At 34.8% G+C, this 72,089-nt stretch overlaps 1 protein-coding gene across 1 annotated transcript; it reads right to left on the bottom strand.

Annotated features, from left to right (window-relative positions):
• Positions 1 to 13,996: 13,996 nt before the first annotated feature.
• LOC107308076 (zinc finger protein 830-like) lies at positions 13,997 to 15,330 on the bottom strand. The gene is given in 2 exon segments (XM_015851664.1): positions 13,997 to 14,571; positions 14,573 to 15,330. Coding segments are annotated over 2 exon segments (1,071 nt in total). The 5' UTR covers positions 15,322 to 15,330; the 3' UTR covers positions 13,997 to 14,249.
• Between the last annotated feature and the right edge of the window lie 56,759 nt (positions 15,331 to 72,089).

A 72,089-nucleotide genomic window follows, 5' to 3' on the forward strand; every position in this document is an offset into this window, starting at 1 on the left:
TCAAAATTGTATCTTTCCAATTTAGAGACAAGGATGTCATGAGAGACGGTAACAAAAGCTTTACAGAATTCTAGGTAGCTAACATCTGTTGCTCTTCATTTGTCCACTTACGCAATCACTTAAACTTAACAGGCCACCAGATTGGTCTGTCACAATTTGCCCTTGGTGAAATCATGATGGCTATCTCAGATCACCTCTTCATCTTGCTTGTCTCTTAACATAGTTTCCAGGTTGATTTGTTCCGTGATGTTCAAAGGCACTGATGTGAAACTGGTCTGTATTTCCCTTGGTCTTCCCTCAGTCTTCCTTTCTACCCTTCTTAAAATTAGGAATAATGTTCTGCTTTTTCCTGTCTGATATCCAGTTTTGACTCTAACATCTGCTAGAGACACTGAAAATCGTTTGTAGCCCCCATGTCACACCTACCAACTGCATAGAAATCTCTTGAATAGCTTCAGGTGTCTCTAGCATTAGGTTTAAGTGGATAGATCAATAGTAGATAGATCAATTTTTGAATGTCTGCTGGAGTATAGCTTGTTTATTGTATATGATCATGTGGCTTGGAAAAAAAAGTAAATAAATCTTTCTTTCTTGATAGGATTTTAAAAACAATTGATTTTAAAACAACTGATTTTAAAACAAAAGAAAGATCTTTGCACTGTACCATTCTTTGTATTTACAAATTCTGATAACTTCTTTGTCCTTCATACATTAAAATTTTATAATTTACATAATTTTAAATAGCATACATATCATCTAAGAATTAGATTAGTGTTAGAACACTGTAGTTAACATGTTGAGGCTTGGGAATGATGTGGAAAACATAGAAAACATTAGGTACTAAGGGTGGGATTAATCTTACTTAGCTTTAGCTATCTATCCGTTTAATCTAAAATAACGTTCCCATTTGCCTTCATAGCCACGGGCCTGTATACCAAAGTAGTCCCATGAATAAGGATTCAAGGTGATTCATCTAACCTACTGCAGTTTCTTGTCTCAGAATGGTTAAATGGTTAAAATTAACCATTTAACAAGAAAAGCCATTTCACAGAGAAATATCTTCTATTTTTTCATAATCTTGCTGGCAACTATTTTGAGGAAGCAAAATTTTCCTGACTCTGACATCAACAGACATACAGGAATTTTTCAATTTACACTTTTTTTATTTTGTTGAGAATGTTTGACTTTGTTCAATGAGCAATGTAATTCATGAAAACAGGTGTCAGAAAGCTTCTTTCTAACTGTCATTTTACCTTTTTCTCTTAGCAATCTTTCTGCAAGACTGATTAGGCTGAGCTGAACTGCTAGATGTAATAAGTTTATGATGCTGTTTTTATTTTTCAGAGTACTTGGAGCAAAGCATGTCTTTGTTGCTTAAGAATGTGCAGATCTAGATTCAAGTTGTAATTAACTAGCTGAAAATCCATTCATGTAAAATTCATGTGAAGCTGACATTCTCTAATGAACCTGCATTCAATATGAGGATGTATGAGAGAAGTGTAGCCAGGTGATATAATTTATAGTTGTCATAGTTTATACTGGTGGCAGCAGATTTGTCATCACCCCATGATATTCTTGAGCTCAAGACATGAACTTTAAAAGAAGTTTAAAGGTTTTGTTTTATTTTCAGTTTCCAATTCTGTAATAACATAACTTAAACATTTGTAATGTGCTGCCTGACACAGTCAAATACAAGGTAAGACAACAAAAAACATTTTGGCACAGCAGAAATAAACACAATATTTGTATCCTCATCTTTATCATTTGTATTAAATAACTTCTTCCCTGCTGTTTATCTTGCTCCACAGCTGCTTCTCTGAACAGCTTTTCTTGTATTTCCACACTTCCCAGTAGGTGTTTTTGCTTTACTAAATGTTCTACATTTCAAAGTTCATTTTATTTTATTTTATTTTATTTCTATTATTGAAATTAAGTAAATATTACGCCAGTTCATACAAGCAGTAGAAAAGGCTAAGCAAAATTTTAAAGACAGAGGAACTGAAGAGTAATGCTGTTTACCTGATCAGTCTGCTAAATTAGTGGTAGTGAAAATTAATTCAGTCTTCAGAGAAGGAAAACAAATAAATATCCAGATAGATATTGTATCAGACACTGAAAGTCAAATAAAAGACCTAGCAATTATGCTTATGTTACCAAACTGAAAGGTAAACACAATCAGTAGATAAAGGAATTGTATCTTAGATTATTCCCTTTACAAACTTCAGTGCTGCAAAGTATTTTACTTATCTTCCAGTATTATTTTTTTGTTAGTATGTAAGTCTCTCTAAAAGTAATACCTCCTATTTATTCCCATGGGCACCACAAGGAGTACAATGACACTATTCAGTAGAGCAAATTCTCAGCTACATAACAATATTTTTCAACATAGCCACTACCATTAGCTGTGCATTTCTGACAGTGATGAACAAGACCTCATCCTTTCATAGTATGACAGTTGTGTATCACCATCCAGAACATGGCTTGCCTTTCACATCTCAGTCATCACTGCTGAAATGCATCACCCACTGCCTCCCTGTGTTCATACCCACTGTTTGTCTCCATAAATCTTCAGCAAGCATCAATGAATGGGTGCCATTTCCGTCCTCGTGGAGGAATTCAGTGACACACCTTTGTTTCATATGCATTTCCATGTCAGATGCCATTTTGTCAGACTACCCCTCTGCTGCCATCTGACAAACAAAATCAAAATGTAAGGAAACATTAGCAAGATGGCTCAACCTCTACTGCCATACCACCAACATCCATCTCTGATGTTGCGGGCCAGCATGGTGAAATAGCATGTGTCGCTTTCAGAGACCAATGGAAGTTCAGTATTCAATACAGTGGAACCAAGAACTCCGCACAGCAAAGGATTACTGTGACATGTGTGATGAATGAGAAAAACATTTCTGAATGGGTGTTACAAAATATTTTCTGCAAAGCTTTAAACAAATTTTCAAAATTCATCACAATATGAGCATCACAATATGAGGAGAAATTAAGTTATAATTGCTAAGATAGGATACTGTCTGCAAAGGTGAAGTGTCTTGTCTTCAAACCTTTTAAATTTATGTTTCTGGAATGGTGAATTGAAGATTTTTTCTGAGCATTCTGTGTGCAAATATCCTTCTGTAAAATGATAGATGACACATCAGAAAGATCATTGGTTTTTGAATTCCTTTCACAAGATCAAGATATCTGTGTAATATGACGAAAAGAGACATTTTAGAGAACTAATTCTGTTCATCTTGACCACAAGTGTAGGACTGTGGGAATTCCTTTAAAAAGTTTTTATTCAAATCAAGGTAAAGGGTGTTCAATTGAAAAGAACAGTATCACTTCATATTATTTGGATTACTGGTATATATATGAGTTTTGGAGGGAATGAAGTTTCCTTTAACTCGTTACTTACATTACAATCAGTAAATTAATTGTATCTTTTTTGTTTGCTGCTTGTTTTGCAAAAAATATGCTTTAACGCAATAGATTTTTGTAGATTTGAGAAGTTGGTAAATGCATTTATTTCTGAATCATTAAAAACACATTTTGTGAATTTGTATTTATTTACTTATGTGAAATAACTCTTTTTGGTCTTTCACAAACAAAGCTACAAAGATTCAACATTTTCCCAGGCATAATTGTCTAACTACAGAGAATTTAGCCTTCAAAATATACATACATTTGTATAAAACAGGGAAATATGAGACCTTGAAGTATATTCGTTTTATTCTTATTTATTGCATTTAAATATCTGAGTGGGACAGAAATATATATATATATATATATATATATATATATATATATATATATCAAAATATGATTTATTGATTATTTCTTCATTTCTTCACATAGGCCAGATGACTTTGTATACATCACAAGAATTCCACCTGTTTGAGTCCAATAACTTATTTACTTAAACATATATCCCTTAAAGGCATCCAGCTTGTTTTAAAGACCACTACAGTACATTCCACATTCATCTTTCTAAACTTTTAATATTAATGGCTGTAATTTCTGCACCTATAAATATATATTTTTTCCATCTCTCTCTTTTTTTTTTTTTTTTGTTCTATTGAGTTAGAAATAATCTCTTTTCAATAGTCAGCCCAGTACTTCGTGTTATTACAGAAACATTGAATACTTTATATTTGTTCTTTGTTAAGGGACTAAAAAGTCATAATTGATTTGCATTCTAAGCTTGCTTTTTTGTTGTATCAGAATATGATGATTGGTCTTTTTATTTTTTTTTTTCTTGTATCTTCATTTAAGTCTAATACCAATTTTCCTACATTCTATTATATGCTTCTTGCAGATATTTTATAGTTGGGAAACAGCAAATAAGAAACAAATCTGTAGGTTCTGCCCTGTTAGAAAAAAATATAATTACTTAGATCAAGAATACTTGACGGCTTTTGAAACAGGAACAAACAAATTAAAAACAAACAACCAAACACTGCTTGTGGGATCTGCAATCTTTATTTTTCCACTGCTGAAAATATGTAAACTCTGCTGAAGTAATACTACTGTGCCAGGGAATTTTGTAGTGTTTGTCCTTCCTTCACAGTCATAGATATAGATGAGCTTTTACAGACTTTCAATTATAAAATTCCATGTATACATTCATATATTTTCTCCCTCTCAAGCACAAATCTATAAACTATATAATATTTCTAGTCTATACATTTACTTCATATAGTGAGTTCCAATAGAATGCAAGATCTGATTCCTTTTAGGCAGAAGAAATGTTTAGATTTGCAGTAACTCTGCATTCATTTTGTTTATCCTGTTGCACATTGATAGCAGAGGGCTCAAAAACGCAGATTAAGTTAATAACCCAACATCACTGTTTAAAAGAATGTCCTTGTGTACTGAAATGACCTTGAATTTCTTCTTTATATAAGCTTTCTGCCAAAGTCAAACACTTAATAAAATATTAAGATGACTGTGGCTCTGCCGAGCCTTTTCTAGTGCTTGGCAACCCTGCCCACAGCAGGGGGAAGTCGAAATTAGATGATCTTTGAGGTCCTTTTCAACTCAGACCATTCTATGATTCTATTATTTCTGTCTGTAACTTGTTCACTGTCATGCTACCATTGCATTCCATATTCTTAAAGTGAACATGAGATTTTTTAGTTTTGTGGCTTTCTTGAACTGATAATCTGGCAGTGAGCCAACAAGGAGGAGTCCATTTCATATAGAATGCATATGCCCAGAAAAAAAGCATATAACATATATTTAAAATATTGCTAGTTTTACAGTTTTTAAGAAGCACAGCTGTGTGCATTTCTTTTGTTGTGTTCTCAAGGTATGGAACAAAAAAGTAATTGTTCATAGAAACTTCCAGTTTTCCTTATTAGCTTCTGGATTCCAGGTCCTTCCTTGAACTGAAAATGACTCACTATCAGACAGAAGATATTTCATCATGAGTTAATTCAAATGTCTCTATTTTTTTCATCTTTAAAGCATAAAGTGTCATGCAGATTATAAACTTCTTCATTTAAAGTAATGTGAAAATACATATCTGTGCAAGTGCATATCTAAGATTTATTTATTTATTTATCTTAATTACTAATAGGTAGAAAACTATTTTTGGGAGTAAAATACTTTCTGCATTACAAAATGCCATAATGGTATCTTATTACAAACTTGAAATCCTTACAGCTCTTTGGTTCTAGGCATGTGGGAAGATTCACAATTTACCTTAATATTAATTCGACATAATTTTAGTTGTGACATAATAAACCACCTAGCCAACAAAACAAACAAACAAAAAAGGCAAATTAAAACATAAATTTTTGGACTGTAAATACTTAGATATTTTAATATATATATAAAAGGACAGTAGAAAAGTAGAACCACTCACTGCTACTTAAGAAAATTTCTTTTATTTGGCCTAATTTAGTTTGACATCCAGGTAAGTTGGTGTCAAACTGTGAAAGTCAAGTTTTTTAAAAAAATACGTAACCTGACATGTGGACAGTAGGTTAGCTGTAGCTGAAGGGTGTTGCTTGTCCATTACCATTTTACAGCTTGCATTATAAATATGCAGTGTTGTCTTACCAAATTTATTTCTCATTCTTCTGTCACAATGAATGTTGAGAGATGAACAGAATTCTGCAATTGCAACTAACTTTAAAAATGTATTGCAGATTATTTATTTTTTATTTTTTTTATTGTTTGCTTTTTTAATCTTGGACCTGTAAAAAGTAAAGATAATTAAAACTTATAGAAGAGTGTCACATAATAAATGAGTGGATAGGCTTCAAGAAAGAAAGAATAGGTAATGGCTATCCAGAAAGATGAACAACTAGAGTGGGGGGAATTTACTAGTGAAAGTCTGCAAGTAATGGTGTTGAAGTTATACTTAGTATTATAGTTAAAGGACTGGATAGACAAAACTGTTAGTTTGATGTCTTATAAGATAGTGTGGGTTAGGGTTTTGTTTGTGATAGAAGATTTTGAACACAGAAAATGGAAATTTCTTTAAAATTGGAGCCAAGTCACTATAAAGCCAAGTCACTATAAAGAGTTAAATATTATGTTCTCAGGGCTTGTTGAAATTCAGATTCACCAGAAACTCTAAGCAGCACCTCTTTAGCTGGAAACAGAACAAATGCTGGCAACAGTAATTATAAAAAGTTGCCTGTAAATCAAAAGAAAAAATATGCAGCAGCTCATAAGAAAAACAAGACTACGGAATAGGCTTTAAAAGAGGAAAAAAAACAAACAAAAAGAATTCACTGTCCCACTTCAACTACCTCCTGAATTGAACTTCTCACTAGTTATTCATCTTTCTGGATAGTTGCTACCTATTCTTTCTTTCCTTTCTGCCCTACAGGGCAGTGAACTAATATGGTTTGTAAAACTGCATGTATCTGCATATACCTTGTATATCTGTGATTTAAGTGCTTTGCTGTTCATATCCATTTAGACTCTGAACTGTTGTTTTGCCATTTAAACTGTGACAAATGTTTTATTAGAATTAAAAAATAGTCTGAATATTTATTTTTTTTTTTGTTTCTCACTTTCCACCAGTGCATGACTCTTTGTTTTCTGTTTGTTCATAGCCTTTATGGTTGTAGTTGTGGTTTTTAGCCTGAGTGACATAAAAACATGACCTTAGAATACTAAAAACTGGTAAATATGTATGTACATTCAAAGATTTTATATAAATGCAATTGAAATAACATTCCCATAAAATATTCAAAGGATACTGTTTGAAGTTTACTATTTCCAAGCAATACTTTCTAATATTAGGACATGTAAAAATAGTTTTATATTTCAATATAGTCTTTAAACATTGATTATCATTATATTTGAATTCATAACTATATAATTTTTTGTTTAACTTGTGTCTTTAATTCTGTCACTCATACGATTAGGCTTCATTCTTCTCCTAATTGAAATCAGTCTGCAGGATACTTAGGGCAAGGAGCTGAGCTGTTATTTCTTTACATGTTTACACTGTATTTCTTACTATGGCAAAATATATCTGTAATTTGCTTTGTCTTGTTGAAATATGCTTTAAATGTCTACAAAACAGTTTATCACACTGCAGTGTGTCTGTGTCTGGATTTTGAGTCCTGACTTGCTATTTCTCCAAATACACTACATGGACTTTTCAATATGCAATTAACATACACAGAGAGATAGTAAAAAGACAGAAAAGACATATGTGTTTAAAAATGTCAGTTTTTTAGACTTCCGTTTTAAAAATACTTATAACAAAGCAATTTTAAACTGTTGGTATACAAGAACACAGTAGTGAGAACTGAAATTCCCCAAATCTGTTTTGAAATCTCTCAGGGGATAATAAAGGATGGAAAGGGAATTGAAAAATAACAACTAGAGCAACAGAGGTGTTCTGTCATTATCCAGTAATACAAGTTAGTGGGGTTGTCATATAGGAAAAGATATGAAACTGTTTTAATACACATACTGATAATTTCATAATCTAGAATAGGTGATATATGTATCACAGCTTTAATCCAATAAAAATACGTTCTGTTTTCTTTGGCTATTATTACTATTTTTCATCTTGATTCTGTACTGGTAAAGAAGAGATTCTTACAAAATTTGCAAGAATGTACTTCAGCATTCCTTGAAGGAAGAAGTGGAGCATGTTGCTGATCAGCTGAACAGAAAATAGGGTTTGGTCAAAGAGAAAATCCCTCTGGGAGAGAAAATCTAAAAGGGTGAGCAGATTGTTGGTAGCTGAAAGTGGAGAGCTTGGTAGGATGATAAATAGGTATATTTAATCTGGAAAGTTAAAAGCAGAAAAGAAGGGGAATTTAATTTTAAAAGCTTTTAAGTGCGCAAAGAATGAGTGAGATATGGGACATATGATTACTGGTTTTGTTAGTTTCAATATGAAAAATGACCCAAAATATGAAGGCTCAGGACTGAATAAATAGATAAATAAATAAATTCAGACAGAAAAAAATCCCAGCTGAAATACAGTAGATGATTTTCGATTTTATTGGGCTCCAAGGCTAGGGGACAGTTTTTTACACATCACTTCCCCAAAGCCTTGCTCCCAGACAGTGCAAAGCCTTAAGTTATGTTTTAAGCATGCAATTTCTGGTTATGTGGTGTTCTTCTGTAAGGCAAGTAAATTGTGCTATTACTGGATCCTTGCACTGTCAGTTTATAGACCATAGATGTTTCCATATTACAGCTAAGACTAAAATTTTCTGTTATCCACCATTTTTATTAGATGTGCTGTACCTTGGCAATAACATTTGCATTAGAATTAGAGGAAACTGTATGTTTCGAGTGAGATGAATATTTACTCCTAAGCATCTTCCTTTAAAAAAAATATCTTAGAGGTTCTGTAATCTTTACATTTGCTGTGTGGAGGTCTATATGTGCTTGCAACAGAGGAACACACAATTTCCCATTCTAATAATCTTTTGCTACTCAAGCAGATCAGGTTGAATAGAGCTGAGTAGTCTCAGATTATTATTTTTAAACCACCCTCTCTAACTCTCTATACAGAAAATAATTTATGTAGTGACTACTAACTTTAAAACTGGCATAGACAAATGAGAAGGGGATCATATGGAAAACAAGTAAGTAAATTTCATTAATCTTTAACTAATATTTCTTGTGAGCAAAAAACTGAGAGCAGAAGTGTAAGAAACACTAATTCCAGAAGATGGCACTCTTCTACTATATATTTTAAGCATAAATTTAGTCAGTATTCATTACTACATATGTACTTTCCTATTTGTCTAAACCATTTAATTATTTATCTGTACCCAAAGGTAGGGTAAAATGTACAATATATTCATCTTCATGCAGCTTTCACTCCAAGAAACATTATTTATTTTGCCATCTAGAAGCCCCACTAATTAAAATGAATTGTCTATAAATAAAAATTATATATTGTGAAACCTAGAGTAAGCAGCAAAACAAAACCCACAATTATGTTTAAACAGCATAGTCACATAAATTCACTAAAATTTGGCTTCTCTGTTGTAGAAATTGTAGATAAGATAAACATTTTGGAGATAATTATAAAGTTCATGGTACGTGTACATAACGTGTAATAATACTTTTTATTTATTTATGATGATTATTTTATCTTGGTAATACAAGTCTCCTTTAAAAGGAAAAAAAAAAAAAAAAAAAAGTTCTATCAGTATTTGTGTATCTGATTATAAAAAGATCTATTGAGGTTTGAAAGGTCCAGTTCATCTGTTCTACAAAATTCCCCAAACTGCATGATTTTTTTCCAAATGTAGACAAAAATAATAGCTATTAAAATTGTATAGCAGGCGGTGCATTTGAACATTCACAAAGAAGCAGCAGAGAGGCAAGATGGTTATAACTATACCATAAATGACAGTTGAGGATGTAATTAATTAAATTCTGTCTTGACTAATACGGCCTCTCATTTTGCATGTATGACAAAAAATATTTGTTTTCAGCAGTATTTTTTTCTGCTGTATTTTCCAATGTGATGTCTATTTTCAGTATTAAAAGAATTATGTAACTCCATTATTTTTCATCTGAAAGACCTACATAGTCTCTTTTCCAAAATTACTGACAAATTTTGTCAGATGTCTAGTCTAAACTTAATTTACTTTCCGTTATGTCTAAGATTCTGTAATTTTATAATCAAGGTCCTTAAAAAACATTCTTTCATAGCGACTGATGAACATTTTCAGAACACTTTCTTTAGAAAGTAGCAAATATATTTTACTCTTTTGTCAAGTGGTTGTATACAACAGAAAAGGGAATAAAGATCTTAGTGCCATATGTGACAAGAACATTAGATACATTAACTAATACAATGCCAGATTTTTCCAGCTATTTTTTACTGAAATGGAATAGAAAATAGCTTTGAGCACATATTTGACTAGAAAATTAATATATTGCTACAATTAAATTAATATATTTTTGCAAAAAATTATTTTACAAAAAATCTGAGACAAAGTGTATCTATGTGAATTAACACGGAAACCAACAAGATGAAGCATCTATTCCTACTGCATACTTTATATGTGAAATGGTTCACAAAACAAAGTTACAAGACAGACAGTTAATACTATATGAATGCTGTTAAATATTTTTTTCAATTTTGGGCATTATGATCTATTTAACTGTACATGTGATTTTTTGTGGAGTGTACATAATTACCTGTGCAGGATTCCTCACTGCTTTTCTTATGTGATTGCTGTTGAGCTCACGTTCTTAAGGACACTTAACTTTCTTCACTAAAAAATTGCAAATTTGGAATAAGCATGAAATGTGGCTCTCATCATTATTTCTGAGACCATTTGAGTGTATAACTGTAATTGATCAGGCTCCTTACTTCATTATTTCCAAAAAAAATGTAGGAAATTGAAGCTTGAAATATTAAACAATATGTCAGTACTGAATTCTGTAAATTATGCTGTTGGTGGAAGTAATATGGTCCAATGAATACTTCAGGTCTTGGGAAATGTCTAGACTTTTCTTTTTCAGATAGATCTAGATATATTTGCCATGCAATGTTCTGTATGGCAATGAACAATGAAAGCAGCCTGACAGAAGAGATGAATGCAAGCTGATTCAGGTTTGAAAAGTATGTAACCATGTCATTTTTGTTGCATCAGTACAAATGTAATTATGAATGCTGTTACAGCCTCACAGATAATTGCACAGGAAAGCATACTATTTTACATGACTCACTAATGTAGACAACACTTATTCTGCAATGTGTGCATATTTCTGCTTGTTCAGTAAAAACAGTTTTATGATGCTGTATAATTCATGTCAGAACACTGAACCTCTTTTAAATCTCCCTGTGCAAAAATCATCATTGCACAAAAATCAAGGTTAAAACTTATCATTGCCTAACACAAAAAGGAAGAAGTATCTGCTATCCAAAGACGAGGAATCTTAGCTTCTCTTTTACTGGTTTAAATTTTATTTATCAGCATAATTTTATCCTGTTTGTTCTTCATTTTCTTTTATACTATACTAATGTAAAATTTGAAATATGCCAAATATTTCCAAATTTCCATATTAGTAAAAGCAAATAATTTTGCTATGCATTTAAACATCTTTTTTTTTTTTTTTTTTTTAACCTAGGATATATATTTTTTTAATTCAGTGATTCCCATTACTTCACAAACTTCAGATTTCTGAATAAAATGCATATTTTCCTATGAATTTCTATGTATTCTATTATATATATGTAGGTAGATATAGATATATATTCTCTCTATATATTATATTGTGTTATATATATTAATATATATAGAATATATTAAGAATATATAACATATCTTAATATAAATACCATATCTCTCTATATACATATTATATATATAGTATATTATAATATATAATATCAATAACATGTTATTAATATATATGTAGAACATACATATATATTATTAATATATGTTATATATATATGTATAATATATTGTGTATCTATCTATAGAAATATAAATATTCTATATATTTGATATACTGTAATATGCATTCTATTCATATTAAAATATGAATTTCTGTGCATTTTAAAGCACACAAACATTTTATTTAAGTTGAAAAAAAACCAAAAAACTAATTTGAAAAAGACTCATTCTTTAAATGAGATGTTACTAGATTTAAAATATTGGGAATTTTCCCTAATATTAAAATTGATGTTGCATGTTGCCCTTCAGAGTAAAATAGATTTGCTTGAATCATTTTAAGCACTTCTAGCATCAAGTTACTCTCCTTTTTCTGATGGATGACTGCAAGCTCTGGGGTTGCTGTTTTCTTTCCAATTGTCTCATGATCTTCAGTAATAATATGCAGGGTAGAGGAACTCCAGAAATGTCTTAATAACTTTTTTGTTGTTGTTGTTCACAGTTTGTTGTTTGTTAAAGTTGCAATATTATCTTATGAGTTCTGATCCAAAAGTAAAGACTCTGATTTAATTATGTTGGCCCAAAACATTAGAGTTTCATTTTGACAGCATGGCAGTAGAGGCCTTCCTAACAGTATTCTATTTCCCAACAATATTTTGTTTCTGTGTGAGCAATCACAGCAGACAGGCAGTCTTTGAATTCCTTTATCCTAAAAAAAATAATAAAATGACACCCATTGGCATTCATTGATGATGATTTGTGGAGACAAAACAGTGAATGTGAACTGATACAGAGGTTAAGGAGTGCAGCATGCAGGCTCTTGTTCATTGCTGCTGAACATGGATAGCTAATGACTGTGTTGAGAAATAGTGTTTTGTAGCTGACAATTTGCTCAATTAAATAGTGTTACTACATTCTGTGTATCAGTTGCAGTTTCCAAGGAAATAAATCGGAGGCACTAATTTCAGAGAGATCTACACATACTTAGAAAATTACTATTTAAGTCTTTCTTTGAGAATGTCATCGATACATGTTCAGATTATGTTAAACAGAATATTATATACTATATATTTTGGGCACCTATCTTTATTTATCCTCTTAGACTTAGGAAGCAGATATATTTTCTAAACTACCTGTGCTTTAAATGAAAGAAATGGTCATGATCCTTCTCTTCCATCATTGCTTTTGCTGCCTATCTCTACGAAAGGCATTCTACTTTAAAACCAACATGAGTCACAGTTACCTAAGTAACATGGGTGCTAGGATGCTAAAGAAGTATATAGAAATAGAATATAAAAACAACATTACTTTCGACAAACATTAACCACATCTCAGTTGATCATGCACACTATTGTGAAGTAGCTTCCTTTGTGTACATCAGGCCTTGTACCGGGAAATATCCTGAAATCCAAAGCTTCTGTCAGACAGCAGGAATTTGTATGAAACATAAATTTCAATTTAATTTAAAACCAACCAATCAACTATCTAAAGAAACAAACAACTCTCTCTCCCCCCCCCCCCCAAAAAAAACAACTAACCTAACAAGTAACACATTTACTCATTGCATTAAGTTAACTTTCCTCATAAAGGCCAAATACCATCTTTTGTTTAATGATGTTATTGCAGACCAATTGCTATATCTACAATCAAAAGAGTATTTATTTAACCCTAATCAATTCTTTCAATCTTTTTTTGCAAACCAACATTTTCCATCACATCTTGTAATTCAAGTGCCCTCCTGTTCTTCACTTGGTGGAATATCTAAATTCCGGAAGAATTTTATTTGAAGTAGTTCTAAATTCTTCATATTCAGAAACAGAAAACATTTGGAATAAATCAGGCTTCAGATCATATCAATTCTTGTAGCAGTGTATGGTTGTACTTTTTTTTTTTTAATTATTTTAATTTTTTTTCCTGAAAAAACAGACATTTTATTGAAGGGGATGGGGCCATGGAGAGAAGAGAGCTTATGAACTTTTCAGATAACAAATGCGTAAGATTTTTTCCCTATCTACTGCACATGGGAAAGATCTGTAAACCATCACCTTTGCTAGTCCAGTACTTCTATGCACAATGGGCCAAGTCTCCATATATCTAATGTTAGCAGAAACTAGAGGTTTTTGGCTTACTTACTAATCCCATTAAAATACCTCCGGTAGGAAATCAGTTTTATTAATAAGAAAAGTACACTGAATATCATAAAACATTTGCAATATACAGTTTGTACAGTAATACACCATTGTGGATCTACAAAGGTTGGAGCTTCTTTCTTTTTGTATTTTTTTCGTATTACACAGTTGGCTCTTTATCATCTCTCAACCTCTTTAAATAAATATTTAACAAACCATTTCACTTCCAATAATGGAAATAACAGTGATAATCAGCCAGGCTGCAAAAATGCTACAACAAAGCCCCTTTCACCCGCCAGTCTTGAGACAGCAAATCCTGCAGTTCTTCTTCATCTTCGCTACCAATATCCTCATCCTCTTTCTCTTGTGTTGCTCTTAATCTCATGGCTTCCTTACACTTCTCCTTTATCAGATCCTGGCGGTTGCGCAGAAGCTCAACACAACGGTAAAATTCAATCTGCTCATCAATTTCACCAATCTGACGATCCAATCGTCCCTCCTCGTCTTCTTCTGCCACTATTGCTTCTGAAATTGTGTTGACTTGTCGCATTGCCTTTTGAAATTCATCCCATTCCTTGTCCATCTGATCCTTTTCGCACTTTTGCATCCACTTCAGGGTCATCAAAGAACCCCTCTGGCAAAGCCTCAGCAGTGTTCTCTTTCTGTTCTACTATCTTCTCTTGCGTCTCTGGTTTCTGTATGGATCCTGAATGCGAAACTACAGGAGCAGCTGTAGTTTTGCTGTCAAAGAAGTCTGCAGGCAGAGAATTAGGTATTACTTCTCGAGTTGGAGGTGGAATTTCAGTTTTGTGCATAACAGAAGATTTGTTCGGCTGATCTTGTTCCTCTTCTTCTTCTTCATCTTCATCATCATAATATCCTGACAATAAACTGGGACCAGGAGCTTTCGATAACTGCTTGTTAGTATTTTTGTGCTCTGCTTCATCAAAAAAATCTGCTGGTAGCCCAGATGTAGATGTATGTGTCTTGTCATCTGTACCTTTTGATTTCTTTAACTGTGTACTTTCTCCATCGGCAGTTTTTCTCTTGACAGGATGAGCCGATGTGCTAGCAGCTGAACCACTCGCTGCCTGCTTTGCACCCTTTAATTCCGCAACTCTCTCGCAGTGCTGCTTTCCCAGGACGTGAGTCTGCCACAGCAGCTCGCTCTTCACGGGCGTGCTGCACAACGTGCAGCTCAGGTGACCCAGGCTGTTGTACTTAGAAAAAGGCAATTCGATCCACTTCTTGTCCACGTTCTGCTGCTTCTTCTCCCGCATGAGATGCCACAGCTCCTCCTGCCACACCTGCTTCCGCCCCACGCCCACCCCGGTCGCCGCCATCTTGTCCCAGCAAGCGAAGCGTTTGAAGCATTTAACTGAAAGTGATGTTGTACAACATTTTGGAGCACCCCATTTTAATTATACATATTAAGTTTCCATTTCTAAATAGAAAATCAAGAACTGTCCAGTGTCAATACTGCACCTAATTTTAGTTCATTTAACTGTGAAATAAACTTATCTATGTTCCACTTTCATGCAGGTAGATTACTTTTTTCTGGATAAAAACCTGAACAAGAGTCTGTCTGTCTTGCTAGAACATAATTCAGAAAGGTCAAGTGTGATTTGTGATTTGTGTGATTTGGCCCAAAGGTTTTATTTTGTTTTACAGGATTACAGGTTGTCTTTGGAAATGCTAACATTTAATGAAATATCCTACTGATTAGAACAGTCATCAATGAAAAGAGAAGTAGATTTTATTTCCTCTTCTATACTCACATCTGAATCCCTCCTCCTTCCCAAGGAGAACATCCAAAATACCACCTTGTAAGATATTCAAAGCGAAGATATCTGACAGCCTTCTTCATCATGGTATGTGACTATGCAGAAATCAATTTGGGAAGTTGTGAGCTTAAATGTCTGTCCATTATTGCACGTCTCTCTTCACTCCACTTGCTGGTTCATCTCACTGGTGCATCTTACTGGTATCTAGATTGGGAACTATTTTGAGCAGAAACTTGCTTTCTGATTACTCGTCTTTACTGTGCCCAGCACAATAGAGCTCTGATCTTTGATTGAGGTACACATAAAAGAAAAATCAGAACTAAGTAATGGTCCTGTGAAATAAGCCTTCTGGACTGACATTCTCTAAAATTACATGACTCTCCTGAAATCAGAAGGTATAATCATATTTAATGCCCTAAACTTAAGTAGGAATGCCAAGATTTTTCCTTAACTTGAAGGAAAAAAAAACAGCGTTCATGAAAATGTAATTGGTCTCAGTCTGGTGACAGCTGTGTTCAAGAATTTTGAACTGGTTTCCCTACCAAGCAACAGAACCAATGTCTTACAATATTGTCTTTAATGTTTTGAATTAAAGAAATGAATTGAACAATATGTTTTTTTGCATATAACCTTTGTTCTGCATTCTGTCACAAGTAATTGTTTATCAGTTCATCAGCTTTAACTGTAATTGTTTAGTAAAACATACAAATATTAAAATAAAATTAGAAGAAAACATATGCTTTCAGTAGCTAACCTTGAAGTTCTGTCTGATCAGTTTCAATCAAAAAAATAATGCTTATATGGTTACTCTGATGATACACACTGAAAATACAATGTAAACATTTATGCAATAATTAACAGGATCTCTATCAAACACTGAAAGATAACCAGTTTACACATGAACAGTTTGAACACAAGTGAAACAGCTGGTCAAAATTCACATAGAGATAGATGAAACTAAAGATTAAGCAACGAATGTCTGAAAAAGAACTGAATCAGTTTATGGGATACATTGCCATGGTGAGATCTCCATTTCATTCAAATCAGGCAAGGATTCTGATAACTGAGATATTGCGGCTTTCCTTTTTCTTCATATATACATTCTTCAGTTGTATTAAACATAATTATGGCAAATATATTTTTATATTTTTTAGGACGAGGGGGAATGGTTTTAAGACAGGAGAGGTTTAGGTTAGATATTTGGTGGAAGTGTTTCACTCATAGGGGGGTGATGCACTGGAACAGGTTTCCCAAGGAGGTTGTGGATGTCCCATCCCTGGAGTAATTTAAAGCAGAGTTGGATGATGTGGCTCTGGGCAGCCTGGTCTAGTGGCTGGTGACACTGAACATAGGAGGGGAGTTGAATCTTGATGATCTTTGAGGTCCTTTTCAACCCAGGCCATTCTATGATTCTTTTGTATATATCTCTGTTTTGGCTCTTAAACAACCATCTTATCAGTTTAGATTGTGAGTGTACTTCAAGAACAATTAAGTGCTCAAGTAAAGTCAGCTGAGGTATTACAGCTAACAACTATATGAATGAATGACAATCTGTGTCAAACATTCTCTGCCACATTGCTTCCTTGATCCTTTTTTTTTTTTTTTTTTTTTTCCATAGATGTCAGTGCAATTCTATGAAAGACCAAACTACCATCTCAAGTCTTCGGTTAATCAGTCCGAGAATATATCAAGGATCTGTATACATTACCAAGACAAACAGAGATGATAGCAGTGTTAGACTTCAAATTATTATGTCAAAACAAGTGTTTAAAAGTTAGTTCCCTGCTAATAGAAAGGAAAGTTTAAGATGTTTACAGCTATGATTTGCATATGTTTTATTCCTAAAATAGAATAGTAAGGGAACTGGTAAGTGAATCAATCTGTTTGAAAAATCTCAAGGAAATAAATTCTAAATCAAAACTAAAATAATGTTTCTAATTTGCTTCCCATAAAAAAGAGAAAATAATCTTTTAGAAAGTTGTTCTAGATGTTAGTGGCAGTATAACTACAGATATACCAAGAGTAACCTGTTAACTTACCAAGAATGGAAAGAGTACTGACCAACTAAGATAGCTGCACTGTCAGGGATGGAGGAATAATAATAAATGGGACTTGGAAAAGAAGTTAGCTGTAATAACCAAAAAGTACTTCAGACACGTAAACACATTAAAAAACAAAAACAAAAACAACAACAACAACAAAAAACCCTGAGATCACTATTCAGGTAATATTGAGATCAAAGATGATCTATGTGTATCACAGAATTAGGTACTTGTTCTCCAATTTCAGGGTCAAGGACATAAGAGAAAATGTATGAATGTAGATACAAATCATTGGACCAGAGACTGACAATCTCATTGTGTTCAAATCATAAGGCCATAATGTTGGTTGAACTAGTACAAGGAAGGAATTTTGATACATGTGCTAAAAATAGCAATGATTCTATAGTAACAAATACAGTGTTCTTTTGTTCTCTTACACATTTGGTAAGTTTTTCCATCTGGATGTCTGCACAATCCCACTTTTTGGTAAGATCATTTATTCAAAAGTTTTCTGAAAACAGTAGTAAATTTGTAGTGCTCAGAGCCTTTCTTTTAATCAAGTTTTGAACATCTCAACAGAAATTCTATTGTCTCTCTGGGAAATCTGTTCCAGTGCTTAACCACTCTTAATTGTGTGTGTGTGTGTGTGTGTTTTTTTCCCCTTATACTGAATTGCAGTTTCCTCTAGATCAACTTGTATTTATTGCTTCTTCTCCCATTGCTGTGCATATCGAACTTCATCTTTTCATTCATCTGAAGACTGATATTTGGTTCTTCTAGGTCCTTAGCCATCTTTTTCCCTTCCCTTCCCTTCCCTTCCCTTCCCTTCCCTTCCCTTCCCTTCCCTTCCCTTCCCTTCCCTTCCCTTCCCTTCCCTTAGTCCCCTGTCTCATTCACTAGCAGCTATAGGACCCAAACAGCCCTCCTTTGATTTTGCTGCAATTTGTCAATATCTCTATAGCACTGAGGTCCTAAAGAAGAACCATTATTCTCAGCACAGTTTCACAGGTGCTTAGTAGAGAGGAATAATCACTTTCTATGAACTGATTATATTTTTATTAATGCAACACAGTCTGTGATTAGTTTTCATTATTGGATGTACTGCTGATTCACTGAGGACCTCTAAAACACTTTTTACAAAATTGATCCCTACCTATTCAGTCTTCAACCTGTCTAATGGCAGAGGGGTTGAAGGGAATTCATAGGGGACTTTACATTTGTATTTACTGAACTCTGTAAGATTCCAGTGAACTCATGCCTATAGTGTACTGAAACACCTTTAAACAGCTACCGTCTCCTTCAATAACCCTTCAATGATCATTCAAGTTTGAAAGTTATCCACAAACTCAATTAAAGTGTATTCCATTACAATGCACAGATTACTGAAGATATTAGTCCCAGCAGAATGTTACTCATAAATAGCTACTGTTAGAATTCACATTGTTGAGCATTACATTTTAAGTCTTGCAGTTCAACTAGTTCTTCACTTGTCATGCAGTGGATCCATCCAGTCCTTATCTCCACAATTTAGCTACAAGGCTGATGCAGTGTAAAAGATTATTTTTTGCACCATTGTCTCAAAGCTTGCTGAGGAACACTGATGGACACATCCTGGGCAAAGGCTGAGAAGTCCTGTCTGAAGGACACAGATGGACAAGTCCAGGCAAGTCCTGGTCAAAGATGGCAAAATCTTTTGTCTGATGATTCACAGTTCAGGGGCAAGGACGCAGAGATAAGCCACAGTTTAATGGTCAGGAAGCAGACTTTTGTGTGGGCTTATCTCAAGGGAGACAGCCATCTCAGAGAGTACTAAGCATGACTTTTACCCAGGCGCCAAGGAATGCCACACTGACAGAAGAAGGATAAAAAGGGGACCAACAACCATGAGGATAGGTGTCTGACATCAGATTCCTCACAACAGGATGCCTGTGTGCTGAAAAAGAAGAGGTGTCTGACAACAGATGCTTCACTATGTGTTACCTGTCTGCTGATGGACTCTCCTGGGCCTGCTACCTGAGACCTGCCTCTTCCTCCTGGACTTACCCTGTCACTGTATCTTCTTGCTGCCTAAGACTGGCCATGCTGCTGCTGCTCTCCCCTGTGCTTTTGCCTCAGACCATCAGAACAGTGTGCAATGGGATGCTGCTGTATCTTGGTGGTGACTATCTCTGCTTTACTTAATTCTTGCTTCTTTCCTATCTTTTCTACTGCCTGATTTTCTTCCCCGTCACCTTAATTCATAATAGTCACTGGCCTCCCCTTCCCCATCTTCCTGATTAAGATTTCTATTAAAAACATTTGAATCATTGTTTCTTAATCTCATGTCTGGTATACATATATTAAAGAACCTCCTCTCCCTCCTATAAATTGGAGTGAGACATGCAGGAAACTAAGACAAAAAGTTTCCTAAAATTTAGACAAACAGCATCCATAATTGTCCTCTTTTCTACAACTAATCATCTCTCTTTAAATGGCAATCAGGTTATTTGGGCATGACTAGAACTAGGTGAATACCCACAATGACTGCTCCTAATCACACCTTCTTGTTCATTAGACGTGGAAATAATTTCTTTGATCACTTCCTTCATTTTCTTCCTAAGGACTGAGGTGTGACTGATTGCATATTCATTCACCTGGACACTTTCCTACAATTTTTAGCAATGCGTATCACAGATTCACAGACTCCTAGGAGTTGAAAGGGAGCTCCAATCCCTTGCTAAAGCAGATTCCCTAGACTAGACTGCAAAGGCAAGTGTCCTGGCAGATAATGTGTAAACATTTTCTTTTCCCAATCAGCAGAACTTGAAGTTAAAAGACTTCATCCAGTTCCCATAACATTCCAAAGATTATACAGAGTGGTTACATGAAAGAATCAGCAGTAAAATCTTTAGCACCTTTAGGTACATTCTGTTTAGTTTCATGGACATTTCTGTTTGCAGTTCATTTAGGCAGTCCCCAACTCACACTGAGAATGAAAAATACCCCTAGTGCATAGCTAGTCTAATAGCAGCAACTACCCCTTTGAACAGTTCCCCACACTTTTAACACACACACACACACACATATATATATATACCTTTTTTTTTTTTTTTTTTTTTTTTCTTTTTCACAGTGTCATACGAATAGCCAGCCCCCACATGGGCAGTGAAGCACTAGAAGCTGAAATGTCCCTGGCATCTTGCAACGCCACTCAGTAACAAACAGAACTTTGATGTTCAATTAACACAGTTTTTCTGCTGAAGCCAAAACATAGCATAACAACAGACACTTGGAAGAAAATATTAACAGTGTCCCAACAGAAACCAGAACAGAGCTCTATCCGGCCACTCAGCCAACCTGTCCTCAAGGCTTGCCAGCTTCATTTTCTGCACATGAAGACTTACAATTTTAGTGCACTGAGGTGCTTTCACTTCTTTAGTATGTGCAGTAAAAGCTGCTTTTGGTTATGAGATTATGTGCCCTAACCGTACATTATGGTTTGACAAGTAATCCAGCATTCAGGAAATTATTTTCACACTTTACCGTGGCAAAGAAGTAAGTGTAATTTAGAGTACACGCTTGTAACCTAATTCATCAGTATATCTCTTAAATAAGAGAAATAAAATATTTTATTTATAGAGCCTGGATAGCTCAGCTCTTTCAATCTATTTTCCAACACTCTCACAATTTTATGCTACCCCTCTATTCAAAACAAATTATTTTCTGTATGTTAGCACAGATAAAGAAAATTACTGGAAAATTACTATCCCTTTTGTTTTTTTTCATCCAAACAGAACTGCCCATCAGATTCTACATCATTCAAAGAACAAGAAAAAGAGAAAAAAAGAAAAGAGAAAAAAAAAAAGAAAAAAAAAAAAGAGAGAGAGAAAGAGAGAGAGAAGAAAAAAGAAAATGCAGGAGCTAGCTTTAATCTCCTTTATGTTGGAGAAGAAATTAACTGGTCATCTTAGGATTCTGATTGTCCTTATTAACATGTCTTCCTTACTTTGACCAGTTCTTCCAGATGGAGACTTTGCTTTCTGTCTGGTTTTGTAGCCATCAAGAAGGTTAAAGCTTCTAGGCCCTGGCAGAATACTAGTACTAGTATTGCCAGACCTCCAGATGCACTTTTAGTAAAATTCTGTGTGAACAGAGTTAGTGTAGCATAGCAGAAGGAGACTGAGATAATGGCATAACAACTATTTCACAGAGTAACTGTGCACACAATGTGGCTTGCTTCATGCATTTCAAATATGTTCATTTTCAATGTATCCGACATAACACAGTCAATACTGTGTACAAGAAAGTCCCTTTTTTTCACCAAGTATATCAGTTGTACATTGTGTTCAGCTTTGTGATATGTTAAGTGTAACATCACACTCCAATTTTAAGTTACAGATTTTTACATACCCAATGTGGTTTCAAATAAGAATGCTGGAACATTTTTATCCTTTTTTAATTAACTCCTTAATATCAGAAAAAAATGCAAAGTACAACAACATGGAGATAGCATTTACTCCTCCAACTTGGGATAAATATTGACAGCATACACAAGTATTTTACTCATTTTTCTGCTGTATAAAAATATAATATTCAAAACATTTTTTTTTAAGTTCCTGTCTGGGATAAAATTGAAAGAGGTATAAATATTTTTCATAGGCTTCCTTACCCATTTGTATATCCAGAATAAATTTTATATACCAGCATGTGATTTTATAATATAGCCAGTAAGGGTAGAGAGCAGTTCTCAGTCTTAACAGACAGGTGCCAAGTAAAGCTACTTATTAATAATAAAAATAAAGCAGATGTTGATTTCATATGAATTCAAGGCACACTGCACATGCTTTTAAAATAGAAATGAATGTAATTGTATGAAATACTCAGAAACAGTCTTCTGCACGGAAAATTTCCATGACTTCAAAAGTTGAAGTTGAGAGTATACAGGAAAGAAGCATTCATATGATTCTCTTCCTTTACTCTTTTTACTTGGTGTCTGCTTTTGAATTTTACTACAGATGTGATACACTGAGTTAGACGGACCATTGATCTGACCTAGTAAGGATCTTCTTCTACACATTACCAGCTGGAAGACAAAAAGTGGAAATGCATTTCCAACGCTAACTTCCTTTATGGAAATAATCAGATTTTAAAAAATAAACTAACCATAAAGAGTAGATAGAATCTGCTAATTGTTCTCTGACACATATTTACTTGTCATTCCTAATGGCAAATTTCTCAGGCAGGCAAAATAAACTGTCTCTGTTTTGCGGGTCTATAGGTCTATAAATGAAGGAGTGCATCAGTTTGCATGATTTAGGCTTAGATAGCATGTCTTTTAATGTAACTATACTTTGTCTTATAACAGAAGTGAGTTAAATATGATCAACCACTTTTACCAAAAGTAGAACACTTTACTCAAGGAAATAGATAGCCAAACTTTGCAAAAAACCTCTTGATATTCAAGAAGTACAGAAGTGTCAGAAGGTCTGAAATATATTCTGTGTGTCCAGATCTGAAAGCTGCAGCACAATTTGAACTGGCCATTGGTCCTTAAGAATACTGGGATAGAAAAGAGTATCTCTGCTGTAATCCAGGATATCTTCTTTAACCTCCAGGGAACACAGGGAGATGAGAGCCCAACTGAATTGATTACAGGCCTGTCTCCATGATTAAGCACAGCATGCCTGACACTCCTACCCTTATCTACCCAAACTCTTGCCAGGACAGAATCAACAGTACTAAACTACTCAATATCTTTTCCTCATTTCAACACCTCTCCAGCAGCACAGAAAAATCATTAAAGTTATAAAATTGTACGCATCTGTGGTCAAATGCTTTGGTATCCAATTCCATTAAGCTTCCACTATGTCATTTCATCTTAAACTATGACAAAAAGAGAAAGTGTATCTATAGATCTTTTAGATGCAGAAAAAAAAAAAAAATGTAGCACATTAAGGACCATGTTATCAAGTGACTACGCGGAATGAACAGGAGAAGAAATGGACGTTGTATTACTTGTCAAAACATGGGGTTTACTATCATTCCAGAAATATTCAGAACAAACTTAAAGAAAGTTTTCTGTTCCCAAAGTAGTACCACCTTCTAATTATAAAACGGATTTCATTAGCAATTAAGAAAAATCAAGCTGCTTTTACCTTACTACACCAAATGTTTACATTTAGTTTTAGCTGTGCAATATGGAAACTAAACAGTAGTAGACAGTTTAATGTACCATACAGCAAATTTCAACTGAACATGTAAGATGGAAGTAAAACTATGTGAAACTAAAGCATTTACTGCCTATTTTTCATAACATCCACCAATGTTCTCCTCACAAAGAACCAACAAAACAAACAAATAAACAAAACCACATTGCTGAATATCATTTTGCTTTGTGAACTAATTTATTTTTTGCAACTGATTTATTTTTCTGTGCAAAACATGGTGTAATCCCATAGCTCTGTCTCAGATAAAATCATATTTAATCACTTGATATTTCAGTGCACTTAATATTCATGAACACTTTGAAATCTGTCAGTTACATGAAATAGAAGGCTGTTTTCAAGACTGGGACTCTGCATCATATTCATCATTTCAGATCTACTGGTGACTTGAATAATAACTTCCTAACTACTTTTCTTATCATGGCTATATCAGAAAAATAAAACTATGAAAATAGCTTGTGCAGATACTGAACTCTATTTACAGGCCATTAACAATATATAATTATTCAAGGGGTATTCTTTGGTAATTTATTATTATTATTATTATTATTATTATTATTATTATTATTATTATTATTATTATTATTATTATTTTTAGTTTGGCATTGAGTTTCTTGTGTTTTTAAAAATTATATGCACATTAAGTGCTTTGGTAACATAAACACATTTGCAAGTACCTACTTCTTGGGAGGATAGGATAAAAATTTTTGGATAAAAGTTATTTGGACAGTATGCTTTTTTTCCTATCATCACTAAGTGAAAGCAGAATAGAAGGATGCAATCTGCATTCATACTATAAAATAATGTAATACATCCAGATTTCTGTTCATCTCTGTTGGATTTATTTATTTATTTATATTACACTTCACTGTGATTGTTGGATATTTTTCTTCATTTAATTGTTTTGCAGATGTCTTGAAAAAAATGGGAAGGGTACAAAAGAGAAGTCTGAATGTGGGATTTCCATAGACTGCCTCCCAAACACTGGTAACAGCAGCAATCTGGAAAAGAGTGATTCCTCCAGAATGATGGACCAACAAGACAAAGTCAGAACAACTTGTGGAGACTCATTATAGCACAATGGTCTTCCTTTTTTTTTTTTTTTTTTTTTTTTTAAGTCAGGTAAATTCTCTGTATAAACATGTGTGTGATGAGTGTGCCAGCTCAGCTTAGCAACACAAATGGAAATGCATCTCTTTTCTGCACCTGAGAATGACCCAGGGATATAGGATCCATGAGCTTGATCTACAAAAGAAACCAAAATGAAATCTACTTGTGGTATACCAGCTTCTTTATCAGTCATGAGCTCAGTCAGCATGAAAACCAGTCAACAAAGTTCACCTGAAGTGTTAACCTGATGTGTAGTACCTTTGGGATAGAGCATATTTTACTGTTGTTTTCTTCAATCTCATATAGCCTGTATAGCATCAATAAGTTTCATCAGAAAAGAATATGTATGCAATGCATTTCCTTTGCTCTGCTTATTGTTTACTCTGACATTGTAGTACATTTTTCTGAAAGTTTATTTTAGACTTTCTTGGTAAGAGAAGATCTCATTGCTTCTTTGTTATGAAAAAGTATGGAAAGAAATGAATGAAGGGAGTGAGCTGCCAAAAATCAGTTTGGCATATCCAGGAATACAAAAAATGAAATATGTTTTACAGCCTCTTCAACTAATGCAAAGCTACAGATTTTATTCAGCTTCCATGACAGGGACAAAAATGGATTAATTGAATAGTTTGTGCTTCAGTCTTTCGTAGAGCTGACACTAACAATGCTTTATCAACACTCTTGATATGGAAAAATAATATAAATAAATTTATTCCTTTAATTTACAGGAAGCTGGTAACATTTAACCTACAAAGTTTGTTTGTTTGTTTGTTTTTCCATTAATAAAATGTAATGGTTTTATTGGTTCCTGGCAAAAAATACAGATTCTAGAAGAAAATTTATTCATTTTACTTAGCCATTTTATACATAGGAAGATTACACTTTAAAATAACTTTGTCTCTTTACTTTATTAGGGCTTTTGGCTTGGGCAGAGGGTTCTAAAGCTTTACAGTGTTAATAACCCCCTAGCTTCATAGCTGTTATTGCTGTTCTTATATTGTGTATAACATACATATACTCAAAAAGATAGCAATAATGAGCTGCTTCTAAGCTTTTTATTTAAAACTATGCTGGGAGGAAAAAAAAAAGAAAAAAAGGAAAAGAAAGGGCTTCTTGATTTAACCTTCAAAATAACTTCCAAAGAGCTTTCAAAAGATCAGTACTTTTTAAAGGGCTTCTAATCTATTTTTAACATCATGGAATTTTACTACTTTAATGACTCATCAACACACTAAGCCACATTCCTTATGTCACCTTGTAGCATCCTTGTTATCTTTCCTTCTTCCAGGGAAATTATCTAATGGAAAATATTATATGTTTTCTAAATTCTGTATATATAACTAATATGTTTAGATATACCTTTAGTCAGGTCTGTACATCATGCAGAAATAAAATCAAAGCCAGCTGTTTGCAATTTGTTTGAAACTTTTATTTTCTATAGATGGTTCAGTATATGTGAACATCCTACTGCTGAGGATACTTTTGTTTGTAACACGGACAGCTAAACTTGAAATTCTGATCACATGGACTACTCTGAGACTTTCATACACATTTCATTGCAGTGTTCTGTTTTACACATGCTTTTACACATAATATTAATCCCATTTAATCCAGGGTATTAATGGGATAAAAAATAGTAGTGTTACAGTTAGATGAAAACAGCAATGCATTTTACAGATGGGGTTATAAAATATTCTCAGATGATCTTGACTCAAAGCCACCTTCTGTTTTTACTGAAGATTAATATGAACTCATTATACAGCCACTTCACAACTAAAGCACGTCACATCTTGCAAGTGTTCAGCATTCTCAGTTTCAAAACATATTCACTCAGCACAGTTCATCTTTACTTACAGTTCACCAGGAAAACCCAGAATAGTCAGTATCTCTAAACACAAAATCATATAGAAGGTGACGTTTTAAGGCAAATTTTTGAAATGAGTTGTTAAACACAGCCAAATCCCTCCAGCTATAAATAGTATGAGATGTTTTGAGGAACAGTAATGCCCAGGGTTTTAATAGGTTTCATAAAACACAGAGAGAATGAACACTTGAATTTTTAATAACGTTATTCTCTCTCTGCAATCAGGCTACTATCTACTTTCTTATGTCTGTCCTATTGAATCATTCATTAGGCAACAGTTTCTATCATGCTGCAATGTTGCTTAGAAAAAAATAAATTCATTTTTCACAGAAAAGTATTCAACACTCTGCCTTTCTGTAAGCATAACACTAATGACTATTCTCAGATACTTTTTTTTCTCTTCTGGCTTATCAACTGGGAATGCTGTCTTTTCCTCATATATTCCCCCATTCTAAAAAAAATTAGGAGTACTCCTACTAATTACTGTGGGATTGCAAAAGAATTTATGCTTTGTATTTGTAGAAAACCATAGGAAGTAACAAGACATTCTTAAATAGCAGGTAGAAGGCATATGTAAATTATATTGATTGCTCTTGAACGCTTAGTGAATAGGTCAGAGGACATTGTACACTGTGACCAAGTGAAAGGATTACAGCACTGTGCACTAAATATAAAATCCCAGACAAAATAAGGGTGAATTAAACCTTATTCTCATAGTATTTTCATGCCACACTTCTTTCAGAACATGAAGAAAAGTTTGACTAGTGGCATGCTGTCCTGTGCAGATGCAAAAAGCTGTCAGTAGGTTGGGAAGCAGTTATCATTTAAAACTCCTGAAGGCAGAAAAGGAGAGATTGTATCTTGAAAAAACAAAGCAAAACAAAACAAAACAAAACAGAAAAACAATGTCATGGCTTTATGATTTTTGATTACTGGTATTCCACATCATAACATCATGTGTTATCACTGGGAGTTAAATTGTTAATGCTCCAGTTCCAGGTACCTGCCCGGAAGAGAAGAAGAACTACATTCCCCAGGGGGCTTTGCAGTCAGAGAGGAGATAGAACTCCTGGCAAGATCACCTGATCGGGCTCTTCTCTTCTTCACTCTTCTCTTTAGCCTCTCCTTGCTGCTGCCCATCCCAACTGCGCACATCACTTCAGTATTACTGTAAGGCCTACAGCTTTCAGATACTCTCTCTTTATATTAGATTTATTAGCTTCAATTCTAATTATATTGCATTATACTTTGTTATCTACCATTCTGATACCATATTTAGTAAATTAGTTTGTTTCTCCTCTGATTGTTGCTGTTGTTTTTAATTATTTTGGGGTCCTCTGTTTCCCTTTTCCAGAGGTGCAGATTTTGCAAAATCCCTCTGCCCCACTAGTCACAGAACTGGGCCAAAACAGCCCAAGTTGTTGTTGTGGACAAACAACAACAATCCCACACACAAAAGCCAAACCAACCAGCCAACCAAAAACAATAAATGAAATAATAAGCTATGCTGCGTGTATGCAACACAAGTAAGAGTAAAAAAAAAACCAAAACAATAAATGCTGCTGAATATTGTCTAAAACTCTCATCACTAGAAATAACTAATTTCTGTGCTGATGGAAGAGTTTTGAGAAGCACAAAAGCTGCAGAACTACAGAAGCAAAGAGATTAAAAGTATCACATGCTCAAGAAGATTAGAAAACCAAGAAAACATAACTAGAAAAAAAGTCTGAAATCAAACTTGAAAGGTCATTTATTTTCTTTTTTGCCTTGAATTATATACTTATATCATCTACCCATATTCCCTACAAATACAAAAACATTTTTTGCAATTCATTAAATGCTGGGGATTTGACAATCTATTCAGAAAACCTGCTCTTTTCTTTGTGACAATTTCAATTGGAAAAGGTTTTCTTAAATGATAGTCTTGTATCTTTACTGGATTTTGAGCCTCTAAATTTTTGTTCTGGTCCACATTAGTTACGATTTGGACTTTTTCTTTCTGTAATTCCCTTTAATATATTACATTTGGATGCTACAAGTTGTCAGCATCTAAATCATTAAGGAATGTACTGAGTACATTCTAGGCAATTAGAAGAAGTAGTAGGATCATTCTAAATCTTCAAAATATTAAGATTTTCAAATTGTTGAAAAGGTCAAGAAGCCTCAGTGGATAAGTGGTTGAAATAAAGACTCAGAGATAAGGAAAAATGAAGAAATGATCTGGTTCAGAGGAGATTGGCAAGCCTTATTTTATGGCAGCTTTGAGGCTGATAATGATCTTGGAGAAAAGGAAGCAACATAGAGAACAGCAAGTCCTTAAAGAAAACAGACTGGAACAAGAGCTGCAGAAAAGGAGTTATAAATTAGTATTCAGTCAGTTCTGACCATGTTAAATCTAAGCCATTAACATCAATCAAGAAGAGATGACAGAGACAGACGAAAGGGGAAAGAGATGTTGAGAGCAAAAAAAATCAGTATATGAGGTATTACTCTAGCAGTGGATAACCAGATACTTTCAAAACAATTGATCGCTTTCAGAAAACACAGAAAAAAAAAATATATATATATATATATTAAAAAAAGAAAAAAAAAAAGTCTCAGGTCCCTAAGATTAGAACCTTTCATTTTCTTTCATTATATGGTTACTATTTTTGAATGCACATTTTTGCAGTACAAATAGAATAGCTGAAATTGAATCTTCCCCTGTAGAGTAATTCAAAGTAATTAGTTCTACAGTTTAGTACCTTTTGGTACCTTTCCTTTTCAGTAACTCTTGTGAAGCAATAGGTAGCTGTTTAATGAAAATAAACAAATGATTATCAGTGTAGTATCTACAATGGATGAAATTAAATATTTTAAGGCTTTGTACTCCTGGCATTTGCACTCTGCTTCGGCAGGATTTTCTAATTACCAGAACAAATAACCTACACTGATTTTCAAAACAGTTCACTTAATGTTTGCTCTCAGACACAGCTGTCAGCATTAGAACGTGTTTTTAAAACAGGATATTTAACTTTTGTTAATAAAAATGTATCACACTATTAGGCAGCCACTTACATGGGCAAATATGAAAATGAGTCTTAATTGTTTTTAAGATAATAATGATTTATTTTCAGAGCCTACTGATACTTTTAAAACACAGTAGCTTGCTCCTGGTATAAGAAATAATATGAACAGTGAGAGGTTTTTTTTTATGCAGTTAATTTAATACACCACACCAATTAATTTTTTGAAACTGAAACTACTTCTGCAACATGGTGTCAGCTCTTTCCCATTTCAACTGTGTTCCAGTGGACTACACTGACCTCACACAGTTCTGCAGAAATGAAAAAAACAGAAACAATCCTGGAAGTTTGATAGCCAAGAAACTCTATATTAATGTCTAAAACTCAGGTGTGAATTTATTTTGTTCCTTGAAAGTAAAGGAATTTACTTGAGAGTAGTGCATCTTACAGAACCTTTCAGACTACCTTTGTTTGATATTACATTTATTCTGCTTATGTTCTCAACTCAAGTGTATTATTCCATGTTCTGTTTAGAAAATTGACATTCCCAGAGTTGTGTCATTATGGAAAGAATGTTTGACAAAAAAGAGAGTAATATGATGCAAATTTTACTTTTACTTTGAATTAAGTTCTCCAAGATGCACTTCCAACACTGACAGTGTCTCTGAGATATGTTTAATCCATCATCACTATGTTATTAATATATTACACTGGGGAAAAAAAAAAAAAATCTCAAAAATATATACATGTAGATATATATTTTCTTTCTGATCCTTTCTAATTCTATACCATCACCAAAACCTGGTGGAATGATTCCCATGACTGCAACACAAATGACTAGCATAGCTGAACAAGGACCTGCTAGCCAAACTGAAGAGCAAGAAGATAATGCACAGGCAGTGAAATCAAGAATGGGTACTGTGGGGTGAGAATAAAGAAGCTGTTAGGCTATGTAGGGATAGGTCCAGCTTGAACTAAACTTGGCAAGGGATGCCAAGAAGAACAAGAAAAGCTTCTATAAGTAGTTCAAACAGAAAAAGAAAGTTCAGGAGGGCATACCACCCGTAGTGAGTGGTGTTCATCAAATCCAAGTGAAAGGTCTTTTACCTGGGTTGTGGCAACCCCTGCTATCAGTACAAGCTGGGGGATATAAAGATGGAGCACAGACCTGCTAAAAAGGACTTGGAAGTACTGGTGGGTAGCAAGCTGGACATGACCCAGAAATGTGCCCTCACAGCCCACAAAACAAACTATATCCTGGGCTGTATCAGACATTGTGTGGCCAGCAGATTGAGGGAAGAGATCCTGCCCCTCTGCCCTGCACTGGTGAGGCCTGACTTGAAGTATTGTGTCCAAATGTAGAGTCCTTGGTACAGGAGAAACTTGGACCTGCTGGAATGCATCCTGAAGAGGGGCCACAAAAGTGATCCAAGGGATGGCACACCTCTTCTATGAGGACAGGCTGAGAGCTGGGTTTGTTCAGCCTGGAGAAAAGAAGGCTCTGATAGCTGCCTTTCAATATCTAAAGGGAAGCCATGGGAAAGAAGGGGACAGGTTCTTTAGCAGGAACTGTGGTGATAGAACAACAGGAGATGTCTTCAAGCCTGAAAAGGGTATGTTTAAGTGGAATATAAGGAAAAAGTCTTTAGCAGTGAGGGTGGTGAGGCACTAAAATGGGTTGCCCGTTGATGGTGGTGGATGCTCCATCTCTGGAAACTTTCATAACAAGGCCGGATGAGGTCCTGGGCAATGTGATCTTGCTGTGTATGTGTCTGTTCATTCCCCACTTTACGAGGTATTTGACTGTTTTGTAATATGGTTCATTTTCCTTATGCTGAATTGACCAAAACATTTCAGTTGTTTTCCACCTGAGATAGACACTGAGGACAAGATAATTAGAGTTTATCGCAACAGAGTACGGTACTTCAGTAGAGAATCAGAGTTCTAAAAACCGGAATGAATAAACATAAGAACATGCTCCCTGCTAAAAATAACACTGTCTTGAGACAGTATAAGTATACATTACTTTCCAGTATTTGCAACATGAGAGGTGGAATCCCAGCCATCAATTTCCACTCAGCCTTATTTGTGAGGAGGACGAGGACTGGATGTTGGTTTTTTGTTTTTTTTCTTTTAAGCAAAAAATACTTTAGTCTGAGAATTTTATGACACTAAAGATTAAATCCACTTGATTTTACATTGCAATTCTGCACCATGGGTTATTGCAATTTTCTTTTAAACCACTCTACTTATGGACATAAGTATAGACATACACATTAAAAAAAAAAAGAAAAGATTGATACATACAAGGAAATACTATTCTCCTAAAAATCAACAGCAACTGTGTAAAAAAATCCTATGCCAAAATGAGCATTTATTGTACAGGCCTCTTTTCTCTTTTTCACAGTGAAATAGAAACATAAATAAATAAAGAAACAGCATTTTGTTGTTGTTGTTATTGTTGTTGTTTTTAACTCTGAGAAACTTCATTCCCATAGCTGGAAGAAAAAAAAACAAAACATGCTTTTAAAAAACAATGTGAATCCACTGTATACCACTCAGCTTTTAATGCCACATTTCATTCCTTCATTTAACAGGGGAAAAAAAGAAAGTGTGTGTCCTTTAATACACTGTGGTTTTCAACTTTGTTTTAGAAGTGAAGTCACTGTAACTTAAGTGAATGTCATTATATAGCTAGTTATTCAAGCTGATACTGTCCTTGGCAGCACTTACAGGGCAATCATTCCATGAGAATAAACAATTCTTGAACAATTTCTCCAATCTGTTAGGTTCAAATATATTTTTGTCAGCATGAGGCATGCATGTTTCTCTTCCAATTACTTTTATTCCTTATACAAATATTTATAATTTTTTTATCAAGGACAGATCAGAAGAAATCTCCTCTTTCTGTATGAATGCTTTGCTCTCTCCCTCTTATACTATTTCAGCACAGTCAGTTGATACCAGTTATTTCAATAATCAAAGTTCTATTCAAGTGTATCTATGACACAAAGACTATTATCATTTATAGACCAGTATGCTAGCGCTGTTAATTACAACAAAGTCTTCATATACATTGACAATATAAGCCTCAGTATAAGGCTCTGAGCCTCTGAGCCTTCTCTTCTCTAGGCAAAGTGGTTTCAGTTTTCTGGGCCTTTTTTCATAAGTGCATAAGTGCTATAGGTTTTCCACATCATAACATCATGTACAGCATGGGTAATTAAAGAGTTAATACTCCAGTTCCATGGATTGACAACTTTCCAGATACCTGCTTCTCAAAAGAGAAGAACTACATATCCCAGGGGACCTCACGGTCAGAGAAGGAAGATATGTCACAGAAGTCACAGGATCTTGCTCACTCTTGCTGGCTGGCAGCAGGTGTGGGTGTGCTTCCAAGCCATGCACTTGCATTCAAGTAAGCCTTTCAGTTTCATAAACTCTCTTATTTTATTTGATTTAATAGCCTCATTTTCAATTAGATTGTATTATACTGTGTTATCTTGCATTCCAGTATCACTGTAAAGTAAGTTTTCCTCCTTAGATCATTCCTCTGATCTTATTTCCTCTCTCTGAGCCCAGTTCCCATCTCCCTACCTCTTTCCCTTTTCCCTTCCCATTTTTGTGGTCAGGGGTCCCATGGGCCTACAGCCCCCCTGTCAAGGGCATATATTGATCTAGGTAACTCTGTGATGATAGGAGACATACCCCAGTCCCTTCATCATCTTAGTGGCCTTGGACTCCCTCCAGTACTTCATATTTCTCATGTAAGGGGGAGCCCAGAGCTGGACACAAAACTCCATGTGTGGCCTCACCAGTGAGTAGAGGAGAAGGATCATCTCCCTCAACCTGCTGGCAATACTTTTCTTAATGCAGCCCAGGATACCATTTGCCTTCACTGCAGCCAGAGTGCTCTGTAGGCTTGTGTTCAGCATATTGTCCTCAAGGGAATCAGGTTCTTTTCCTTAGAGCTGCTTCCCACCAGGGTGACTCTCTGCATGTGATGGTGACTTTGTCCCTCTCCAGACACTTTTCACTTCTCCCTGTTGAAATATACAGAGAGAGAAAAAGGAAAAAAAATAAAACAACATCAATCTTTTTTTGCCTGAACTGATGATTAATCTTATACTGTGTAGAAAGGCATAATTAAAAATGAGAAAACAAGAAAAAGCACCTGTCTTACTTCTGGGTCTTTTCTGAGGCAGAAGCAAATATTTTTAGTAAGTATTGCTTAAAAATCAAACAAACAAACAACAACAAAAACACACAAGCTTCAATAAAGGATTTTTTAGTAAATATATCAGAAGATTTTGTGTGCTTTCTTAAGTTTTCCTTATCCAAATTTAATGTCATCTTCACATGTTTAAAGAGACAAAATTGCTTTTTTGTCCTCTTCAGTCTTCACTCCACACAGTATGTAACTCAAAGTACATATTCACTTTGTGAACAACTGTTTTGGAAAATAAAAACTGCTTTTAATATGTAGCAAAGTCTGTGACACTACACTGAGTAAAGCAGGCTTGAGTCTTAACCTTTCATTTGTCAGACTGGCAAATTTTAAGATATATTCATTTTTAATATGTATGTTATCTGTACATACATTCACACATATATGCATAATGCAAAAATGAAAAGAATGCTTAAAGAACAAAATGCTGCAAAGCTTTTTAAAGCTTTGCAAAACTAGTCTTTTGTAAAATGAAATTATGGAAATTGCCTATTAAATTTTCTTTTAATCTTCTTGTGCAAACATGCTTTTTTTTTTTTTTTTTTTTTTTTTTAATAATGGTGCAACATACACTCTTATGTATACTCAAAAGAAAGAAAATAGACAATGCAGAATTACTGAACTGCTGAGTTTTCTCAATTTTCTCAAAATTTTCTCAATTTTCCCTTATGACTATATTATTTACCAATTTATTCAGACAATTAGACACTATAGCACTATCTCAAAATACAAAATCAAAGGATCAGGACCAGAAAGATCATGAAGAAATATTTTAAACATAAATAAATGACTGTCTTAATTTTGTGAAGTTCAGTTTTAAAACAGAGATCTGAGATACGCAGAGATAAAACTACAGCTTTTCTACATATCTTTGGTGCCCAGGTTAAGAAACCTCAGATTGTTCAGCCTTTTGTGACAGTGTAAACTAGTATAATTTAATTGTCTTTATTTTTAAAGGGGAGTTTTTATCTCCTAATAAAATCTGATTTTTTGTATCTTAACTTCAGCACTCAGAAAATGATGAAATATTTAAATGTTTAAATTTTTAAATGCCACCTGTGAGAAATCTGACATAAATAATGATGATGTTGTTGCAGTGTCAAACAGGAGCTCCCTGGAACAAGAAAGAACATTATCTAATTAAACGTAATAATACATTGTTTCCTTAGTAAGAATCTTTCTTTGTCTATTTTCTAACTGATTTATCATGCTCATCTTTATAATCTGCAAGTTCTGAAACAGTGAAGTAAGCATTATACAAAAAATGTTTAGCTTCCATTTACATCCAGAATTAGAGGCAGAGTCACAAAATAATTTAACATATAGCCATACTAGGAATTTGTAAAGTGGTATAGCGATACTGTATGCAACATTCAGTACTGTAAGAACAATAACAAAATAGTAAGATGTTGAACTTTTATTGTTATTATTGTGAATGCCTGGATTACTTCAGGTTTTTTGTTTGTTTGTTTTTGGTTTTTTGTTTTTGTTTTGGTTTTTTTTTGTTTTGTTTTGTTTTTTTTGGTGTGTGTGTGTGTGTGTGTGTGTGTGTGTGTGTGTTATATTGAGGAGAGAACTGGGAGGAACCTGTGTGAATTTCAAAGTGTTATTCTTACCAAGCTACAGCTATCTCAGTATTAAATGTACCTTCTGTCTTTGCTGTGAAGTTCTTTGCTTCCCTTTATGTAATAAACAGTATTCACAGAATGACCAAATTACAAACTGAGCATAAACAGCATAGGGAATGGTGTTAATTTCCTGAAAACATCTGCTGATCCACTGATTCCAAAGTATATATGCAAATGCTTGTGAAGAACATTATCATGTGGGGCTCTGCATATTCTAAAATAGCTGCAGTAAAGTACAGTTTTTGATCCTGTTCTTTTTTTGTTTGCTTGTTGGTTTCTTAAAGGTTAATCAAACACTATCACATGCAGTTTTACTTCCACTTCAATGGATACAAAAGGGGAAGATTACCTCAGGGGCTCCACAGAGACTTTCTTCATTGGAAGTTTTTTCCTCTGTATTACACAGTTGAGGCCTGTTTTCTATGTATTGTTGTATCAAAACTTTCTGAAGTATATGCACATATACTGCACATAAACTCAACAATATAAAACAAAATATTTAAAAAATCTACGTTCCTATATGATTATAAGAATTTAAGTTAAAACACCATAAAAGTACAAAATCCTATACAAAATACAAAATGCAGAATATTCCCTACCTCCCAGTAAAAATGCTAGACCACTGTGTGACTTGACAACAGAAACTAAACAGATGTCGTAAGGAAGAATGAAACTTTTCAGGGGAACACTATTGAAAAGAAAACATATATAGAGCAGGAAGCCTGTATGGTTAAAGCAGTTAAATCTAATGGAAACACAGAAACATTTAACAGTATGTTAGAAGGATGTGATCTGTTTCTAGTGTAGTTTAATTTGAAACTGCAATCATTATCCAACTGTTTGACATACTGATCTCCAGAAGAAGAGAAATGACGAAATCAAAACTGTGTCATCTTTTACTATGTTAGTAAAAAAACTGACAAGAAAAAATTCCTGTCTCTCCTCCCCAAAAAGTTGAAGAAGTTTCAGAAGAAAATTGTCTTCAGCTTCAGTTTTGCTTTTAATTTTGAAGTTATATTCCCTCATATTTTTCAAAGTTAATAATTTTCTTATTGAACTGAAGACTTTCATTTCTTTTTTCCTCTTTTATTTATTTAGTTGTTTTTTGTTTTTTTTTAAAATTTATTTTTAATGATGAAACATGGATTTTCAGATACTCTGAAATGTACAAACTAAGCTTCTTTTATAACTCAAGAACAAAGCAAACAGTATGTAGAACTTCTGGTGTACTTCCCAGTCTTAATACTGCTGTATGTGACAGGGATATTTCTAAAGAGTAATAAATTAATTTACGGAAAATTCAAGTTCTAGTAATAGAAAGTCCTAGTCATTCTAGTTGCTGTGATCCTTCTTTTAATGTCATTGTGGAAATAATATATAGATGTTTTTATCATATTCAGTTCTGAAAGTTCAGGAACATTTTCTTGATGGACTGAAGATGAGTAAAATTCTTCCCCTCTGAGTGGCTGTGTCTGGCCTCATGAACATGTCCATCCCTCACGAAAAACCCAAGCAGTAGTGTGCTATTAACACTGTCTCAGTTGAAACCAGAACATAACCATGTTCATCTTTACCTTAATTTGACTGCTGATCAGTATCTACTGTAGAAATTGACTGGTGGAGTGACTTGCTGGTATGCCAGAAGAAAGGATGTCAGGGAGATACCCCAAGAAAAGTGTTTGACCCCCTACCCCATCACAGTCAGACAGACCAGACTGATGAGGAGCACTGGGAGAGAGTCCCAACTCGGCTTCATGGGAGCCCTCCCTGCCTGCCCAGCCCTCTTCCCCAGCTCCCTCTAAGCAACAGGTTTGACAAGCTGGAAATGGAAGGGGAGGTGAATAGGAAGGCAATGGACGATCTGTGTGTGAAAAAAGGGTCCTACCATTTGGAAAGAATATAGAAATGTTGTCAGGGCCTTGCAGGGATGCAATAAGGAAGGCTAAAGCCCACCTGGAACTGAATCTGGATAAAGCAATAAAGGATAATAAAAAAGGCTTTTGAAATTACGTTAAGAATAATATGAAGACTAGGGCACCCTACTAAGTGAGGGAGGTTTTCTGGTAACAGGGGATGCTGAGAAAGCAGAGATACTGAACACCTTCTTTGTTTCTGTCTTCTGTGGAAAAGTTCTCCTGCAGGAATCCCATACCCTGGAGCTTACTGAGAGGGTCTGGGGAATGAAAGACTTCCTTTAGTCAAGGAAGAGGTAGCCCTTGAGCGCCTAGGCCACACCGATGTTCATAAAGCCATGGGATCTGAAGGGGTGCATTCGCGGGTGCTGAGAGAGCTGGTGGAGGTGGTTGCTGAACCACTCTCTATCATCTCTGAGAGGTCTTGGAGAATGGGGGAGGTGCCTGAAGACTGGAGGATAGCCAGTGTCAATCCTGTCTTCAAAAATGTGTATGAAGGAAGATCTGGGTAACTACAGGCCAGAGAGCCTCACCTCTGTCCCTGGAAAGGCGATGGAACAGCTTGTGCTGAATGCCATCTTCAGACAAATGGAAGAAAAGGAGGTTATCAGGAGTAGTCAGCCTCCTTTAGAAAGACAGTAGAAAATGTATCAGTGATGTAGTTGAAGACTATAAAAATTTCATTATGCAGAGACTTTTTTCATGTATCCACCTTAAACCACTGAAGGTATAAATTATAAGGCTCAGTTATTTTTTGTCATTCTTTTGTTAACCTTTCCTTGTCTCTATTTTGCATCTTGAACATGTCCCAAAAAAAATTAATTTGAAGCTTCACAAACAGCTTGGGGAATGCTAGTGCTTTATGCAAACTGAAAGAACTATGTTACACAGCATAAATGACTTCAAATAAATGAAACACAATTGGATTTGCATTATTGAATTTACATAAAATAGTAACATCTACCTAAATCTTTGTAAATACAATATGGCATCTTTTGAACTACAGAAATTAAATCTGCTTCACAGATGACATTTGTTTTAGATTTTGTATATTTCCTTATCTGATAATCTGAGCTGGTGTTTTTTGTATTTGTGTTTCCTTGTTTTTTGTTTTTGTTTTGGTTGGTTTTTTTTGTTTTGTTTTGGGTTTTTTTTGTTTGTTTTGTTTGGGTTTTTTTTTTTTGCTTGTTTCAAAGTTGATTGGAATCCTTTTGTAGAAAATAACACCTTCAAACAATTGCAGATACAGGAATCCTGTAAATTGGTCATTAAATAAATAAATTGAAGTAATCAAATATCTACCTTGGACAGGCAGTAGAACATTAGCTTTTGAAATAGTAGAAAGATCTACATAAAAACTAACGCTGATAATCAACTTTCTAATTAAAATGCATTTGTTCAGACAGTGCATGCATTGATGTATACATTTCAGGCAGAATCATCTTGGTCCAGTAATTTGAATTTGATATTCCTGTTTCGAAGTTGTTAGGTATATCCCCACAATTGTCCAAAGAGGAGTCACATTAAATTTTTAGGATGCAAAAGAGAAAATAGTCATCATAACTTGTGTACTAAGATTTTATTAAGGACAATGTTTACTTCCCAGCATCTTTACTTAACCGATATGAAATTTAAACTTCACTGAAACTGCATGTTAAACTTAACATCTCAAATGTTAGTTACACAATGAAAGTTTTAATCTTCTGCTTATGTTCTGCTTTACTTTCAATCTTTTTCTTTTAATGTCTTTTTTGTTTGTTTGTTTGTTTTGTTTAAATAATTTCTTAGAAGTCCTCATTGTGTTCTGAAATAAATCAAAATCTAGATAGCCTCTCATCCTCTTTTTCCTCTAGATTCCAATTCCATAATGTTTTGTGGGGTTTTTTTTTGTTTGTTTGTTTTGTTTGTTTGTTTTGTTTTTTGTTTTTTTGTTTTTTTGTTTTTTTGTTTTTTCTCACATTGAAAAAGAAAATATATTTAATTCACCATTTTCAGTTTGAGAGCTTAAGAGTGTCAGTTGTTGGAAAATCTACAGCTGGTACCTGTAGCATTTTGAAGAAGGAAATTGTCTCCCGAACTTGTAAAATCATCTGGAAACAATTAGGAATCTAATTAATTACAGTGATAAAATTTGAACAGTCTTTCTAGGTGAAAAAGTTAACTTGAGTGAATCGTGCATTGATTTATTGGAGTTTTTTGTTTGTTTGTTTGTTCTGTTTTTGTTCTTGCTAATGCTTAAATTACATTCTTCTAAGCATTAGAAACTTAATAATTATGATTTTGCATTTAAGCATTAGTATTTACTAACCATAAAATACTGATAGAAGATGATTTATAACAGGTGGACATCTATTCTGTTACGATTTAAATAAGTGTAGATTATCACTGGATAAGCCATTATATTGCCATCACCTGCTTAATTATCTCAAAACAAATAACAACAAAACAAACAAACAAACAAAAAAAGTACATTATCTCAAAGTTCTATTGTTACTTATCAGAAATCTTACTCAAAAGTTAGCATGTTTTCCACTAGTTTGATTTACTATCTAATTAGGTTCTTTCTATGAAGATGTGCTTATGTATTTATTGCTCATTGTTGTTACACAAATAAAGCTTTGAAAATTAATAATGCAGATGTGGTAGAAAAAATGCTGGATTACTCTCTTATGGAAAATGAAGGCAAAATTATAGTTTATGTTGAATGTTTAGAAGATGAGTGTTTTAAGATTAGATGTCACTGAGAAACTGACTCTTATACTGTAAATGCAAAATATGATGGTCCTTAGCGAAAACACCATACAGAATTAATTTGATTTGGAATTTTATTTTTCTGAGAAATGCACAACTATTACATTTATATTCTTCCTATCAGCATCAAGACTTAAGAAACAGTTCCAAAAATTGGAAAGAGCTACCGTGAAGCTGAAAAAAACAAACCGGTTTTGCTAGCAAGTTGGAACTGAATTCCCAAAAGGTATAAATTAATTAGTATGCCATCGCCATCGTTCTTTTCTTTAGGAATCACTTTCAAATTTTCTTTTTTAAATAATGTAACAATTAAAGATGTATTATTACTTTTAATAACATCAGCATCTATTATGACACTGAATAAAAACTGTAAGGGAAGTTTCTAGGACTGGAGAAATTCATTATAGAATTTTTAAAAATTACATCTGGAATTATTTTCACAGAGGAATGTTAGCTATACCTTTAAGCATTAAACGCTGATATTACAGGCAGATGTAAAGATTTTTATCCTTTCAGGTTTACAGTGTTAGCATGAATTTAAAATAATCTTTGACAAAGAAATATGATGTTAAATGCTCTAACAGCCATCAGAATGAGAAAAGAAGTAAACATGTGGACATGCTGATAGTGATTTCTCATGATCTGATCCCTCATGGATGAACTAGTCCTATTCTAAACCGATTACTTTGTCATTCACTAGCACCTATCTTGTCTGCTGCTGTCATGCTAAGTCTTTGACATTAACAATAAGATTAGAACTAGCTGTGACTGTCTCGCCATAGCTTAGAAAGATACCAGAGAACTTGTTCTGGTAGAATTAAATTTAAAGACAGACCTTTAAAACTTTGCCTCTGGGCAATGATTATCACACAGGCCTAGTGCAGAACACTAAATTCCATCTGGAAAGCGGAACATGAGCATGACTTTGGTATTCCCTTATTTAAATCCTTGAGAGACATACATAAATTGCATTATTGATCTTCTAAAGTGCTAACATATTGTGATATGCATGCATAGAAATGCATATTTTCCTTGAAGATAATTGTGTTCCTTCAATTTATCACTGTGTAATTCACCTTTCCTATCATTAATATAACTAATAATTTTAAAGAGTATTTACATAGTTGAAAATTTTCATTGTTCTGTGATGAGAATCTTAATAGTTGTCTTTGAGCACTTATGCAATATCTACCTGCATACATCGCCTTTAGAAAATGCACTTGATGCTTCCACAGATGGAAGTCAAGTTATGAGGTGCTCAAAATTAAATAATTATGTGAGCAGTTTTCTAACCACTTAGTACAAATGAAAAACAAACTGTTAAAATAGTGCTAAATGTAATATGAGAAAAAAGAAAATTAATTATAAGTACATTTGAGATATAAAAAAAAAAAAAAAAGATTTTCGAAATGTTACATTCATATTCTGCATATGGAAGATATTATCTTTATTGTTTAGTGGTTTGTGGTAGCTATGGTAATGGAAGGACGGTTGGACTAGAAGATCTTGTAGGTCCTTTCCAACCCTGTAATTCTATGATTCTATGATTCTGTGATTAAGAATAAAAATAAGTAAAAAGAGAGAAGACATTAACATGGGATAAGCAGGTTCAAATTCTTTTCTCATTAGTAAGAAACAATACTATAATTTTGCTAAAAATGAATCGTTGAATTTGACTCAATACTGTACTAAGAAATTGGTATAATCATATTCTACTGAGAGTCTTAATGAAAGTTAAAGTCTCTCATCCTAACCTTCTTACCTTCTTAACCTTTTTTTTTTTTTTTTTTTTTTTTTTGTGTGTGTGTGTGTGTGTGTGTGTGTTTTGGTTCTGATTCTTACCTGGAGAACATATTTACTGTTTAGCTCAATACAGCTCATAGATAATTTGAGCTATGAAAATATTCAGTAGGAGCTCATTAAGAATGTATGATGAATTTTGAAATATGTAACCATTTTTTAATCTGCATCATGCAATGTTCTTTGAAAGCCAGAAGTCTGGAGTACTTTGAGCCAAGTTAAAAAACTTCCTATATGGCTAATAATTTTAATCAGAGAATGTTGCCAAAAGCCAGGTCCTGTTTCGTTCTTAAGATTTTTTTTTGTGTGTCAGTATGAGTCATATATTTTGATGTTCTGTGAAGAATGAAGGGTAAATTCTGAAGCATAGACTTAGCAAATAATTACTGAACAAGTGCATTTGACTAATTTTGCAGTATGTCACCAAGCTTTTCTTAGTATACTAGCTAGAAATCAGTTATGTTGCCTAAAATAAGCATAACCTTTGGTCTAATATAACATGTATAGTAATGGATTGGGCAGTATAAAAGAAGAGCTTCATACCTGCATATGTGTGTATGTGCATTATTTTTCTTAGATAAAAGAGAGAGGTCATCTCTCTTGTAAGGACGTGGAAAAAAGGAAAACAGAAATTATTGTAGATTTAGAGGGGGCAGCTTATGAAGATCTCTCTAGTTTAGCATTCCAAAAATTTTACTAGGCTAGAAAGTTTGTTGCAGCTGTAGAATTACTAGATATATCTAGAATGCATGAATGCATATAAATCAGAAATCCTTCAGTCCTGGGGAATTTATATATTATGAGCATTACTGCAATTGCAGTAGAAATTGACCATTTGTAGTCTATATTATCTCTTAAATATGCAATGCATGTGGTAATCTACACTTCTAATGTAGCATAAAGGATATTATACTTCAGTTAATGATGTGTCACAGTCATGTACTGTGAAATGTCAAATCAAAATTTAGCCATTTATTTTCAATAACTGTATATTAATATTTTTAAATATTAAATCTTCTGTGGAGGGCTGTATTCACAGCTTACTTAAACTTCTAGAATTTAATATAGAGAATGGCTTCTCAAGAAAACAAAGAAAAAATATTTTATACAAAATATTTAGATGTCTTTGCTAAATTCATTAATAATGTTACCTTTGTAGAAAATAAATCCAAAGGTAGAATTTGATCTTAAGAATCAAGGTATCAGAACCACCCTATAGATAAGACTATATAAAAGTGTAAGTATATCTTTAGAATTAATCAAGTCTAAATTTGAAGAGGTTACTGGCACTATGTTCATGGACCTAAAATATATAATGATATTTCTCTAATTTAACAAATTCTGAAAAATATAAAAGATTGGGCAAGTCCATGGTCTCAACTTCTCTCATAATTAATCTATGTCTTCCGCAAAATGGGACATAAAGCTTCTGTGGAACATGAAATGCGATTTTCTCAGAACCAGATGGAGTGATTTTAACAAGGAGAGTGTTTAATCTTTAATTTCAGAGTTATGCTACTAAAAGTTAGGTAAAGACCAATAGAAACCCAATTCTACTGTAGGAGTTCTAACAGAATGATTTATGCCGCCAATTTGAATAATAGATAAGGCAGTCCTAGAGTGCAAGTAACCAGGAGGTCTGTGAACAAGACAACACATGCACTGAGACAAGGAGGGTGCAGCATTTTGTATGGCAGTTTGTGAAGAAGAGTGCATGGGAAGGACAATGCACCTTCTATAATGGCCCTGCCAGTTCCAGTTTCAGTAACAGTTGCCTTAGGCAGGTGGCAATCACTTATCTCAGAGTAAAGGCTGCAGCTCCAACTGGTACTGCTTTACTTACCCTATTTCTGTCTGATTCTTCCAGTCAGACAGAGCTGCTGAAGGGAGAGGCTGCAGTGCATTAGCAGGAAGTGCCTATACTTTACTCATGTGGCAGAGTGGGTGGCAGATCTGCCTGCAAAAGGCATACCCAGGTGGAAGACATATCAGGAAATCAAAGGAGGGTTTAGATTGGTTTGATGTGCAGTTTGCAGTTGAATTGTAAACAAAAAATCCCCCTCAAGACTTCATAGAAGTGAGTGATACCAAAAACTCAGAAGAATGAATTCTTGTTATGGCAACAATGAACTCAGTGAAGAAAATTCCCTTGTTGCCTAAGAGCTCTTGCAGAACTTCTTCTGCAAGAACCCATCACATCAGAGAAATAGAACCCTGTATTTTGACCAACAGCTTGACTGAGCAGGTATATTCTTAAAAAGATTATGAAGACAAGGAAAGCATATGGTCAATGGAAGAGAAGTCAGATGACAACAGAAAGACTAAGGTGCTGTCTTTAACATGGACCCTGAGACCTCTGGATATCTATGTTGGAATACTAAGACCACAGGAACAATAAACTCTTAGCCAAATCAAACTTGTGCAGGATTTGCTGCTTGAGCTTGACGCATGAGTCTGTGGAACCTGATGGGATTCATTCCAGGGTATCCAAGGAGCTGGCAGATGTTACTGCAAGATGTTCCTCACTTATTTTTCAGTGGTCTTGGAAGAGGTCCCGAGTGACTGGAAGCTGGCAAATATTGTCCTGGTTCTAATGAAAGACAAGAAAAACCCTGGTAATAACAGGCCTGTTTTTCTCAGTTCAGTGCCTGGGAAAATTTCTGGGTTATTTGATTATTCTGGGTCTAGAGCACAAGTTGTCTACGGAGCAACTAAGGTCACTTGATTTGTTCAGCCTGGAGGAGGCTGAGGGGAGGCCTCATGGTGGAAGCCTCCTGGAGATGACTGGAGGGGAAGATGTTAATCTCCTTTCTCTGGTGACAATGACAAAACTCAAAACAGCATGGAGCTGCATTGGAATAGGCTCAGATTGGATGTTAGGAAAATGTTCTTCACCAGGGTCAGGCACTGGAAAAGGCTCCCCAGGGAAGCAGTCATGTCACAGAGCCTGCCAGGAGTTCAAGAAGTGTTTGGCAGTGCTCTAAGGTATATGGTTTGAATTTTGGGTGGTTCTGTATGCAGTCAGGAGTTAGACTTCATGATTCTTGTGCGTCCCTTCTAACTCAGGATGTTCTATGATTCTATGGCAATGTGTACTGTCTGTTCAGCAAGAGTCCTTAAAGAATTCTTGTAGGCATAATTCACCTTTCAAAAGTTGTTGCTAGTTTCTCCCTAATGTATTAAGTTAATTTAAGTTCTTTATGACTCCAGTTTTAATGGATTTTCTGTTTTGTTTTGTTTTAGAGCATTTTCTCCTAACACTAGGATGAGACATACAAGGCAATCATTTCTTGGATCATCTTTAGCACCTCTTTAAAAAGAAGTACAATGCTGTCAGCTCTCTAGCTCTGTGCTTTAATAGCTATTTAATGATGAAAGGTCTAATCCCGATTTCTTTGTCACTTATTGAAAACCCATTAAATTAAGTGGTAGCAGAATACAATTTTAATTGCGTAGTTTTCCTGCAGCACAGATCATCTGTACTTTGATTCCTTTGAGATTCTTAGAAAAATAATGTATCTGATTTTTTTTTAACTTAATTACTCTCATTGCAACATAATCTCTGACAATCTTATGATATTAGCATTTAATTTCATATAAAGTCTGGTGTTTTCAGTATTGCATGTATTCATTTGCATGGGATTACCTCTAAAAGCATTAGTTACACAAAGCTTCTAGATCCTGTTTGTCTGACAGGAAAAATATGTAGGCAGGTAGGTTGGTTGGTAGGTAGGTAGATAGATAGATAGATAGATAGATAGATAGATAGATAGATAGATAGATAGATAGATAGATAGTCATGGTTTTATGATTTTTGGTTATTGATATTCCACATCATAACATTATGTTGTGCACTAGGAGTTAAAGGGTTAATGCTTCAGTTCTGGGCACCTGTCTGGAAGAGAAGAACTATGTCCCCAGTGGACGGTTTGCTGTTGTCATTCCTGCTCGGGGAGAGATCATATAAGGCCTTGGTAGGTCACCTGATGTCCCTCTTTTTGACTGTCAGGCTCTCTTTCTGCTGCTCATCCTGACTGCTTGCCATAGGTGTAAGGCCTTCAGCTTTTTCGTACACTTCTTCTCTCATTATATTCTAATTATATCATATTATAGTGTGTTATCTTGCATTTCAATACCATATTTAGTAAATTAGTTTGTTTCTCCTCAGATCATTGCCACTGTTTTTAATTATTTGGGGTTCCCTGTTTCCTCTTTCCAGAGGCATGGATCTGCGGATCCCTCTGCCCCACTAGTCACAGAACTGGGTTGAACCAGCCTGTAAACCATTTGACATAGATAGATAAAAATTGGCCCAAATAATGATTGTGATGATTTCTCAAAGTAGGCCAGTTCAGACCTTAAAAGATACTGGTAGATCTTAAAACCTTGGAATTTCCCCCTGTGTATAAGTTTATTTTAAGAGCTTAATTTAATGTTTTGTCATCATATGATTTTACTGAATTGAATAAGAGCCACTATACTTCAGACAATAATCTATGATTCCAAAGTCAAGCCAAAAAAACTGTTTTTTGTTTATAGTGGGTAGTACTTAAGCTAAATCTTCTGTGGGCTTCATGTGGTATCTTTTCTAGAACTGAGTCGTAAACACCGTTTTCTCTTTATATGTGTTGGTTGCATTTTTTGTTTACTTTTCAGTTTCTGAAATAGTATGAAGACTGTGCTGCAGCCCACTGAAGAACCACAAACTAAGGATATATTTTATTTATCTTGCACAGGAAAATGTAAGGAATTTGAGCCTGTAACCTGGTAGAAGTGAACTGTCCCTTTAAAAGAATTCAGCCTTTGTTACAGAATCAATGAGCCATTTCATCCCAAAATTAACTTCAGATCCAACCAGAGTTTCTGAAAAGTGGTCAAAACCAAATGTGTGAGGGCTGTTCCAAAAATAATGCCTCATTTTACGTTGACCCACAATATCAGAGATGGATGTTGGTGGCATGGCAGTAGAGGCTGAACCTTTCCACTTGCATTCCATTAAATTTTGTTGCTATGTGACAGGTAATAAAAGAAGAGTCATCTGACAAAATGGCATCTGACGCAGGAGTACATATGAAGCAAAGGTGTGTAATTGAATTCCTCAGTGTGGAAAATTTTGCACCCATTAACATCCACTGACATTTGCTGAACACTTATGAAGACCAAGCAGTGCATGTAGCTCAGTGAGACAGGAGATGGTGCATTTCAGTAGTGGTGACAGTGGCACATTCTGGATGGCCATGGAGATTTTTATGAGGTCAGCATGCAGGTTCTTGTTCATTGCTGCACAAAATACATGGCTACATGGTGGTAGCTACATTGAAAAAATAGCAGTTTTTAGCTGATAATTTGCTCTCTTAAATGGTGTCATTGTGCTCTCTGTATCTGTTGTAGTTTCCATGGAAATAAATAAGAGGAGGCAGTACTTTTGTATCTGGGGATGAGGTGAAAGCATTGTATTTGATGCTTAATTATTTGACACAGATTTGAAAAACTGGTTCATTTGGAATTTTGCCAGATACAGATCTATAAAAGATGGAGAGGAAGAGAGTGAGAGACAGAAGAATGGAGGGAGGTGCTTAATTTTTAAGGTTAAGCAACATATTTGAGAATATCAGTTGCTGTAATCAAAGCTGTATAACACCAGTCAGAGCTAGATCACTGGCAAGGAATAAAGATGATCTTGTGCTTGGCACTCAACTATGATAAACATGTGATAAAACTTTTAAACACAACTATTCTGAACCTTCTAGAACTTACTCAGCTGAACCCACAAGGAATTCTTTATTTAAATAGCACTTTCATGTTAATAAACTGTCAAATTATTGGGATAATCAAACACAAACATAAGCAACAAACATAACAACAACAACAACAAATAATATAAAAAAATAAAAATAAAATAGAAGATCACCAAGCTAAATCTTTTTAAGTACACATCAGATCAAATCCAATATCTTTTCTAATACCCGATAAAAATTTACAGTTACTGAAAAAACAACATTCTGTGATAACAAAGAGAAGCAAAACAAAACAAAACAGTTACTGAGACCAGAATAAATCAAGAATAGTACTCTAAGTTTTCTGCATACTTAGCTAATTTAAGCATTTAATCTTCTTGATGAAAAGTAGACAGACATTTAGTTATGTCATGGAAACTGATAACTTTCATGAAAGTAAACAGTTACTTTAGTACTACAGTCCTTAGAGATGTAGGTACTTCCCCGTGTATGACACAGATTTCCTTTACAAGTCTGAGCAGTACAAAAAGGGTAATACTATGTAGTTACTGCTAATCTATACAGGGCTTTAACAGAGCTCTTAAGACAAACATATTCATGATGCATTTCTTACTCACTCTTGTCTTTCCTTGGAAAAATAGTAACAATTGTACTGCTGTGTATTTTAATATCCTTAGACAAATATATAGGGGTTTCCAAGCAGCATTTTAGGAGCACTAAAGAAAGAAGCTCATTTTTGCTAGGTTTTGTGCATATTTAATCAAACAGATTGGCTTTAGTCTCAAAGACTAAAACAATTTTAAACGCTACTAATGAACAAATAGATACATACTTTATATTAAAAATAACAGATTAATCTAATAAGCAGAGGGTACTGTTCTGTCATTGCATAAGCATCCATCTGGGTACTTCTGAATATATGTACAAGTTTTTTAAAAATAATCTTGAACTTCATATTAAGGAAGTTTACGAATAATATGAACAATGGTCTCACATATTTTTATATAGAGATTGAGGGAGTGACATAAAAAGTATGAAAGCATGAAAAAAAAATGTGTGTTATTGCTGCATTGCCAATGATTGTCAATAGTCAATTTGTGTCATTCGTGTCTTAATTTGATCCAAATGAAGATAAAACATCCACCTTGAGATGAAACAAGCGTTATATATATATATGTATTTAACAACTAATTCCCCAGTAGTTTCTGAGTGAGGATAAGTAACAAATGAAATGCTGAAATGAATTCACCAATATGTTTCTGCTGTTTTCATGCCTACTGAAGAATTATTTATTCAGTTACAAACCATAAAATAAAATTGGCTTCTTCAGCCATTCTCTGCTAGACTTCTTTAATTTCAGCTTCATCTAATTTGCATACATTATTTTTATCTTTTATACACAGCAACCAAGCAGCAGCACTATGGAAGTCAATCTAAAAGCCTTTTATTACAGTACAATTTAATTTCTTATTTACTATGCTTGCTAAATTATATTTTTGAGCAAAACTGTCAGTTACTCTCTCAGTTGACCAGAATGTTGTATTTTTAATGACTGGAGCTGGAAACAGCTGGAAGCCATTGTTTTAAACATAACCTTAACTTTGTTTGCATGATAAGTAAATGGTTTTGCTGACTGGCAACTGAACAAGATTGAAGATTGTAAGTAATAACAAGATACAAACATGAATGCCCTAAAGACATATAGACAAGGAAGTCAAGTTAGAGCCTTTTTTATCTTAACATTTTGCTTCAGGAAAACATACATCCAGAATATTTACTTAGTACAATGCTCTGTACTGACAGTTGAGGTTATACAGGATAGTCAGACTGATTCTAGTTTGCAGGGAGTTAGAAACTTAAAATAATCACTGCAGAAGGAGATTGTAACAGAGTAACCCAAAACATTCAATGTGTAGGCACATTACAAAATTTATGTTCTTTCTTTCTATTAAGAAATGGATTATTACCTTAAGACATATGATGATGCATTTGTAATTTGCTTTTACTATTGTATAATTTGATTATGAAATTCTGGATGACACAAAAAACAGAGTTTAACAAAGGTCATAGCATTGCTGATGAAGCATATATAAGGAGTGCTTGAGGGTTTTCAATTTTTTTTTTTTTTTTTTTTTTTTTTTTTCCCTGAGTGACCAGCGAATGGTAGACAGATTCAAGCAAGCATCTTGGTCCTCTGCAATTATTATATCCTACAGTATGCATTTCTACAGCTATCTTTAGTGAAAAAAAAATACATATAAAATGAATATAAACATAAAAGCAAATTTAATCATTTAGTTCCTGGAGAGCATATTTATCAAGCTATCAGATCTTGGATTTTGTTGGTGATTCACTTACTCAAATAAATGTTATAACTGAAATAGGTTCTGAAATTACAGAATATCCTCCACTAAACACAGAGTTTTTAAGGCCTTCAATAAAAGGCTGAGTCTTTTATTGAAAACTGTTGTAGTTGAAATAATTGTATACATTTCTTTAATCCTAATCATCTTATTTTGTGGGTGTGTGTTTATAGAACACTCGTTTTGATAGCTATTTACCTGAATCAAATTATACCTTAAGTTTAATGTTGGAAAGGTTGAGGAAAAGCCAGTGGAAGGAAAGCACTTGGAATTTATTTATTCATTTATTTATTTATTTCTCTCTCTCCCTCTTTTCTTTTTTTTACTTTTTTTTTTCCCCCCCCCATAATAGCAAGATAGCAAGTTAACTATATGAAAAATAATCTGATACTCTATAACATCTTCAGTTGTCATTTATTTCTAAATGCCAGGATAAGATTAGGGTAAGCTTAATCCACTGATATTTTCTCCAGTCAAAACATTTCATGTCCCATCTCTGAGCAAGGTTTTCATCTTTTATCATGAATCACTTGAACCTCTCGGTGATGTTTTCTATCTATCTCAGAAAAACTATTACTGTTAACTCCCTGGATTTTTAAAATATATATCACTTATCCAAGCAATATTAGTACTAATTATTCAGTCACCTTTTTCTGTCCATGTTTTCCTCTAACCTACAGAACGAGACATTGAAAAATAAATTTAAATCCAGTAAGTGTATTATAACTGCAATGATGGTTATTTTAAGATACTATTAATTTCCTGTTTTCATATTTGTTTGCAGTTGTTAATTTTTTTTTAATTTTTCACCTTGCCTCTGAAGTTCTTCTTTCTTTAAAGAAAATAAATTAACAACCAGATTATCTGTTAAAAATAATGAAATAAATACTATAATTCAAAACAGTGAATTTCAGTTTGCAGTCCCAGAAAAACTTTCTGTGTCAAGCAGAACAGCTAACAGAAAGTAGATTGCAGTGTACACAAACTCAGAAAGTGGCAATTTGCCTATGTTAGGAATTTATAATAACCTCCTCACCTTTGTAGGAAGTGCCCTGATGATGCAAAATACTTTGTTTTCTCAGAATCAGTTTATCATATTCCTAAAGATCATGATTACAGTTATATATTTTGCAGTGTTCCAACAAGTAGTTAGCACTAAAGTTACTAGACTGGTGTTGAAATAACTTTATTCAGTATAGGTTATTTCCTATTCCTTAAACTTCATTAATACCAACGATAGTGATTTCTGGTGATGGTTGGAAATTCTTAGTCATTTAACTTACTGAATCATTGAAAACAGAACCCAAACTAAGTTGGACAGTACAAATTAGAGGGGGAAAAAAAAAAAAAAAAAAGGATCAGGAGGAATCTTTGTAAGGTGCAAAGATGACAGAGCCGGTCCCTTTTCAGTGGTGCTCAGTGCCATGACAAGAGCTGATAGACACAAACTGGAACACAGGAGGTTCTGTCCAAGCACCAGAAAACACAAGGTCATGCATGTATAAAGGCCGTTAGGTTTATTTCTAAGAGACTGAAGTGGTACAAAGAAAATTAATCTTCAAGTAAGTCAGGTTGACCACAGTAAGAAGTGATCTCAGTATTTGCTGTTAAAAATAAATAAATACAAAATTAATTAAATAAATAAAAAAATAAAGGAAATAACCTTTTTATCTGTTCTTTTAATCTGTTTTCTGTGCAAATATATGTCTACAAGAACATTAATGAATCTGATTTAGTCATGGTTTGACTAGCTCATTATATTTGCTTCACTACCGACTTCCGATTTACATAAATATTCACTACATTTTTAATTGCATTTTCCTTCGTGCTACATTTTACAGCTACAATCTATGTCTGCAATTGAACAGGATTTAATCTTTAATCAGGGATGTTTTATGTGGAAAAAATATGTATCATTTTAATGTGACAAAAATTTATGGGGGTGGATTGAACTTCTCATGTAACCTGAGACTGTGTCTATAAAACACTAGGCTGGCAACCAGTATGGCTGTAGGCAAATGCTGAGAGACAGTCGTCTTAGCTCAATGAAGAAATTAGCTTACTCCATCATTTTCACGGCTGTAATAGGCAAGAAATTGTAGAAATACTGAAACAATTTCAACTGAACTAATATATAGTTTATCTAAAGAGTGCCCTAAAAGACAACCCCTGAACAATAGGACAATGGAATTATTGTGATGTTACGCATCACAAATATCTGAACTGCTGTAACCTAAAACCAAACCTGTTCAAAGGCTGCCAATGGATCTTATTTCTTGACTTTTTTTTTCCCCAGTAATGACTTCCAAGGATCCAGCTATGCCTTTCTTATTCACTCTGAATAGTTTCAGTGGCACTATCAAAAACACACTAGAATTTCTGATAATACTCTGCATTATACATCTCTGTACAAAACCTTATATTCAGTACTTTGCTTCTACAATCTAGAATATACTTTCACAAAATCGTTGTTCTCTTATTGATTAGCTTAATACTTAATCGTTAGACTACATTCTGTATAATGGTATTATTAATATTTAGTTTAAATACTTATTGAGTTTACTACTTCTACTCAGAATTAGTCAAAAGTCAAGATTGGGTGAAATTAACTTCCTTTTAAGGTTTCTGTTTGTTTGTTTTGTTGTTTGTTTTCCCCTTCTTTTTTTGTATGAATTACACATTTGTTTTATAATTTTATATTAGTTTATCCTTTGGACCCAACTAGGCCATTTTAGAATAAGACATCTCTACTTTTAAAGAAGCAACCATAAACTGAAACAAAATATAGAATTTAGCTTCCTTTCTGTTTGATTTTATTCTATCGTATTTCATATGATCATTAAACTAAGAAGTCATAGAATCATGACTGTGGCCTGGGTTGAAGATGGCACACAGTTTCAACCCCCCTGCTGCAGGCAGGGTAGCCAACCACTAGACCAGGCTGCCCAAAGCCACATCCAGCCTGGCCTTTAATGCCTCCAAGGATGGGGCATTAACAACCTCTCTGGACAACCTAATCCAGTACGTCACCACCCTCTGCGTGAAAAACTTCCTCCTACTATGCTACCTAAATCTCCCCTGTCTCAGTTTAAAACCATTCCACCTTGCCACCTTGTCCTATCACTATCCATCCATGTACACAGTCACACCCCATCTTGTTTATACACTTCCTTCAAATATTGGAAGGTCACAGTGAGGTCACCCTGGAGCCTTTTTTTTTTTTTTTTTTTTTCCCCAAGCTAAACAAAGACCAGTTCCCACAACCCACAACTTTTCTTCATAGGAGAAGGGCTCCAGCACTCTGAACATCTTATTGGCTCTCCTCTGGACTCATTCCAAGAATTCTGTGTCTTTCCTATGCTGTGGGCCCCAGGCCTGGACGCAGTACTCCAGATGGGGCCCTCTCTGCTAGCCACCCCTCTTTTGATGAATCTCAGAAAATAGTTGGCCTTTCAGGCTTTAAATGCACATATAAATAATAATGTACAGTTCTCTGAAACCATTGCTTCAGAGATTATGGACCAAATAAAGTGAAATTAAATGCAGTTTAATACCAAGCACCATTTGGGCTACTTTTTGATTTCATAAAATGGTATTTAAGTTACAGAGGGATTTTCTTCCTGCTGATGAAATATATTTTGTACTCCTGGGGCTTTATGAAGTGAATTCTATTTACCAGACTGATATGTGCAACCTAAAAAAAAAGAACAGAAACTAAATACCTCCTTTAGCAGTTTCAATACCTCAGTTACAGTAGAATGTCCAATATTTCAATTATTAGGTTAAAAAAAAAAACACACACACACAAAAAAAGCAAAAACCTCAGCTGTTAAGGGTTTACATCAGAAAAAGAGGAGTTTTGTTATAGAGGTGGTGAAGCAGGCATATATTTTATATTCTAAATTTAGACTGAGAAAATGAGGGACAGAAGATTAAGTAGAGACTGCCCTCAGCTAACTGAGGAAATTGATTGCATGTCATGACTCTCGTCTACTTAAGCTGAAGAAAAGATTGAGAAATCACCCTTAAATATAGATCTATTTCATATAAACAACCTGAGACCTATCCCTTTTCAGGTAAATGTGGACAACATATGTCTTGGGTGGTAAGCTGGTAAGTTTCAGGTATTCAAATTTCAGATTACAACATAACTCATATAAGTAATAAGAATACTGACTACTCCAGCAAGTCTGAGAAGCAAAGAGAGCTGAAGATTTTACTGAACAAATCTGATAACAATGTATTACAAACTGTAATTTGAAGAGGGTTCCTAATTTTCAGTACTCTGGGAATTAATTCCCATTGGTCTACAGCGCATTCATCTTTACTGCACTACTGGGTTGTGGAATACATAACGTCTTTAGTGTCTCTTGCAAAAAAATACCTGAAATTTTAATTGTTGATGAGATGTCTGGGGACAAAAAAAACTGTGAAACTAGGTTTTATCAGAGCCCAAGGATCTCATGCAACAAGTAGAAGCAACAACAAAAACTCCAAAATAATGCAACCTCATAATTCAACTTCAAAAATAAAAATAAACTTCACCACCAAAAAACAACAAACAAACCAACCTGCCAACCAAGCAACCAAAACACACACACACAAAACAAACAAACAAACAAACAAAAACCCAAACATAAAGGACCCTTTAAAACCTGAAACTGAGATATACTGTTTCAGAAATACTGTTTAGGGAAGGTTCTCTACCCTGATGTACCCAGATGTACCCAGATGTATCATTCAGCGAGGTCATGTATTAGAAGTCATTCATGTGTATGCCTGTATCCAGATGGCACATATTTCTCTTATGTGCATTCATGAGCATGTACATGCATGGGTGTCAAACCTTTTTGCTTGCCTCAGCTGCACTGAATGAAGTGAAAATGTCTTGGCCCACATATAAAATGCAAAATATAGTTAATGTATATAAGTAACAAAACTTATTATTTTATTTTTTATTAAAACATTAAAAAAAAAAAAGTAACAATAACACAGAAGTAGGGGGGTATTCATTTTAGTGGAACTGATACATCAATTTAGTTTCATAGCTGTGGTTGCAATTCTCAGTGAGCTTTCAAGGGTCTTAGAGATTATTTTTTTTTTTGCAATTTATAATTGGGGAAAATTATTAAAATCATAGAATCATAGAGTGGCTTGAGTAGGAAAAGATCTTAAAGATCATCTACTTCCAATCCTTTCCATGGACAGGACTGCCACTGCTACATCAGGCTGCCCTGAGCTCCATCCAACCTGTCCTTGAACACCTGTGAAGGACAGAGCATCTACAGCTTCTCTGGGAAACCTGTTCCAGTGCCTCACCACACTATGAGTGAAGAATTTCCTCCTAACATTTAACCTAAATCTCCTGTTTTAGGTTAAAGCCATTCTCGCTTGCAGTATTACTATTAGACTATGTGAAACGTCTATCCCCCTCCTGCTTGTAAGCTTCTTTCAATTACTCAAAGGCTGCAATGAAGTCTGCCCCAAGACTTCTCCTCTCCAAGTTAAACAAACCCAACTCCCTCAAACTTTCTTCATAGGAGAGGTGTGTCAGCCCTCTCATCACCCTCATGGTACTCCGCTCCAGCAGCTCCCAATCCGCTCCAGTAGCTCTTCCTCTGCTGAGGCCCCACGCCTGGAAAAAGTACTCCGATGGGGCCTCAAAAGGGCAGAGTAGAGGGGGACAATCACCACACCCACCCTGCTAGCCACCCCTCTTGATGCAGCCCACATTATTGCTGGCAAGGATGCAAGCTTACTTATGTTCAGCTTTTTTTGGTAGTATGAAAATTTGTGAACAACTGTTTCCAGGGGTGAAGTACAACTGAAGACTGGTCATGGGTGCTATCCTCCAGCAGTCTGTCTTAGGATTGGTGGTCTTAGGACTTGCACTCTTTATTTAACACCTTTGTCAGTGCTATAGACATTAGAAATGACACACACTCAGTAGGTCTGCATATGACACTATGTTGAGTGGCGCAGTTGATACAATTGAAGGAAGGGATGACATCAAGAGGGACTTGTGCAAGCTTGAAAAGTGGGCCTGCATGAACCTAATGAGGTTCAAGAAGGCTAACTGCAAGCCACTGCACTTGCACCAGGGCAATCTCAGATATGGATAAGCTAGAAGAACTTGGTAGCACCCTTGCAGAGAAGAACTTTCTACTTCTTCATCTAATGGTCTTTTTAAAAATTTTATTTATCTGTCTATTAATTAATTTATTTATTTTAAATTTGTATCAGTCATCAGAAGCTGGTATTATTTGGCAGTGGATTCCATTAAGTACAGTTCTCTGAGTTGAGATTATTTTGCTCATACTATTACTGTGGTTTAAGAGTTCTATGCTGAAAGAATTATGCCAAGAGAAAAGCATGGAGAAATATTCTGCAAATCAATAAATTTGGCTTAAGATCTGTCTCAGTCAATTGAATATCTTCCATTCACTGTTATTATATCTAAGGAAATAATATATTTTTTTACCTCAGAAGAACTTCCAATAGAATTGTATTTGTTGCTGTTCTTATTGTTTTTCTCAGTAGATTTTATTAATAATAATGAAAGATGTAGACAGTTTTTTTGGGGGGTGTATTAAACGTAGTAGAGTATAGCCAGCTCATGAAAATAAGTTATTATCCAACTATATTCAGTACTAATGCAGCCTCACCTTGAGTATTGTGTATATTTTTGGGCTTCACAATATAAGGATAAGAGCATCCAAACAAGGGCTGCAAACTGGTGAAAAAGCTGAGAACGCCTGTTTTTTCCATTCTGCAGAAGAGAAGGCCAAGAGGTGACCATTTCTCTCTACAACCTTCTGAGGAAGGAAAATGCACACGGAAGTGTTGGTTTCTACTTCCTGGTAAACAGTGACAACAGTGGTAAAAAATCTGGGTTATACCAAAGGGTATAATTCTTTGGTCAGCCATAAGAAACAAATTCTTCCATAAATCTATGCTTTTGGAATACATTTTTCTGAGTGATCTAGAAATGAAGCAGCACTTGTCAGAAAATTCTGGTTACTCTACCTAGAAAGAAAAGCTAACCAAAATAATGCTAAACCAAATTTTTATGTATTGCTGAGCTGTTATTTTTTGAGTGTGGGAGGAGAGGTGGGGAGACCTAGGTACATTACAATGTCAATTTCTGAGAGTTTTCTGTGTGCTTTCTGTGTATGTAGCCAGGAGCAGAATCCTACACCTTGTGCCTAAAGAGGTTCTTTCCAAGCTTTATGCAAATCCCCTGACCCTCCAGCGACTACACATTCTTCAAATGGACACCTACGTACAAAAGTGACAGCGAGCAATAATGTGACAAATGAGCCTGCAGTCTGCACGTGTGCAACATACTTTACTTGGAATATTTGTATGCGATAGAATTAAACTGACCTCTGTGACAAGGACACCTTAATCAAAAGAGCCAGAACTGAGGGTTAGATGAAGGGTGGGAGGCAGTACTGGTGGGTCCTGTGTTCTGTCTTTCCTGCCTGTTAGGTTAGGACATTTCTTAATAATTCTGTCAGCAATGTTTTCTATGCATCTCTTTAATCTAATACTTTCATTTTCTTGACTGAAAGAATGCTAAAATGCTTTATATTATGGCCAGATAAGAAGGAGAAAAAAGGCAGGAAAAAAAAATCTATATTTTAGTATAATCAGGTTTTTTGTAGACCATATGAAACATTAATGAATATTGATGTCAAAATTAGAAGTTACTTGCTTAGTGTTCAGTTTAGCCTACCATAAATTTTAACTTGGCTTAATAATTGTTTGGGTTGTTGTTTTTGTTTGTTTGTTTGTTTTCTTTTCTTTTTGAAGTAAGAAGATAAATATCACACTTCTTGCATGATTTTGTTGATGAAAATAACAGAATAATTGAATATTTTGAATTGTCTGTCTATATCAGGTGTTGTAGAAATGAATTGTTTCCTATTCACCTTTACATCAATATACTTAACAGTGTGAAAGCTTCATGCATTTTTAATTACATCTTTAAAATTTTTGAAAGTACTACTGGGTTCTCTTTAAATTTTTCTTGACAGACTTTCAGTAGCATATCTTTAAACTGAGGGGAAATTATTCATTGTCATCTCACAGGGAGATAAAATGAACAACTGATTCAGGCATTCAAATTTCTTGCAAATATACATTTAAAAGTTGCCTTTTATTTCCTGGATGATCTTGAAAAGAAGAATTCAGAATTTCCTGTGTTCTTTGGAAGTGACAGAGGAGCTGGCAAATCAATGACAATTTTTTGTAAGTTAAGATAAATTTGCATAATAAACAAATGATAAGTAGGGTAAAAATGCATGAACAGTTCAACTAGTTTTGCTATTACTGTTCAGAAACAGAAGTGGATGTAGGATATCAGAATTGTATTCCAGTTTTAACTGCTATGTAGCTCTGAGATATTTTGAAATCCCTGTAGGTTTGCTTCAGTCAAAACCATGCTGACAAGGCATACAGAATCCATATATATTTGCATATATCCTTTGTTTAAAAAATATTAAAAATCAGTATCTGAATAAAAATTTTATTTAGTTAGGTAGAGAGGATATAGATAATGCAGTGCTGTTTTAAAGTGCATAAAGTGTCCTGTTTTAAGCTGGGACAGAGTTGATATTCTTCATAGTGTCTGGTACGATATGGTACTTCGACTTTAGGAGAAAAATAAGGCAGACAATACACTGATGTTCTAGCTATTGATGAGAAGTGCTGTATAAAGCCAAAGACTTTTCAGTTTTTCACCTTCTTTTACTGTTCTGCCAGCTATGGGGCTGAGGGGAGCACACACAGTAGGGAGGGGACAGAATCAGTACAGCTGACCTAAGAAATATAATATTACCATGTGACATCAGGTGAAAAAAACTATGAAACCAAGGGGATCTTGGCAACTGACTGGGAATCAGTTGGCAGATGGTGAGCAATTGCATTGTGCATTGCTTGTTTTGTAAATATAAATACATATGCACAAATTGTCATTGTTACTGTTCTTTCTCATTTCCTTTTTTTGTCTTAGTAAATAGTTTTTATCTTAAATCAATTTTATTTTATTTTATTTTATTTTATTTTATTTTATTTTATTTTATTTTATTTTATTTTATTTTATTTTATTTTATTTTCCTTTATGATTCTCTACCTCATCCCATGGAAAGGGGAGGGGGGGGAGAGTGAAAGGGTGTGTGGTGTTTAACTGACCACCAGGTTAAATCACAGCACACAGCTAGGAAATGAAGTATATGCACATGCCATAGACATATCTCCCCAATACAAGATATATTTATAATAATATAATATATTAATAATAAATCAAAGTACTAATCACAGTGGAATAAGCTTCAGCATTAAAATAATAATAATTATTATTTATTTATTTATTTATTTATTTAAAATCAGCTGTCCCTAATGTTTCTCCTGTGAATACTGAATATCAGGAAAAACAGCAAAATGCTTTAATTAGAATACAAACTATTTAGTAAATAGTTAAGTGTCTAAAGTAAAATAAATAAATAAATAAGTAATATGACACTCCAACTTTTTATCACATAAATTATCTCTACAAGAGAATTTCTATTTTACATTAACATTAAATACTGTTCTGAGACATTCTCAGAAATGAACTATTTTCTTTAGTTTATTCTCTTTTTCACTTTTTAATTCTTTCATAACTCACATAACCTTAGAAAATGAGATAAACTACATATTTCCTCTTGATCTTGCTCATCCATAGAGTGGGTATAGCCTAAGAATTTAACAATCTACACACCGACAAAGAAAAAAAACGTCTGCTGTGAAAAGTTGTTCCACTGTGTACTCAGATATTTAAGTTAATTCTAAGAAAAGAAATGTAATATCTAAAAGTAAGATATCAGAATTAATATAATATAGCCATAATAACTTTTTAAGACTCATTTGTCACATTTTCTGTGGGGCCTTGCTATGGAGAGTTGAGAAAACTAAAACAAAATACCTTTCAGACTTATAATAATACTGTAAGAATTTTTAATAGATAAAAAGCTACTCATGCTAGAGAGACGTTATAAATAGCAAATGTTGTAAACAGCAAATGTGAGTAAACAGGTCTGACTGTGATTAACTCACTAAATAAACAGATTTTATTTTTATTTTTTTAGTTGTATAAAAGTTATAAGTATGCCTGTTACTTAAGAGAAGTCTGGTGTGAATTCTGAAATTAATTTAGCTTGAAGTTAGCTATTGTAGCATAACACAGTGCATTTATTTTGAAATATGACTAACCTAATTATGAAAAGTAAACCTACAGAAGAATAACTATGGCTAATAACAATGTGTTACAGATAAAAATATTGAATACTAGCTACCTTGGATGTTTTTCCCTCAAAAGATTCATTTTGGTTAGGAAATCAAACATAACACAGAAGCATTAGAGAAAGCAATTTCAGTTTGAGAAACGTTTCTAAAACTTGTTTAGATTCAGTTCAACTTAGTGTTTCACATTAGCAGCTGCTAAATACCCACCATGTGTCAAAGTATTTGCATTTAACTTAATTCAAATGCTTATCTCATTGCAATAATTAAATGAATAGCAAGTCGACTTAAAGGAACATTGTGCAACAGATAAGAATTGAGAAAGAAGTTTAATTCTATTAAACAAATTATAATATTGATCAACATACCACAGCATTGCACTTCACAAGTCATCAGTTTAATTTTATTGTCTGTAAATAGATTCCTAAGGATTAGAGGAGTTAAAATGCCATTGAAAATTTTACATTCAGGAAATCATTTTTTTCTTTATTTTGATACCATAAGCTTTCTTCTAGAATTTTTGCAATGACTTTTTTGAAATTTTCTTCATTTGAATAACAGTAAGTGCCTTGGAATAGGTTAGTAAAAGATTGGAAGGTTTGGACTTGACTTGATGTTATTTTATAGAGCTGTTTGAAAGAGTCTTTAGTTATTATATCTGTAATACTTCTTAGTGATGACATTTTCAGATTATTCATTTAATGTCATTAATGTTTGTTTGTTTGTTTGTTTGTTTTTTCTTCAATACTATCATCACTATATCATAGGAATTTATTGCTTAAATCCGAACACAGGTTTACAGAAGAGGTTTTCTTTGTTTTCTGAAGAAGTAAAATAAACGTTGTATTTGCTCATCATAATGCTGTTTTTCTTTTTTCTTTTTCTTTCTTCTTTTTCTTCTTCTTTTTTTTTTTTTTTCTTCTCTTTTCAAAATGTACATTGCAGAGTATTAATTAATTTATATTATCCCAAAGTCTCAGTGATTAGATTTGGTTTCTGTTGTTACTCTTTTCTTATTATTATCATCATTGTTATTTCTATTAGCCTTTTTTTTCCCCAAAGTATTTAGTATCTACTCTTGATAATTCTTAAAGTATTACAGAAATAATTTTTGAAAATGTTCCAGTCAGTGCTCTTAGTATAACAAATAGCTCACCCAGGAATTTCAAAACCAGAGATTATTATTATTTTTTCCCTTGGATTATGTAGCACTGACTATGCAGGTGAAGAGAAATAGGGAGAAAAGATACTATTATAATTCTATATAATAATGAGTCCTTGCTCAGTCTGTTCTTCAAAGTTTCTGAGCATATTTGCTAAGGGAATGACAGGAGTGATCATCGTTTTTTGTTGTTGTTTTGTTTTTTGTTTTTTTCATGCTAAGTTAAATCAGTAGTATTTTCTTATTACTCTATATAGCTTATTTTCATAAGAACCATTGGAAAAACTTGTGACAGCAAACTATACTCCAACAAGATTGACTAAAACCAGCAACAATAACAAAAAAATTCCATATGTAAATCTTAATTATGTACAGCTGATTAGAAGAACAGATAAATGAAAAAACAAAAACATATATGGATGAGCAAGATAGTGAATTCAAATTAAATTATTAATACATTGCATTTTAATCAACTGCTTGGATGTATGATTCAAAGTCTTTTCATAAAAGGCGCCAGCTTTATTTCAGTTTTCAGTATACCACTGGTAATCTTTACATTTTTTAATTTTTTTTTTTATTTTTTATCCCTTCCCCCCCCCGCTTCCCCCAGGAGATAATCGAAATGATCACTGAGTGCAGAGGTAGAAAGGTAGAATTTATCTCTGCAAATTATAGTCCACGTAGAGAAATAAGTATCTTCAGGGAAGTAATTTATCTAACTGATGAAACAGGACTAAGCTGAGTAGCACTGGCTTATGCAGATCTAACTTAAGGGATTTAAAGCTAGGGTAGATGAATCTCAGCACAAATGTCCATAACTTTCAACACCAAAATGCACAAAATAAATAAATAAGTAAATAAATAGATCATTTTGTGTGCTAAATAATAATAATAATCATCATATACTGTATAAAAAAAAATGTTAAAAATAAATACTTATAAGTTTTGATTGGAATGTGACATAGACTTTGTACATTCTTACCTGGTTATAGGAGCAATTATGAAGGTAACCTAACTGTAATGTGAGAAGTTTTGAGACACAATATCTGCTAGACACAGAGAACATATCTACCAGCCTGAAACCAGGCCTAAGAATATAGCATGGGAACCAAGGAGATGCTTGAAATGTTGATGTTGGCTTCTAAATTCCGCTATGATCCACACTCTGATGCAGATCAACTGGAAAGCTGCCTGATGAAAAGGGACCTTGGTGGACAGTTAGTTGAATATGGGCCAGCAGTGTGCCCAGATGGCCAAGAAGGCCAATGGCATCCTAGCTTGTATCAGAAATTTTATGGTGAGCAGGGCTAGGGAAGTCATCCTTCCACTGCACACAGCACTGGTGACACCCCACTTCAAATACTGTGTTCCGTTTTGGGCACCTCAATTCCGAATGGATATTGAGATGCTGGAGCAGGTCCAAAGAAGGGCAGCAAGGCTTGTGAAGGGCTTGGAGAATATGCCCTACAAGGGGCAACTAAAGAAACTGGTGCTATTTTGTCTGGGAAAAAGAAAGCTGAGGGGAGACCTTATTGCTCTCTCCCAATACCTGAAAGGTGACTGCAGAGAGAGTGGGGCTGGTATCTTCTCACTGGCGACAGCTGACAGAATGAGAGGAAACAGCCTCAAGTTGTGCCAGGGAGGTTTAGGTTGCATATCAGGACAAACTTCTTTACAGAAAGGGTTGCTAAGCACTGGAATAAGATCCCCAGGGAGGTAGTTGAGTCACTGTCCCTGAATGCTTAAAAAACTGTTTGGATGTGATGCTCAGGGTCATGATTTAGCAGTGGGTTGCTAGGGTACTATGGTTTGGATGCCGTTGGACTTGATGATCTTTAAGGTCTTTTCCAACCTGAGCTATTCTATGATTCTGTTCTATGATTTTAACTTCAAATGAATAGTCTGTCTATTACTTTGTTTCCACTTCTGGGCTCAGTCTTTGGAATGGTTGGTCTCTTCAGAAATCAGTTTTTGTCTCTTTGTAGCTGGTTCTTTTTAGCATTTGCTTTTAGATTGCAACATTCTTTCTCCTTCCACTCCTGCTCCTTCCCCTCTTATGGAATCTGCTTGATGCATTTGGTACAGCTAATGTTATGAATATGTATACATGTGAATAATCTTTCATAAGTGTAATATTATTAAGTATCACAGAATCACAGAATCACAGAATGACCCGGGTTGGAAGGGACTTCAAGGATCATGTAGTTCCAACCCCCTGCCTGGCAGGGCCACCAAACTCTGAGCCTCCTCCAGACTAAACAGTCCCAGCTCCCTGAACTGCTCCTCATAAAACATGTGCTCCAGTTCCCTCACTAGTTTTGTTGCTTTGGACACGCTCCAGGGTCTCAGCATCTTTCTTGTAGTGAGAGGTCCAAAACTGAACATATTACACAAGGTGTGGCCTCACCAGTACTGAATACAAGGGGATGATTACCTCCCTGCTACTGCTGGCCACACTATTTCTAATACAAGCCAGGATGGTACTGGCCCTCTTGACCACCTGGGCACACTGTTGGCTCATGTTCAGCTGAGCATCAGCCCCAGGTCCCTTTCCTCTTCACAGTCATTCAGCCACTCAGCCTGTAGTGCTGCATGGGGTTACTGTGGCCAAAGTGCAGGAGCTGGCACTTGGTCTTGTTGAACCTCAACCCATTCAGCTCAGCCCAGTGATCTAGCTTATCTAGATCCTTCTGATGGGCCTCCCTACCCTCAGGCAGATTGTCACTACCTCCCAGCTTGGTGGCACCTGCAAACTTGCTGAAGGTACACTCAATCTCCTCATCTAGGTCATCAGTAAAGTTATTAAATAAGATAGGCCCCAGTACCGACCCCTGCAGGACACCATTTGTAACGGGTCATGAGTTGGACTTAACTCCATTAACTCTACGACCCTCTTTCCATTTCCTTTCTTTAGAAGTATTTCTAGCTTTGTACCCCAGAGTAAATACCTTCCTTCAGAAAAGTAAATGATGATCCTATAATCAGCATCCAGACTTCTAACGAACTCCTAGAATTTGTGATGATTTGGTACCAAGGATTTAATGACATTCACAACTTTGATGATGATTTGCATGACATCATGCATTTTTAAAGCTTTTGCATTTATATGTTCTTGATGTCTAATGCAGTAATACTTCATCAAATGTGAGTAACTGGTGGTATTTGCATCAGCTTCTATTATTTTCATACATCTCTTTTTTACCAGTTGTCATTAGGGCAGCATCAGTAGCTATGTAAGGTACATTGACAAAGGCTACAGAAAATTGCTGTAATGTATTTTTTTACTGCTTCTTACAAAGCAAGAGATTTAGGTGTGTCTTTCAATGGCATCAAACATCAAAGAAGCTTTTTTTTTTTTTTTTTTTTTCTCCAGTGACAATTATTCGTTATACTTCTAATGAAAATACAAGTTGAGCCATATCTGTAACATCAGTAAGTTTATCTATCGCCAAAGCAAAAAAAAAAAAAAAAAAAAAAAAAAAAAAAGAAAGAAAAGAAATCAGTAGCCTACTTTCCATTATTATTTTATTTATAGCAGGTACCATTTGAGTTTTAACTTCTAAAAAAAATATTTTGTTGAGATGAAACATTTTTCAGTTCCACTGTTTTGTCTTTATGAAGCATTCCTTGATATGCATTGAATTTGGCAGCATGTTTCTGCATATAATGTCTTTTCAAATTTTAATATTTGAAAACTGACATGATTTGCTTTCAAATTAAGCATAGTGACACATTATTTGTCAGCATTGCACTGTGCCTGCCCTGTGTCCCGGTCCATGCTAAGCTGCTCAGTGGGGTAGAGCTGCCACCGTGATGGTGCGGCAGCAGAGGACCTGGACTGAATGCAGCCCGTGCATCATAGGTTGGACATGCTTGAACACTGTAACAAGGCACTGAGGAAGCAGACACTAGACTTGGTACACTTAACATTCTTGGAGAGAAAGAGCATTTTGTTCAGCACAGAATCACTTCCTTCTCTAAGAATCTGATATGAACAGCTCATTGAAGTCAATATTAAAACACACTGTCTTAAATGGAGTGTGAAGCAGACTTCAGTTTTCCAGCAGTGGAAGAAGGAGAATTAAACCAGGGTTCAAGAAGTGCAATGGAGAAGAGTGAAAACAGACGAATTCTGAATGTTTTCGTTTTATCTTCTCAAAAGAAACATGGCGGTAACATACCTATTAGTCTAGTAAATAGAAACCTTCAACTCCCTCAAACACTCTTTGTTGTCACTAGACATTTTAATGACTCCATTTAGCACTGCAGCATTTCTTTTTCTCAACACTAGTAACATGCTGAGATAGTTATACTCTTCACAAGTGAAGTTTTATTGAAGAATAGGTTTTATGGAAGAAGGTGAATGCCTGGGGATTTTGCTCTTAAAACTGTAGAGGACATTCTGAGTACAATGTTTAAAGAGGAAAAGAAAATTAAAAGGAGAGGTTACTGAGGGAGATTAAGGGTGAAGGAGAAAAACAAGGGGAAGAGCTAATGAAAGAAATTAAATGGTTTGAGAATTACTTTCCAGAACAACTGGTAGCAGATAATAAATCATGGTGTTGTAAGCATTCAAAAGCTAAAGAATAAAAGTAGCAAGGTTGTAGAAGTGTCACAATACATTTCTGCTAAACATAAAATGAAAACTGCAATATTTTAAATGCTACAAACATTCCACTATTTTCAAATTGTCCATTTGTATCTCTCTTTTTATTCTTTTTATTATATCACTGTAAACATGGTTCAGTGACATTCATACATCTGTAAAATTCTGGTCCAGCAATTTCAAGCTCATCAGATATACTTTAATCTATCGAATAAGACCAATTCCTTACAGATGCTAAACAGATATCAATCTATCCCTAACATATGAATAACACTGTATTAACACACATGATTTGTTGCTGATGTGTATGGGTGACTAGAATTACAGATTTAAACAGATGATTTGAAGTGTTGAAGTGTGGGAACTGGCTGAGTGGCCATGCTCAGAGGGTCATGCTCAGTGGTACAGTTGGGTTGGAGACCTGTGAACAGGGGTCAGTGCTGGAACTGGTCTTGTTTGATATCTTCATCACTGACCCTCAGTAAGTAGATATGAAGCTGGGAGGAGTGGCTGACACACCTGAAGGTGTGCTGGACAGACTGAAGAGCTGGGCAGCAATAAACCAGATGAGGTTTAACAAAAGTGCAGAGTCTTGCACCTGGGAAGGAATAACTGCAAGTATCAGTACAGGTTGGGGCATGAAGTGCTAGAGAGGAGATCTGCAGAAAAAGAACCTGAGGGTCCTGGAGGATGATGGGCTGGTCATGAGCCAGCAGTGTGCCCTGATGGCCAAGAAGGCCAGTGGGATCCTGGGGTGCATTAAAAAGAGCATGGTCAGCAGGTCAAGGGAGGTGATCCTCCCCCTCTAATCTGCCCTGGTCAGAACTCACCTGGATTACTGTATCCAGTTCTGGGCTCCTCGGTACAAGAAATACTGGGATGAATTAAGGAAAGTAAGTTAGGTTAAAAGTTATGTGCCTTCATGAGGTGTTGAATCGGCAGCTGCAGATTTGACCTTGCTAAGCCAGGTTCTCACTGCTGATAACAGATGCTTTTCTACAGACTTAGACAATTAGTGCAGACAGTGGGTCTCCTGTTTTTCCAAATAACATTGTTAGCTATCCTATCTCTGGAATGCAAGGTAGCAGGCTCAGACAGTAAAACCACAAATTAATGAAGAAGCAGCAGATTGGTGAATAGAGTTGTGGCCGATGAGATGACCAACCAGAGCCAGCCAAGCATCCTCCATCCTAACCCAAGTCCAAGAAAATAAGACGATGACCTTCATCAGAAAGACCACCAAGAGATACGCATGTGTAAAAGAGCTGAGACTTGGGGCAGGGGTAGAATGTCAATCATTTTGGGGACTCATTGTAATAACCCAGCCTTTTCTTGGACATCTAATGCATATGTAAGCAGCTTGCTCTTTAAGCAAGGAACTTCTTCACAGTGAACGTGACATAGCATTGGAACAGCTGCCCAGAAAGGCTGTGGATTCTCCTCTGGAGATATTCAAGACCTGCCTGGACACCTACCTGTGTACCATGCTGTAGTAGAATAGGCAAATTAAATATATATATAAGGAAGTTTTTGAGAATCCAAAAACTTATTTTTCCCCCAGTGATAATGTATGCATGAGTAAGAGATTATTCTTTTGCACCACTGCCTCAAAGCTTGCTGAGAAACACAGATGGACACATCCTGGGCAAAGATTGAAAAGACCTGTCTAAGGCACACAGATGGACAAGTCCAGGAACGTCCTGGTCGAAGATGGCAAAATCTTTTGTCTGAAGATTCACAGTCCAGGGGCAAGGAGAGAGAGATAAGCCTCAGCTTAATGGTCAGGAAGCAGACTTTTGTGTGGGCTTTTCTCAAGGGAGATGCCATCTCGGGGGTTCTGCACATGGCTCTTACCCAAGTACCCAGGAATGCCACATTGGCAGAAGAAGGATAAAAAAGGGACCAATAAACATGAGTATAGGTGTCTGACATCAGATTCCTCACAACATGATGCCTGTGTGCTGAGAAAAAGACAAGGTGTCTCAGTAGATGCTTCACTATGTGTTACCTGTCTGCTGATGGACTCTCCTGGGCCTGCTACCTGAGACCTGCCCCTTCTTTCTGGACTTACCCTGTCACCGTATCTTCTTGCTGCCTATGGCTGGCCACGCTGCTGCTGCCATCCCCCTGGGTTTTGTCTCAGACCATCAGAACGGTGTGCAATGGAATTCTGCTTTATCTTGGTGGTGACTATTCCTCTTTAAGCAATTCTTGCTTCTTTCCTATTTTTTTCTATGGATCACTGTCCCTTCCCCATCACCTTAACTCATAATAGTTACCGGCTTCCCCTTCCCCATCTCCCTGATTAAGATTTGTAATAAACAGGTCAGACCAATATTTGGTTTTCTTATTCTCTCATCAGCTATACATATATCAAAGAACCTCCTCTCCTTCTATATATTGGAGTGAGATGGCATGTATATATAAATATTTTTGTGTGCTGATTCACCTGAGAGATTGTAGGTGAAGTAGCAGAACTTGATCCTCTATCAGCATTCATGCTAACTTATTAACCATTGAAACATATTTGCAAATATGCAGAATACTGTTAATTAGCAGTCTGCTTCTGGGACGGCTCTTCTGGAATTTCTATTGTTTCTACTATGACAATGTTCATATACATGCTCATATATGTGCTATATAATAAACTGATTTGATAATCAATTTATCCTTCACCAAAAATAATCTTGATAATCTCCAATAATTGACATTTTGAAGAGAGAAGAGAAAGATTGTTTTTTGTTTTGTTTTTTTTTTTTTTTTTGCATCTTTCTTAACATATTAAGGCCTTGCTCCATCCTGTACAAAATTAGATTTTGTTCAAGCAAGGTAATATAAATGGAAGCACATAAAAATATAATGTATATAATTAAAATTTATATTGTAAAATTGCCTGAAAACTGTGTGATAACTGATGCTCACAGTTGTTTGAAGAATAAAGTCTGCTTGATGTTGGAGAATATTGCATCTTATTTACATATAAACTTTAACTTAGCTTTTATTTCTGTGTGAGAAATTTCTGTTGAAAAGTTTGTTTGTATCCTGCCATTTTCATGAGTAAAGAAGAGCATCTTCGAACTGCAAAATTATTCATGCTCTAAGCACCTGAAATAAATACACATGAAATATAGGGGGAAAAAAAAAAAATATTCTCAGTCTAAATCAGTTACATTTCAGAAGCTGACAATAAAAGCACAGTAGATTAAAGTGAATAATTTTTACAGTTTCCAATGAATAACAGATGCTTTGCTGAACAGAGAGCAAACCTTTTCAAGTTAGAATTTTCTACAGACCTTAAGTGAATTAAATTGTAATTAAAAATAAATCCAAAATAAAATTACAGCAGACATCAAAGTCATAGGAATTTGGATGAAGGGCTTTGAAAAGAAAGTTTATTTATTTTGTTTATTTATTTGGTTTTATAACAACCAAAAAAGTTAAATAGAATGATCCCTGTTGTATTACTAACCTCTGATTACTTTTTGTGTTGCTGCTTGATAAATATAATGTGTTAATTGTGGATTGATTTTAAGAATAGCAGTGCTCTGGAGAGTTCAGACTCATACAAAAGGGACACACATTGGTTTTTAATGTTAAATAATTAAATTAATCCTTATGTCTCTTAAAAATGTCTTAATCTTTTTAATGGAGAAAATTTTCAAATTTTGATGTGAGTTAATTTACACATAAAGTCATATAGATATAAAAATGACAATAAATCTGAACAATTACTGGAGAGTAGCTTTAAGCAGTAACACTGAAAAAAAAAATCACTTTTTCTTTATGAATGAGTGAACTGACAGGACTTGACAGTCTGAACAAATCAAAGCTCTGAGGACATGAACACATCTGCATTGTGTCATAAACTGAGACCTACCTCACTCACGCTCTCTTTCCCTGGGACTTATTTAAGATCAAAGTTAGGTACCCAGACTTGTTCTGAGCAATAGGAGCACCTGTGCTCGGCTCTTCTTTTAATCATGACTCCTGGTCCTGTATTGCTGGTAGCTTGTCTTCTGAATAGGCACCTTGGGCTTGTGTTGCACCTTGTCTCAGGTTTGGTCTACTAGATGGACTTAACACTCATGTTGCAGCCTTGGCTACATTCCTGTCTCCTTTTGCTCCCGATCCTCTCGAACTCTGACATCTCAGTATTATTGCTTTCTATGTTCAGGTTGTCTGTAGCCCTCATACTAGCTCTAGGGCCTCTACTGTGCTCAGAGCCCACAGGACTAATGATCCATCAGCTACTTTGGGTGCCAGAGTCAACCTTGGCTCAAGGCTTGCCTGCCCTTAATAAGGACTTGCAGCTCCTGATTGTGTGCAACTGTAGTCTTGCAAACAAAGCTTTACATTATTAGTCCTGGCAGCTGTAGGCCTCGGGATTCCTCTGAACTTATGGTAAGAGGAATATGAGAGGTTCTGCCTCATTAAGTTCTCTATTTAAGGACTGCATCATAAATGAAATAATCAGTGGAAAAGAAAGTGATAAATTAAACATGTGGATATACAAACCTAAGAAGCAGGTGATGACAGTTGCAGTAATGAAGACCTGAACTCTTCAGCCACTGACAGATAGACCATTAACAAGACAACTCAGGCATAGCCTAGCCTTGAAGCAGGTCAGCTTGAACTTTCTAAATGCTAAGAAAGGTGAATCAAGACTAACATGAATATGATGTGATCCTTGAGATGGGACACTGGACCAGTGAAAAATCATATTGTAGGATGTGTAGGGGAAAGATCAAAGGGGGAAAAGATGTGGGTCAGAGCAGAGAAGAACTGTAGAAAAAAACAGAAGGGTGAATACAAGGGATAAATCACGTGTAAGTAAACTGTCAGTCAGTGTGTTTGCCAGACTAAGCCAATGCCTGATCATTGCAATCTTCTTACTAAAAATTGTTATTTTACATTTTCTGTGTAATGTCACTTTTTCTATATATGACTAAGTGTCAGCAATTGGAGTAAGTCACGGGATCCATTGGTTTAGGTGCCATCAAGTGGAGAGAGAGTTATGTAATCTGTGGGGAGGGTGAACAACTGAGTCAATGTGCTTACCTAGCAGTCCACCATGCAACAATCATGTGATGAACTGCCAATTACCCAAATGGGAGGGGCATGTACTATGGACATACTGTGGCCCCTGACAAACTTAAGTACCCCAGGCTGTCTGGGGTCATCTGTCACTGTCATCACCCCTGATGTACAAAACATAAATGTCCCTGACAACCAACTGCTACCTATGCAACCAAAATGATGCTTGAAGAGGATAAAAATCTGAAGAGTTCTGAGGTAGAATGGGTCCTGAAGCGAGGTCACCTCAAGTTTGCATACATAAATCAGGAAATGCCTAAAGGAAAGCAGGCAAGGAAAAAAGCTCTTATTACCTTTCCAGCAAATGAATAGGGGTGGGTTTCTCTGTGAAGAGACTGTAAGCTAATGTGCAAATGATAAGGAACAAACAAGGAGAACATAAGTCTGCATGCAGATCAACTATTACAATTAAAGTGAATTCACAGAAATTTGGTGAGATAACTCATATGACTGGAGTGCTTCTGTGAGTGGTAAACAGACACTTCAGGAAAAAGATCAGAAAGGGAGAGAAATTACCCTTTATATGAACAGAGGAG

This window comes from Coturnix japonica, chromosome 1 (assembly GCF_001577835.2).
Source record: "Coturnix japonica isolate 7356 chromosome 1, Coturnix japonica 2.1, whole genome shotgun sequence".
Taxonomy (NCBI): domain Eukaryota; kingdom Metazoa; phylum Chordata; class Aves; order Galliformes; family Phasianidae; genus Coturnix; species Coturnix japonica.